The sequence below is a fragment of the Watersipora subatra genome, chromosome 7 (assembly GCF_963576615.1).
Source record: "Watersipora subatra chromosome 7, tzWatSuba1.1, whole genome shotgun sequence".
NCBI lineage: Eukaryota > Metazoa > Bryozoa > Gymnolaemata > Cheilostomatida > Watersiporidae > Watersipora > Watersipora subatra.
This window is the reverse complement of record NC_088714.1, coordinates 36,265,437-36,337,525: the sequence shown is the minus strand read 5'-3', so window position 1 is coordinate 36,337,525 and position 72,089 is coordinate 36,265,437. Positions and strand designations below refer to the sequence as shown.

The 72,089-nt window shown below is 37.5% G+C and overlaps 1 protein-coding gene across 1 annotated transcript; it reads right to left on the bottom strand.

Moving 5' to 3' along the window:
* Positions 1 to 21,613: 21,613 nt before the first annotated feature.
* LOC137399855 (pleckstrin homology domain-containing family G member 1-like) lies at positions 21,614 to 71,393 on the bottom strand. The gene is made up of 12 exons (XM_068086096.1): positions 71,106 to 71,393; positions 54,305 to 54,399; positions 53,923 to 54,039; positions 49,087 to 49,240; positions 45,991 to 46,185; positions 39,243 to 39,365; positions 29,179 to 29,377; positions 28,496 to 28,591; positions 27,990 to 28,135; positions 26,644 to 26,832; positions 26,319 to 26,475; positions 21,614 to 22,714 (listed from the first exon to the last, which is right to left on the bottom strand). Exons 1-12 carry the CDS (start codon positions 71,193 to 71,195, stop codon positions 22,362 to 22,364), a joined length of 1,914 nt encoding a protein of 637 aa, XP_067942197.1. The 5' UTR covers positions 71,196 to 71,393; the 3' UTR covers positions 21,614 to 22,361.
* Between the last annotated feature and the right edge of the window lie 696 nt (positions 71,394 to 72,089).

The following is a 72,089-nucleotide window of genomic DNA, read 5'->3' as shown; positions in this document are numbered from 1 at the left end:
GAAAACACCAGCAGAAAAAAATTGCACTGTATTAGAATAAAACTGTTACTAGTTACTATAAAATAAAATGTAGAAAATAACGGAATGAACAGTAGCTGTAGTACTTTTATAGTTGTAATTAGGAAGTGGCTTTATTCAACTAACTCAAACCCTCAGAAGATGTCCAAAACATTGCATTCATGGTCACAAGAGAGTAATGTAAAACAACCAGTCCTTTATGGGTCCTCAAGTTGACACAAAACACTTGATGCAATATAATTGTTTTTCCATCTCCAAACCAACTGTTTATAATGATGGTAAGGAAACTGACGCCAGTTTGCCTGTATGAAGAACCTATTAAACAGTTATCCATTCAACCAATCGTCTGATAAGGTTGATTTTCTTTTCCCTTTTTTACTTATTGTTTTGCTGACCCAAATCGGACAGAAAACTATCTCATGTCTTCCAGGAAGACTTATTTGCAAACACTGTAGCTTCTTCTCGAAATCATTTTTGCAATTTCTTCACCGCTGTTAAGAAATCCTAACAAGGACTTGAAGTAAACTGAGAAACAATGGAGCGTGCAAGCTTGGCAAAAACCCTCTACTATCAAATGACGGAAATTTATTTACAGATTGACAGATTATTAAATACATATAACCCTGTTTGTTTGGACTAATACAGACTGAGCAGACTGACATTGAAAGTTAAGTAGGCCTACTGTAAAGTGCAGTATTGCATATTAAATGACCTATAATGTCTCACACACATACTCCTACACTGCAATACTCAGCCTATAATGTCCCACACACATACTCCTACACTACAATATACAGCCTATAATGTCCCACACACACTTCTACACTGCAATATACAGCCTATAATGTCCCACACACATACTCCTACGCTACAATATACAGCCTATAATGTTCCACACACATACTTCTACACTACAATATACAACCTATAATGTCCAACACACATACTTCTACACTGCAATATACAGCCTATAATGTCCCACACACATACTCCTACGCTACAATATACAACCTATAATGTTCCACACACATACTCCTACACTACAATATACAACCTATAATGTCCCACACACAAACTTCTACGCTACACTATGCAACCTATAATGTCCCACACACATACTCCTACACTGCAATATACAACCTATAATGTCCCACACACATACTCCTACACTGCAATATACAGCCTATAATGTCCCACACACAAACTTCTACGCTACACTATGCAACCTATAATGTCCCACACACATACTCCTACACTGCAATATACAACCTATAATGTCCAACACACATACTTCTACACTACAATATACAACCTATAACGTCCCACACACATACTCCTACAATACAATATACAACCTATAATGTCCCACACACATACTCCTACACTGTAATATACAGCCTATAATGTCCCACACACATACTCCTACACTACAATATACAGCCTATAATGTCCAACACACATACTTCTACACTACAATATACAACCTATAACGTCCCACACACATACTCCTACACTACAATATACAACCTATAATGTCCCACACACATACTCCTACACTACAATATACAACCTATAATGTCCAACACACATACTTCTACACTACAATATACAACCTATAACGTCCCACACACATACTCCTACACTACAATATACAACCTATAATGTCCCACACACATACTCCTACACAACAATATACAACCTATAACGTCCAACACACATACTCCTACACTACAATATACAGCCTATAATGTCCAACACACATACTTCTACACTACAATATACAACCTATAACGTCCCACACACATACTCCTACACTACAATATACAACCTATAATGTCCCACACACATACTCCTACACTACAATATACAACCTATAACGTCCAACACACATACTCCTACGCTACAATATACAACCTATAATGTTCCACACACATACTTCTACACTACAATATACAACCTATAATGTCCAACACACATACTTCTACACTGCAATATACAGCCTATAATGTCCCACACACATACTCCTACGCTACAATATACAACCTTTAATGTCCAACACACATACTCCCACACTACAATATACAACCTATAATGTCCAACACACATACTCCTACGCTACAATATACAGCCTATAATGTCCCACACACATACTCCTACACTGCAATATACAACCTATAATGTCCAACACACATACTCCTACACTACAATATACAGCCTATAATGTCCCACACACAAACTTCTACGCTACACTATGCAACCTATAATGTCCCACACACAAACTTCTACGCTACACTATGCAACCTATAATGTCCCACACACATACTCCTACACTGCAATATACAACCTATAAAGTTCCACACACATACTCCTACACTACAATATACAACCTATAATGTCCCACACACAAACTTCTACGCTACACTATGCAACCTATAATGTCCCACACACATACTCCTACACTGCAATATACAACCTATAATGTCCAACACACATACTCCTACACTGCAATATACAGCCTATAATGTCCCACACACAAACTTCTATGCTACACTATGCAACCTATAATGTCCCACACACAAACTTCTACGCTACACTATGCAACCTATAATGTCCCACACACATACTCCTACACTGCAATATACAGCCTATAATGTCCCACACACAAACTTCTACGCTACACTATGCAACCTATAATGTCCCACACGCATACTCCTACACTGCAATATACAACCTATAATGTCCAACACACATACTTCTACACTACAATATACAACCTATAACGTCCCACACACATACTCCTACACTACAATATACAACCTATAATGTCCCACACACATACTCCTACACTACAATATACAACCTATAATGTCCCACACACATACTCCTACACTGCAATATACAACCTATAATGTCCAACACACATACTTCTACACTACAATATACAACCTATAACGTCCCACACACATACTCCTACACTACAATATACAACCTATAATGTCCCACACACATACTCCTACACTACAATATACAACCTATAACGTCCAACACACATACTCCTACACTACAATATACAACCTATAATGTCCCAGACACATACTCCTACACTGCAATATACAACCTATAACGTCCCACACACATACTCCTACACTACAATATACAACCTATAATGTCCCACACACATACTCCTACACTACAATATACAACCTATATTGTCCCACACACATACTCCTACACTACAATATACAGCCTATAATGTCCCACACACATACTCCTACACTACAATATACAACCTATAATGTCCCACACACATACTCCTACACTACAATATACAACCTATATTGTCCCACACACATACTCCTACACTACAATATACAGCCTATAATGTTCCACACACATACTCCCACGCTACAATATACAACCTATAACGTCCAACACACATACTCCTACGCTACAATATACAACCTATAATGTCCAACACACATACTTCTACACTACAATATACAACCTATAATGTCCCACACACATACTCCTACACTGCAATATACAACCTATAATGTCCAACACACATACTTCTACACTGCAATATACAGCCTATAATGTCCCACACACAAACTTCTACGCTACACTATGCAACCTATAATGTCCCACACACATACTCCTACACTGCAATATACAACCTATAATGTCCAACACACATACTCCTACACTACAATATACAACCTATAACGTCCCACACACATACTGCTACACTACAATATACAACCTATAATGTCCAACACACATACTTCTACACTACAATATACAACCTATAACGTCCCACACACATACTCCTACACTACAATATACAGCCTTCAATGTCCCACACACATACTCCTACACTACAATATACAACCTATAATGTCCCACACACATACTCTTACACTACAATATACAGCCTATAATGTCCAACACACATACTTCTACACTGCAATATACAGCCTATAATGTCCCACACACATACTCCTACACTACAATATACAGCCTTTAATGTCCCACACACATACTCCTACACTACAATATACAACCTATAATGTCCCACACACATACTCCTACGCTACAATATACAGCCTATAATGTCCCACACACATACTCCTACACTACAATATACAGCCTATAATGTCCCACACACATACTCCTACACTACAATATACAGCCTTTAATGTCCCACACACATACTCCTACACTACAATATACAGCCTATAATGTCCAACACACATACTTCTACACTACAATATACAGCCTATAATGTCCAACACACATACTTCTACACTGCAATATACAGCCTATAATGTCCCACACACATACTCCTACACTACAATATACAGCCTTTAATGTCCCACACACATACTCCTACACTACAATATACAACCTATAATGTCCCACACACATACTCCTACGCTACAATATACAGCCTATAATGTCCCACACACATACTCCTACACTACAATATACAGCCTATAATGTCCCACACACATACTCCTACACTACAATATACAGCCTTTAATGTCCCACACACATACTGCTACACTACAATATACAACCTATAATGTCCAACACACATACTTCTACACTACAATATACAACCTATAACGTCCCACACACATACTCCTACACTACAATATACAGCCTTCAATGTCCCACACACATACTCCTACACTACAATATACAACCTATAATGTCCCACACACATACTCTTACACTACAATATACAGCCTATAATGTCCAACACACATACTTCTACACTGCAATATACAGCCTATAATGTCCCACACACATACTCCTACACTACAATATACAGCCTTTAATGTCCCACACACATACTCCTACACTACAATATACAACCTATAATGTCCCACACACATACTCCTACGCTACAATATACAGCCTATAATGTCCCACACACATACTCCTACACTACAATATACAGCCTATAATGTCCCACACACATACTCCTACACTACAATATACAGCCTTTAATGTCCCACACACATACTCCTACACTACAATATACAACCTATAATGTCCCACACACATACTCCTACGCTACAATATACAGCCTATAATGTCCCACACACATACTCCTACACTACAATATACAGCCTATAATGTCCCACACACATACTCCTACACTACAATATACAGCCTTTAATGTCCCACACACATACTCCTACACTACAATATACAACCTATAATGTCCCACACACATACTCCTACACTACAATATACAACCTATAACGTCCAACACACATACTCCTACACTGCAATATACAGCCTATAATGTCCCACACACAAACTTCTACGCTACACTATGCAACCTATAATGTCCCACACGCATACTCCTACACTGCAATATACAACCTATAATGTCCAACACACATACTTCTACACTACAATATACAACCTATAACGTCCCACACACATACTCCTACACTACAATATACAACCTATAATGTCCCACACACATACTCCTACACTACAATATACAACCTATAACGTCCAACACACATACTCCTACACTACAATATACAACCTATAATGTCCCACACACATACTTCTACACTACAATATACAACCTATAACGTCCCACACACATACTCCTACACTACAATATACAACCTATAATGTCCCACACACATACTCCTACACTACAATATACAACCTATAATGTCCCACACACATACTCCTACACTGCAATATACAACCTATAATGTCCAACACACATACTTCTACACTACAATATACAACCTATAACGTCCCACACACATACTCCTACACTACAATATACAACCTATAATGTCCCACACACATACTCCTACACTACAATATACAACCTATAACGTCCAACACACATACTCCTACACTACAATATACAACCTATAATGTCCCAGACACATACTCCTACACTGCAATATACAACCTATAACGTCCCACACACATACTCCTACACTACAATATACAACCTATAATGTCCCACACACATACTCCTACACTACAATATACAACCTATATTGTCCCACACACATACTCCTACACTACAATATACAGCCTATAATGTCCCACACACATACTCCTACACTACAATATACAACCTATAATGTCCCACACACATACTCCTACACTACAATATACAACCTATATTGTCCCACACACATACTCCTACACTACAATATACAGCCTATAATGTTCCACACACATACTCCCACGCTACAATATACAACCTATAACGTCCAACACACATACTCCTACGCTACAATATACAACCTATAATGTCCAACACACATACTTCTACACTACAATATACAACCTATAATGTCCCACACACATACTCCTACACTGCAATATACAACCTATAATGTCCAACACACATACTTCTACACTGCAATATACAGCCTATAATGTCCCACACACAAACTTCTACGCTACACTATGCAACCTATAATGTCCCACACACATACTCCTACACTGCAATATACAACCTATAATGTCCAACACACATACTCCTACACTACAATATACAACCTATAACGTCCCACACACATACTGCTACACTACAATATACAACCTATAATGTCCAACACACATACTTCTACACTACAATATACAACCTATAACGTCCCACACACATACTCCTACACTACAATATACAGCCTTCAATGTCCCACACACATACTCCTACACTACAATATACAGCCTTCAATGTCCCACACACATACTCTTACACTACAATATACAGCCTATAATGTCCAACACACATACTTCTACACTGCAATATACAGCCTATAATGTCCCACACACATACTCCTACACTACAATATACAGCCTTTAATGTCCCACACACATACTCCTACACTACAATATACAACCTATAATGTCCCACACACATACTCCTACGCTACAATATACAGCCTATAATGTCCCACACACATACTCCTACACTACAATATACAGCCTATAATGTCCCACACACATACTCCTACACTACAATATACAGCCTTTAATGTCCCACACACATATTCCTACACTACAATATACAACCTATAATGTCCCACACACATACTCCTACACTACAATATACAGCCTATAATGTCCAACACACATATTCCTACACTACAATATACAACCTATAATGTCCCACACACATACTCCTACACTACAATATACAACCTATAATGTCCCACACACATACTCCTACGCTACAATATACAGCCTATAATGTCCCACACACATACTCCTACACTACAATATACAACCTATAATGTCCCATACACATACTCCTACACTACAATATACAGCCTTCAATGTCCCACACACATATTCCTACACTACAATATACAACCTATAATGTCCCACACACATACTCCTACACTACAATATACAGCCTATAATGTCCAACACACATACTTCTACACTGCAATATACAGCCTATAATGTCCCACACACATACTCCTACACTACAATATACAGCCTTTAATGTCCCACACACATACTCCTACACTACAATACTCAGCCTATAATGTCCCACACACATACTCCTACACTACAATATACAGCCTTCAATGTCCCACACACATACTCCTACACTACAATATACAGCCTTTAATGTCCAACACACATACTTCTACACTACAATATACAGCCTATAATGTCCCACACATACTCCTACACTACAATATACAACCTTTAATGTCCAACACACATACTCCTACACTACAATATACAACCTATAATGTCCAACACACATACTCCCACACTACAATATACAACCTATAATGTCCCACACACATACTCCTACACTACAATATACAACCTATAATGTCCCACACACATACTTCTACACTACAATATACAGCCTTTAATGTCCCACACACATACTCCTACACTACAATATACAACCTATAATGTCCCACACACATACTCCTACGCTACAATATACAACCTATAATGTCCCACACACATACTGCTACGCTACAATATACAACCTATAATGTCCAACACACATACTCCTACACTACAATATACAACCTATAATGTCCCACACACATACTCCTACACTACAATATACAGCCTATAATGTCCCACACACATACTCCTACACTACAATATACAGCCTATAATGTCCCACACACATACTTCTACACTACAATATACAGCCTATAATGTCCAACACACATACTCCTACACTACAATATACAGCCTATAATGTCCAACACACATACTCCTACACTACAATATACAGCCTATAATGTCCCACACACATACTCCTACACTGTAATATACAGCCTATAATGTCCAACACACATACTCCTACGCTACAATATACAGCCTATAATGTCCCACACACATACTCCTACACTACAATATACAGCCTATAATGTCCCACACACATACTCCTACACTACAATATACAGCCTATATTGTCCCACACACATACTCCTACACTACAATATACAACCTATAATGTCCAACACACATACTCCTACACTACAATATACAGCCTATAATGTCCCACACACATACTCCTACACTACAATATACAGCCTATAATGTCCAACACACATACTCCTGCACTACAATATACAGCCTATAATGTCCCACACACATACTCCTACACTACAATATACAGCCTTTAATGTCCAACACACATACTCCTACACTACAATATACAGCCTATAATGTCCCAAACACATACTCCTACACTGTAATATACAGCCTATAATGTCCAACACACATACTCCTACGCTACAATATACAGCCTATAATGTCCCACACACATACTCCTACACTACAATATACAGCCTATAATGTCCCACACACATACTCCTACACTACAATATACAGCCTATATTGTCCCACACACATACTCCTACACTACAATATACAGCCTATAATGTCCAACACACATACTCCTACACTACAATATACAGCCTATAATGTCCCAAACACATACTCCTACACTGTAATATACAGCCTATAATGTCCAACACACATACTCCTACGCTACAATATACAGCCTATAATGTCCCACACACATACTCCTACACTACAATATACAGCCTATAATGTCCCACACACATACTCCTACACTACAATATACAGCCTATAATGTCCCACACACATACTTCTACACTGCAATATACAGCCTATAATGTCCAACACACATACTCCTACACTACAATATACAGCCTATAATGTCCAACACACATACTCCTACACTACAATATACAACCTATAATGTCCAACACACATACTCCTACACTACAATATACAACCTATAATGTCCAACACACATACTCCTACACTGCAATATACAGCCTTTAATGTCCCACACACATACTCCTACACTACAATATACAGCCTATAATGTCCAACACACATACTCCTACACTACAATATACAGCCTATAATGTCCCAAACACATACTCCTACACTGTAATATACAGCCTATAATGTCCAACACACATACTCCTACGCTACAATATACAGCCTATAATGTCCCACACACATACTCCTACACTACAATATACAGCCTATAATGTCTCACACACATACTCCTACACTACAATATACAGCCTTTAATGTCCCACACACATACTCCTACACTACAATATACAGCCTATAATGTCCAACACACATACTCCTACACTACAATATACAGCCTATAATGTCCCAAACACATACTCCTACACTGCAATATACAGCCTATAATGTCCAACACACATACTCCTACGCTACAATATACAGCCTATAATGTCCCACACACATACTCCTACACTACAATATACAGCCTATAATGTCTCACACACATACTCCTACACTACAATATACAACCTTTAATGTCCAACACACATACTCCTACACTGCAATATACAGCCTATAATGTCCAACACACATACTCCTACGCTACAATATACAGCCTATAATGTCCCACACACATACTCCTACACTACAATATACAGCCTATAATGTCCAACACACATACTCCTACACTACAATATACAGCCTATAATGTCCAACACACATACTTCTACACTGCAATATACAGCCTATAATGTCCCACACACATACTTCTACACTGCAATATACAGCCTATAATGTCCAACACACATACTCCTACACTACAATATACAGCCTATAATGTCCAACACACATACTCCTACACTACAATATACAACCTATAATGTCCAACACACATACTCCTACACTACAATATACAACCTATAATGTCCAACACACATACTCCTACGGTACAATATACAGCCTATAATGTCCCACACACACACTTCTCCGCTACAATATACAGTCTATATTGTCCCAAACACATACTTCTAGGCTACAGTATACAGTGGAGTCTGCACAATTCGAAGGGATGAAGTCATATAGTTTGAATTACCCAGGGTGAATTATAAGAACCAAGCTATGTTCACATTAGATTAATAACATACTGTGGCTGGTTTGTTAAGCTCTGTCAGATCTCAATGCATCCTATACTTGTACACATAGAACTGAATGCTGTATCTTTTAATCCAAGTCTTAAGCATTTACTGAAGAATAGAAACACTATTCAGACATCACAACTAAAGTACGTATGTACTTCATTGATAGTATAAGTTTATTTCAATGTACAGTACATTTACCAAAGATTTACAGACGCAGACTTCTTGAACGAAAGCGTTCGCGAGATGTGTTATCAGAATTTGTTTCAGAACTTCACACTGTAGGCCTATGCCGTTTCTTATGTTGAATATATGTTGATATTGCTCATCAAAGGGAGAGGAGTCTTGGCTAGCAGAAATAATCTTATTTTTATTTTTAATCCATGTTGATCCAGTTAATTTAAGTCGATTTCTTTTTGCTATTTCACATGGTTTTACTATTGTTTGAATTTAATTAATAATGTATATATAATATAATAATATATATATATAATAATATATATATAATATCCACCAATAAGTACTTGTAAGTTTTGGTTTTATATTTCTGTTTCAATTCTGAAAACATGTTTTTAAAAGTAGAAAAATCTTTAAATAAAGCTTGGAACTGCGATTGTTTATTAGTTTTTGACTTTTTATCTCCATATTCGAAATGAATAGTCACTATTGCTCACGTTTGATGCATAGTCATAGCACACAATCTTTTTTCAATGAATCAGTTTTTAAGGTTTTTTTAAATTTACAGAAAAATGACGGCTTTACTAGTAGCACAACTTGCTCTATCAAGGTCTTGTGTTAGCTGCCAAACTGGAGCTTGACCTATTAAATTGACGCACCTCTCCCGATCGCTAAAGAATATATGTCACAGGAATTGTGCTTGATTCTGTGCTTGCGATTAATACTGATGGATTAGGCTCTGTTTGTTTTTACACTTTTACGATATTTTAGTTAAAATTAGCCAGAGTTAATTTGAATTAGTTAGACTAGTTAGTCTGACTAATTCAAATTTAGTCAGACTAAATAGTCTGACTAATTATTTAGTCCTTCACATCATTTACAATGGTAAATGATGTAAAGGAACAAGGACCTAAAATAATGTTTGAATTAAGCAGTTTGAACTTTTGCACTTCATCACAAATACCCCAAAAAGAACTAGGTTCCATTAGAACACGTATGACACAAGAGTGTGTTTGTTATAGCCTATGTTTATGTTAAACACTTGACAAGAAATTGTTATAGCTTCTTTTATAGCCACCTTTATTTGAATACAACCTCCATTTGGTCTTCGCAATACGGGAAGGTTTGAAAAATAGAACGCAACCCTTTAATTGAATGCTACCTCTTTTTAATGGCCACTCTGACATTCTTTCTTTTTAATGAACCCAAATGGCAAGGGATCAGTAGAAAAGTGTCCTCAAAATTGTACTAATAATAATTCGGTTACATCAATAATAATTCTTTAGTTGTTTCTGTTCGTATTGAAGTCCGTTTTCCAACTCCAAAGATTTTCGTTTTTTTTTCGTTAAAACCTTCAAAGCAACACCACAGAAATAATTAATCACTAATAGTAGTAATAATCAGCCTAATAGTAGTTCCTTGTTAACCCTTGTTCCTTCTCAATACTTCAACGCATGCCAAAAATGGTTCACATTTATGATGGCATATGATAGCATGATGATAACATATGATAGCATATGATAACATATGAAAACATATGATGGCATATGAATGACTAGTTTTAGGCTAAAGGTTGTGCTTAGAAGATTATGTACGGCCAGAAGATGTTCGTTCAAACGAAAGCAACAATCAGAACGCAACTGGCCGAGCATACAATGCAAATATTTTTGTTTCGAAAGTGTTAACTTTTGTTTTTGCATGTATTATAAGTATGGTTTGTTTATGTCACTTGGTCTTAAATAACTATATTTGTAGCATTTGAAAAATTATTATTATATAACTTATGAATTTTAGATTTACAGCATATTATTTGATAGCAACGTTGCAGTCATTTTAATGCGGCTTACATTGGACCCTCATAACTCCTCTTCTGTCGCATAGATTAAGCCAGTTATGACTGAAAACTGTAGCAAACATATCAATGAGTGCAATGAGGTTTTATGCAACACCTTTAAATATAGTTACAAAATGAAAATATATCCTCAAATTTAGAATGAAATAAAAAAGTTGACAGTACCAACAAATAGCAAGGCAGGGCACAGGGCCGCAGGCCATAATATCATTGCAGGTTAATTGTAAGCAATTGTATCAACTGGTAGAGATATTTCTCGGTTTTCCACTGCATATTTATTTATAGCTCCTTGACAAGTTAGCAAATTTATTGCATCCAAAAAGGATTAATGTCGCTCCGCCTGAAGGCAAACGCAAAATATAGGCAAAACTCGTTTCGCTCATAAAAAGGTTAAATTTATCTTCCTAAAAATCTGAAAAGCCCTTTGAAAAATACAGTGCCAGCCTCTATTCGAACGCCCCCTCCATTTGATTACTACTATGAAAAAAGGGTTGCAAAATAGAGTGCCAGGGCGTCCAAATAGAGGTTTTACGACATATTTTAATTGTGTTCTACTTATTTGATTTGTTACAATAACATGCTATCATTTGTGCATTTACCATCAGCATAGCTCTTAGAAAAAATGTTGTGGAAGGTTATGCTTGGTACATTATAGTTATGTTGTAGGAAGGTTATGCTTAGTACATTATAGTTATGTTGTGGAAAGGTTATGCTCAGTATATTATAATTATGTTGAGGGAAGGTTATGCTGCGTACATTATAGTTATGTTGAGGGAAGATTATGCTCCGTACATTATAGTTATGTTGAGGGAAGATTATGCTCTGTACATTATAGTTATGTTGTGGGAAGATTATGCTTGGTACATTATAGTTATGTTGAGGGAAGGTTATGCTCTGTACATTATAGTTATGTTGTGGGAAAGTTATGCTCGGCACATGATAGTTATGTTGTGGAAGGTTATGCTCAGTATTTTATAGTTATGTTGTGGAAGGTTATGCTCCGTACATTATAGTTATGTTGTGGGAAAGTTATGCTCGGCACATTATAGTTATGTTGTGGAAGGTTATGCTCGGTACATTACAGTTATGTTGAGGGAAGGTTATGCTCCGTACATTATAGTTATGTTGAGGGAGGTTATGCTCTGTACATTATAGTTATGTTGTGGAAGTTTATGCTCCGTACATTATAGTTATGTTGTGGGAAGGTTATGCTTGGTACATTATAGTTATGTTGTGGAAGGTTATGCTCCATACATTATAGTTATGTTGTGGGAAGGTTATGCTTGGTACATTATAGTTATGTTGTGGAAGGTTATGCTCGGTACATTATAGTTATGTTGTGGGAGGTTATGCTCCATACATTATAGTTATGTTGTGGAAGGTTATGCTTGGTACATTATAGTTATGTTGTGGAAGGTTATGCTTGGTACATTATAGTTATGTTGAGGGAAGGTTATGCTCCGTACATTATAGTTATGTTGTGGAAGGTTATGCTCGGTACATTACAGTTATGTTGAGGGAAGGTTATGCTCTGTACATTATAGTTATGTTGTGGAAGGTTATGCTTGGTACATTATAGTTATGTTGAGGGAAGGTTATGCTCTGTACATTATAGTTATGTTGTGGAAGGTTATGCTCGGTACATTATAGTTATGTTGAGGGAAGGTTATGCTCTGTACATTATAGTTATGTTGTGGAAGGTTATGCTCGGTACATTATAGTTATGTTGTGGAAGGTTATGCTCCTCACATTATAGTTATGTTGTACTCAATTCGTTAGAGTAACATTCTGTTAAATGTTATCAGGATTTTTGAAAGAGTTCACACATTTACATTGTACTAATGTTCTGCAGGTAATGCTCATGGCATGTTGGCCAGTATCAATTGAAAAACACCCTACTCTGAATTCATGGTAACTTTTAAAATCAAAATCAGTTTCTGTAACCAGAGATTGTTAATTCCTAAATTATAACTCTATGTAAAAGTATGTGTACATGTAAATTGATTAGTCTATACAAACATTTTAAAAACAGCTAACTCTACTTGAACATTAGATGCCATTTATATAGCAAAAGTTTGGATTACAGCATCTCTTTTGCATTGTTCAACCGTTATTTTAAGTAAACAGTAAAAATTACTATCCCAACTTGATTTCAAGGCCCTCATCAATTGTGAACAGTCAGTAACTAATCTGACCATTTGCATGTGGCTCCTATGAACTTAGAAGGTGAGAATAAACATCTTAGCATATTTATACTTGGCGCCAGCTGTGGTAGGCTGTGGCGAGCTGCGGCGGCGAGCTGTGGAAGATCATGCTAGTCAATGTTACGTGACAGATACTATACATAGAACAGGAATTAACACACTAAAGCAAGTTAAGAATATTGTTCGTCTCGGCATGTCTTTGAAACAGGTAATCTCTGCTCCTACCTACTGTTTGCTACAGCTAATGCAAAATCTAGTGGAACTTTGAATAATTTCATATCATCATTCAGGATACATTAAACTAAAAAGCACACTGCTTTGCATTGTAATTATAGCAAAACTATATTCTGTACAAAATCAATTAATTCCTGTAATGTTTCTGGACTATTTCATTAAACTATATATTATAGAACATACCAAGAGAGCTCGATAAAACGGTTCAATATGAATTTATGTTGAAGCCAGCTGTCTCATGCTTGCATATCTTGCTATAAATAAACAGCTTGATATTAGCTAATTTTTAACACAAGCTAGAAAGGCTCCTGATAGAGATAGTATATCATCAAAAATATAGAAGCATAGTAGCCATAAGTTAAAACCTTATCTCTCTCTCCCCTCTCTTTCTTCCTTTCTCTTCCTCTCTCTCTTTGCCCCTCTCTCTCTCTCTTTTCTCTCTGTCTCCCTCCTCTCCTTCCTCTTTCTTCCCCTTTCTCCTCTTCTCTGTCCCCCTCTCTTTCCTCTTCTTTCTCCACCTCTCTCTCTCCACCTCTCTCTCTTCCCCTCTCTGTCTCCCTCTTTTTTCTCCTCTCTTCCCCTCTCTATCTCCCCCTCACTCTTCCCCTCTCTTGCCTTTTCTCTCCACCTTTTTTTCTCCTTCTTTTCTCTCCTCTCCCCCTTTGTATCCCTCTCTCCCCTCTTTCTGTCCTCCTCTTTTTTCTCCTCTGTTTCCCCTTCTCTCTCTTCCTCTCTCTCCCTCTTTTCCCCTCTCTTCCCTTCTTTTCCTTTCTTTTTCTCTATCTCTCTCTATCTCTCTCTATCTCTCTCCCTCTCTCCCCTTTTCTCTCTCTCCCCTCTTTCTCCCCTCTTTCTCTTCCTCTTTCTTCTCTTGCTTTTCTCTTCTCTCCCTCTTATCCCCTCTCTTCCCTTCTTTTTCTCTCTATCTCTCTTTCGCACTTATAATTTTTTTAATGCATTTGTAACCTACAAGTTACTATCAGATCTTGGCACAAAATCAAGAGCCAAATAAATACAATAGACATAGCTTTCTACCTAAGGAATTTACAGGCGATTCGTAGATAACAAAACAAGCCACTGAATGTTTAAATATTATTTTCAGTAAAGCATTTAACAGTGTGTTCAGAATTAGTCTTTGGCAGGCTCTCTGGAAATTCAGCTGCACAAAAATCTTCAGCATCACTAAAACCTATGCAAGATAAAGATACACAGGTAAGCAAGGCGATAAGTGAAGCCCTCTCAGACGGCGTTGTATTAAGCAATAGGGTTACTTTACTCAGCCTGCAAAGGATGTACAGCCACATTCACTAGACAACCATTAAAACAATGCAAGACTTATAAATATCTCAAAAGTATAGTAGCTGAAGAGCTGGATCATGACATCATGTCAAAGATAGACAACCCTAAATCAATGGATGAAAAATTGATAACTTGAGTCTGTAGCAGTAATCATGTGTAAATCACATGATGTATCAGGTATATCAGTTTACAATTTTAGTAACTATGCTGTACGGTGCTGAGACACAAAATGTTGGCAGAAGGTAAACTGGCAGGCACCAAAATATGCTATGATACTTTTGCAATGAATTATGGGTATTTCATAGAGGGATAAGATCCTGAATAATGAGATATTAAAAAAAGCAGGAGCGCCGTTACTCAAAGTCGTACTTATTTCATAAAATTCAAGGTGACTCATGGTAACCATCAAAAGCAATATTATGAAAAAAGATTATAGCACACGAAGATCACCGAAAGACACAAAGTTGGAGAAGAATATACTCAGTAATTGACGCATCCGCAGAGATGAGATAATGCAGAGATGAGAGAATACAGAGATGAGATAATACAAAGATGAGATAATACAGAGATGAGATAATACAAAGATGAGATAATACAGAGATGAGATAATAGAGAAATGAGATAATACAGAGATGAGACAATACAGAGATGAGATTATACAGAGATGAGATAATACAGAGATGAGACAATACATAAATGAGATAATACAGAGATGAGATAATACAGAGTTGAGATAATAGAGAGATGAGATAATACAGAGATGAGATAATACAAAGATGAGATAATACAGAGATGAGATAATACAGAGATGAGATAATACAGAGATGAGACAATACATAGATGCGATAATACAGAGATGAGATAATACAGAGTTGAGAGAATACAGAGATGAGATAATACAAAGATGAGATAATAGAGAGATGAGATAATACAGAGATGAGATAATACAGAGATGAGATAATACAGAGATGAGATAATACAGAGATGAGACAATACAGAGATGAGATTATACAGAGATGAGATAATACAGAGATGAGACAATACATAGATGAGATAATACAGAGATGAGATAATACAGAGTTGAGAGAATACAGAGATGAGATAATACAAAGATGAGATAATAGAGAGATGAGATAATACAGAGATGAGATAATACAGAGATGAGATAATACAGAGATGAGATAATACAGAGATGAGATAATACAGAGATGAGATAATACAGAGATGAGATAATACAGAGATGAGATAATACAGAGATGAGATAATACAGAGATGAGATAATACAGAGATGAGACAATACATAGATGAGATAATACAGAGATGAGATAATACAGAGTTGAGAGAATACAGAGATGAGATAATACAAAGATGAGATAATAGAGAGATGAGATAATACAGAGATGAGATAATACAGAGATGAGATAATACAGAGATGAGATAATACAGAGATGAGATAATACAGAGATGAGATAATACAGAGATGAGATAATACAGAGATGAGATAATACAGAGATGAGATAATACAGAGATGAGATAATACAGAGATGAGACAATACATAGATGAGATAATACAGAGATGAGATAATACAGAGTTGAGAGAATACAGAGATGAGATAATACAAAGATGAGATAATAGAGAGATGAGATAATACAGAGATGAGATAATACAAAGATGAGATAATACAGAGATGAGATAATACAGAGATGAGACAATACAGAGATGAGATTATACAGAGATGAGATAACACAGAGATGAGACAATACATAGATGAGATAATACAAAGATGAGATAATACAGAATTGAGAGAATACAGAGATGAGATAATACAAAGATGAGATAATAGAGAGATGAGATAATACAGAGATGAGATAATACAGAGATGAGATAATACAGAGATGAGATAATAGAGAGATGAGATAATAGAGAGATGAGATAATACAGAGATGAGATAATACAGAGATGAGAGAATACAGAGATGAGATAATACAGAGTTGAAATACAGGGTTGAAAATTCTCTCATCTCCTTAATAGGAGATAAGATAATACGGAGATAAGATAATACAGAAAGGAGATAATACAGAGATGAGAAAATACAGAGATGAGATAATACCATAGATATAGTAAACCCTAGATTGGCGAATAGCTATCATAACAAAGGAGCAAAAGTGAGGCCTATAATTGGCTGTTGTTTTCACGACGTTACGAAACAGTGATGTGCATCACAGCATCAGAGCCTTCTATTGAGCAAGACGTTTAGCAGTAAGAGCATGCTTGTCATACTAGTTTTTAAGTCATAAACGTAACAGTAAGACCAAATTTTTAGTGAAATGTCACCAGAGGTAACTACAACTCCCCAGGTATATCCTGAATTGTCCATAACAAGACAGAACTTCAACTCAAAACAAAAAGTTCTCAACAATATCATAAGCTATCTATGCCAATTAAAGACACCAAGCGGAAAGCTGCTAGTTGAAAATAATAGGAAAACCTTCATCATTGGTTTTGAGTCAGCAGCCAAATATGTACATGACATTGCTCAATATATTTTCAGCAACTACCCTTACATCACCTACTTCCTAAACTTTCAGATCAACCAAGATCACATTGAGACTCTGTTTTCCACTATAGATCTATCGTGGAAAAGGTAGGGTGGCTATAACAATAACCTGGATATGCAGTGCTTTAGATCTGCACTTCGAGCACTGCTCATAAAAGCAGATATCACACCAAATCCCAATGCTAACTGTATTGATCTGGATGTGAGAAGGGCTGAAAAAACTGGCCAACTCCTGCTACATTCTCTGGCTAGATAAAAGAAGAAGGAAGAGACAAAAGCTGAGGAAGGTGAAGATAAAGAGTTCGGTGATGAGGAATTTTTTCTAACTCAAATGTGATGACTGTATCAAGTTCTTGACCGATGTAAAAATAGTGGGAAGTAGAAGTAGTGATGACATAACCCTAATCTCAGTTAAAAACGGAGGAAGAATTGTGACACCATTGTAAGGTCGAATATGTATTGCTGCAGAAAAGTACTTATGTTCACACATGGAGAGCTATGGTATCCCACAAAGAGCTTTAAGGCTGACTTGCAACAAAATTCACATTACAGTTATTTGGTATCAAAAGATTCACCAGGTCTTACTCTGTTGTGTTGTAGATGCCAAATATGTGGAAATGTGATTACAAGCTCTTAAAAGCTCAAAAACAAAAAGCCGCTGTAGATTGGAATCTGTTTATTTATCTGACGTAGTCATTACAGTTTGGTTATCGTCTTGTCACGTGATGTTCTCACGTTAATTGAAAGGCTAATAAAAAGCTCAATATAAAACTTATCGTAGCACTAGTTAATGACAAACACTTTGGGTTTTACTGAAGACCCTGTATCAAATATAGATGCTCGCTACTTTACAGTTTTGTTTCGGCTTGATCGAATCGTCAAGTCGTAATCTGATCACGTGACCCAATACTTCGCAAATAATTTTTGCAGCACTTTTCGATTATCACAGGTAACCAACAGGCTCGTCATGATTATCAGACAATGATATGTACCCTTTCGAGCTAAGGTTAAAAAGTTTAACGATTTTTACGGTAAGTTAAAAGATATCAGTGCTAAAAGTGACAGCATTACAATGACAATAAAACAGACGGGTAAGAACAACAGACATAGTTTTATTGAATGCGTGAAGTATATTTGTGAGAATATTTTGACGAATTAGGTTGCGTGAAAGTGTAAATAAAAACCATCCTATAACAACTATGTCCCATTTGAGCCGTTTTGGAAAGCGAATCCAAACTACGGCGGTCTCGTGTGGCTGCGATTAACTGTTTGTTTTTTAGCTTTTAAGAGCTTGCAATCACATTCCCATATATTTTGCACTTACAACACAACAGAATAAGACATGGTGAATCTTATGATACCAAATAATTGTAATGTGAATTTTGTTGCAAGTCAACCTTTAAACAAGTAACATCACAGACAATAACATATATGTCTTATTACATAACCTCAATCAAGGTTTTACATGCACAGTGCATGCCAACGGTCTACTCAAAACTATAGTGAATCGTTATATTAAAATCAGAATACACTATGCCACTTCAAAGCAGGAATCTAGTTCAACCAACCTTAGACCCAATCTCGTCCAGTTATTTTCAGTTATGTCTAATGAGTGTTTAATACAGTGGTCCAGCTTAACTGCTTCTAAATCTCATTTGATTCATTAGTTCGTTATTAGTTTAATTTCTATTCGGTCACTCTTTGTATTAGCAATGATATAGAAGCTTCTAAATCATTGGTATTATTCATTATCATGTGTCTAAGATTCTTGCGTTTCTCATCCAAAGTCATTATATAAGTTTTATTTATTCTCAATAAAATATGCAGTCTCAGATGCACAAACTATGGAATAATAGTGCAGGTTTTAGTGTTAAGTCAATAGGAGTTAATAGATCAGCTGATTCGCGGTGCACATCACCATGATGTTGCGTCATGCTAATAATAGGCCTCACTTATTTTGATTATTCGCATATCTAGGGTTTACTATATCTATGGATAATACAGAGTTGAAATACAGGATTGAAAATTCTCTCATCTCATTAATAGAAGATGAGATAATACAGAGATGAGATAATACAGAGATGAGAAAATACAGAGATGAGATAATACAGAAATGAGATAATGCAGAGATGAGATAATACAGAGATGAGATAATACAGAGATGAGAGAATACAGAGATGAGATAATACGGAGATGAGAGAATACAGAGATGAGAGAATACAGAGATGAGATAATACAGAGATGAGAGAATACAGAGATGAGAGAATACAGAGATGAGAGAATACAGAGATGAGAGAATACAGAGTTTAGATTATACAGAGATGAGATAAAACGGAGATGAGAGAATACAGAGATGAGAGAATAAAAAGATGAAATAATGAGATAAAAACAAATATAATATTAGCAAAAGGAACTGTTAGATAGCTAAAAACTAGAGACAAGGTAGCACATTAGCATTTACAAATACATTTGCTAGAAAAGCATAACTCTATCTATTGACAGAGAGAGGAAAAAATCAACCCGCATTTAAAATTATGCAAAACCGTAATACTTCTATAGATGTAAAATAGGTTTATAGACGATTTATAGGGTGAACACAATTATGGTAATTATGAATAGAAGAGGCTTTATATAGCTTTACAGGATTTTATTCATGCATACAAGATAAAACAAGGTCTCATTTTGTCCTGCTAGTGAGACTATTAGACTTCCCTACTACAAATATCTATTAACAACCATGTACTTAATAATATTTTTGTTAAAAGTTAGATACCTTCTAGATGACTATTTATTTAAAATAACATTCATAATGCTCTACATCAATGTGATACAATGTTGCAGTTTTAGGCAGAAATGCGCACTATATATGAGCATTACAAATGCATGAAAAAACCTCTCTTATACATGGTCAGCAGTTTCAGGCTATTTAAAGTAGTTGAGGGAAACTGGAAGACTAATAGAAACATAGTCAATGTTTTATTCAGATTTGAAATGATTGCATAACTATAAAATAGAGACTGTTACCCTTTTTAGATAATCAGCATTCCTTTTCATATACTTTGACTCACAAAAGTTCATAATTCAGCATTTTGATGCTATTGTGAGCAATAACCAAAGCAAAAGTCACCTATACAACCACCGAATAAGTTTTAACAAATGCTTGCTATTTCATAGTATTTACAGCGTCTACTCACAGTGACACCAACCAACATAACCAAATTGGTTCTCTGATTTTAACATAAAACAGCTAAAAAGGTCTAGTGGTGAAAGGCGATCACTACAGTCAAAATTCTTTGTAATGTTGATCACACTTGATAAATCCTAATACTTCAGTAAAAGTCTTTATTGTGAGTTGAATATATTTTAACCATTCAAAACTATATATTGGTATAAAAAATTATATATTGGTATCAAAAACTATATCTTGATTTCTTGATTAACTTCTGTGTAGTTATAATTATAAAATAAGTATGAAAATGTTAGAGCTGATAAAGCGAGGAAAGTAATATAACATAATATACAAATATTTACCAGAGGTTAGCATTAGTTATGTAGCATTAGCTGTTTTCAAAACAGTGTTAAATCGTTCAATAAGGGAATCGGAAAAATTATGCAAAATGTCAAGATCAAATGCACAACTTTGTTCAAAAACTCCGCAAACTTCATTGTCATTGTTATCAACCTCGTCATCTAAAAATTCTAACATCGAGGGTGAACTATAACTCGATCTGTTGAGACTGTCACTTCCTGATGGAGTTTCTAAATTGGTTGTCAACAGTTCTTGAGATTGTGTTGGGGTTGTTTCCTCTAAGAGTGATACTTTGTCACAACGCTTTTTGGCACCATGCTTCCAGCGAATCATCTTTTTTAATATCAAAGACTTTTTAAAGTCTGAATTGGCTACAATAGACAAAAAATATATACTTTGATGAATCTATTAGTAAAGCTAGTAGAATGCATGCAGTTCAAAGTTTATTCAGCTGAAAACAATAATTAGCTGCACAAGAATGTGTGAGTTCCTTGCACTCATCTAATTGAAGGACTAGACTTTTAGCTTACCCTAGTCTGCTTTTACCCTAGTCTGCTCTTACCCTAGTCTGCGCTTACCCTAGTCTGCTCTTACCTTAGTCTGCGCTTACCCTAGTCTGCGCTTACCTTAGTCTGCGCTTACCCTAGTCTGCTCTTACCTTAGTCTGCTCTTACCCTAATCTGCGCTTACCCTAGTCTGCTCTTACCTTAGTCTGCGCTTACCCTAGTCTGCTCTTACCTTAGTCTGCGCTTGCCCTAGTTTGCTCTTACCCTAGTCTGCGCTTACCCTAGTCTGCGCTTACCTTAGTCTGCGCTTACCCTAGTCTGCGCTTACCTTAGTCTGCGCTTACCCTAGTCTGCTCTTACCTTGGTCTGCGCTTACCCTAGTCTGCTCTTACTTTGGTCTGCGCTTACCCTAGTCTGCTCTTACCTTAGTCTGCGCTTACCCTAGTTTGCGCTTACCTTAGTCTGCGCTTACCCTAGTCTGCTCTTACCCTAGTCTGCGCTTACCTTAGTCTGCGCTTACCCTAGTCTGCGCTTACCCTAGTCTGCGCTTACCCTAGTCTGCGCTTACCCTAGTCTGCACTTACCCTAGTCTGCGCTTACCTTAGTCTGCGCTCACCCTAGTCTGCTCTTACCTTAGTCTGCGCTTACCCTAGTCTGCTCTTACCTTAGTCTGCGCTTACCCTAGTCTGCTCTTACCTTAGTCTGCGCTTGCCCTAGTCTGCTCTTACCTTAGTCTGCGCTTGCCCTAGTTTGCTCTTACCCTAGTCTGCGCTTACCTTAGTCTGCTCTTACCTTAGTCTGCTCTTACCCTAGTCTGCGCTTACCCTAGTCTGCGCTTACCTTAGTCTGCGCTTACCCTAGTCTGCGCTTACCTTAGTCTGCGCTTACCCTAGTCTGCTCTTACCTTAGTCTGCGCTTACCCTAGTCTGCTCTTACCTTAGTCTGCGCTTGCCCTAGTCTGCTCTTACCTTAGTCTGCGCTTACCCTAGTCTGCGCTTACCTTAGTCTGCGCTTACCTTAGTCTGCTCTTACCTTAGTCTGCTCTTACCCTAGTCTGTGCTTACCCTAGTCTGCGCTTACCCTAGTCTGCTCTTACCCTAGTCTGCGCTTACCCTAGTCTGCTCTTACCTTAGTCTGCGCTTACCCTAGTCTGCTCTTACCTTAGTCTGCGCTTACCTTAGTCTGCGCTTACCCTAGTCTGCGCTTACCCTAGTCTGCGCTTACCCTAGTCTGCTCTTACCTTAGTCTGCGCTTGCCCTAGTCTGCTCTTACCTTAGTCTCCGCTTGCCCTAGTTTGCTCTTACCCTAGTCTGCGCTTACCTTAGTCTGCTCTTACCTTAGTCTGCTCTTACCCTAGTCTGCGCTTACCCTAGTCTGCGCTTACCTTAGTCTGCGCTTACCCTAGTCTGCGCTTACCTTAGTCTGCGCTTACCCTAGTCTGCTCTTACCTTAGTCTGCGCTTACCCTAGCCTGCTCTTACTTTAGTCTGCGCTTACCCTAGTCTGCGCTTACCCTAGTCTGCGCTCACCCTAGTCTGCACTTACTCTAGTCTGCGCTCACCCTAGTCTGCGCTCACCCTAGTCTGCGCTTACCCTAGTCTGCTCTTACCTTAGTCTGCACTTACCCTAGTCTGCGCTTACCCTAGTCTGCTCTTACCCTAGTCTGCGCTTACCCTAGTCTGCTCTTACCTTAGTCTGCGCTTACCCTAGTCTGCGCTTACCCTAGTCTGCTCTTACCTTAGTCTGCGCTTACCCTAGTCTGCGCTTACCCTAGTCTGCGCTCACCCTAGTCTGCGCTTACTCTAGTCTGCGCTCACCCTAGTCTGCGCTTACTCTAGTCTGCGCTCACCCTAGTCTGCGCTTACCCTAGTCTGCTCTTACCTTAGTCTGCGCTTACTCTAGTCTGCGCTTACCCTAGTCTGCACTTACCCTAGTCTGCTGCTTACTCTAGTCTGCGCTCACCCTAGTCTGCGCTTACCCTAGTCTGCGCTTACCCTAGTCTGTGCTCACCCTAGTCTGTGCTTATCCTTAATTAATTAATTGCATCATTGATTGATTATTGCATAACATACATGTGTTACTGCTTAAAGGTTGACTTGCAAAAATATTCACATTACAGTTATTTGGTACCAAAAGATTCACCATGTCTCACTCTGCTGTGTTGTAGGTGCAAAGTATGTGGAAATGCCCAAAAAGGAACAGTTAACCGCAGCCATCACAAAAATGCCGTAGATCTGAATCCCTTTCCAGAATTCCTCAAATGAGATGTAATTGAACACCATGGCTTCTGTTTACACTTTTATGCAACCTCTTTCAGAGAAATGTTTTCACAAATATACTTCACATATTCAATAAAACCATGCCTATTGTCTTTGCGCATCTATTTCATCATCATTCTAATGCTGTCACTTTGAGCACTGATATCTCAAAACCTACCGTAAAAATTTGTCTAAATTTTTAAGCTTAGCTCGAAGGAGTGAATATCATCCTCTGATACACATGACACGCATGTTGGTCACCTGTAATAGTTGAAAAATGCCGCAGAAATTGTTTGTGCCATTTGGCAGGAAGTATGGGTCACATGATAAGATTACGACTAGACGATTAGACCAAGCTGAAACAAAACTGTAAAGTAGCGAGTATCTATATTTGATACAGGCTTATCGGTAAAACCCGAGGTGTTTGTCATAAACTAGTGCTATGAGACATTTTGTATTGAGCCTTTTATTGGCCTTTCAATTCACGGGATAACATCCCGTGTCAAAACAATGACCAAAATGTTTGAGAGCGTCACCAAAATAAAGAGATTCCACACCACGGCGTTTTTGTGATGGCTACGATTAACTGTTCGTTTTTGAGCTTTTAAAAGCTTGTAATCACATTTCCACATAATTATTTTGCACCTACAACACAGCAGTGTAAGACATGGTGAATCTTGTGATACTAAATAACTGTAATACGAATTTTGTTGCAAGTAAACCTTTAACATAATGCAAAATAATAGCCTACAAGTCTTGTCTAACAAACCTAGCCTAATAGATGAATCTTACCTAGTGTACAGAATTACAAGTAAGTAAGTAAAGAAACTAGCTACTGATAGCATAACGGCAGTCATTTTACATAATGAAAGATAACCTGGGGTACAAATATTGAACTAAGAACTTTGGCTATCTTTGTCATCACCTAAGTCTATGGTGTTTAGTCTGCAGCAAACTAGCCTGTATTAATTAACTATGGCTTTTGTCTATCCATGCTTTTCTTAACTTGTACCAATATTCACCTCGAATCTGTAGTTTAGGAGTTATCTGCTCCGTTACTCAAATTCTGCAACAACTTCATTTAAACATAGTCAAAAGAGCCTTTTATCTTCTTCTGTTTTGATAAAAAAGCTCAGCTTAACTAGATTATTGAGTTTATGTTCTAATAGCATAATCAGATTTTTCAGAGTTGCGGTTTTCTGTAGGGCCTACCTGTCGACTGAACTGCTGGATTCTTCGAAGAGGTAGATGTTCGGGGTGCTTTTTGGGTTGATTCTCGTACTGAGCTAGCCAACAAGTCATTGCATGACTTTGACCTGACTCTAACATAGTTGCTCACCATTTCTCCTGAACTCTGGAACTGGTGAATCTACCAAAAGCATTAATACATTCATTGATACATACTTCGTAAATATAAATAGGCTAGTGTCAAGTCAGAGTTACGCAAGAATATGTACAATGGCCTACTAACTGTGATCGATTAAATCTCATGACTAAACTTGGAAAGTGTAATGCTATCCTTCATACAGAGACTCACCCGAGAAATCAGCTTGTGGTGCCAGCTATTAAACTCTCCTTTGCCCATATCACTGTGAAGCTTACTAGCGTGAGGTGAAAGATCATCATAGCTGTGTTCCTGAGTGAAGGGCGACTGCGAGCTACTAGAGTTATTCAGCTGAAAGCTGATAGATGAAAGTTGGTCTGAGGAACAACTTATGTCAGATTTCTAAAATATGACAGCGAGCATAAACTCAAAACAATAAGCAGTCTTTACGGCAAAATGACGGACCTCTTGCTAGGGTTTGCTTAACTGATGCAATATAAGTAAAGTAGAATTTTAGTATCCGAATGGCGTACAAACAAACAGCCATTAGCTCTAGCTAAGTTACATGGTAACTAACAGGTACTAAAGAGAGTACTGCTCGGTTTAATGATTGTCCTAGTTACAATTACCAATATGGTCTAATCATTTAGTAGCCACATCATATCACTATACTAGTAGTACAACCAATCACCTTCAGCAGTCACACCAACAGATCGGTAGTCAGAATATACCACTCCAGAAGTAGCCACTACAGATCTCTGTACTAATAGTTACCATAAACAACCATATTAGTGCTAACTCCAAATTACCACTTTAGTATAAGTTAGTATAAGTACTAGTTGCCTTGCCAGTAATAAAAACAGTTGACTATATTACATGTAAGTACCAAAACAGACGACTATACCAGCAAGTGCAACAGACCATCATCCTAGTAGTCACAGGATTACTAGGATGATGGTCTGTTGTACTTGCTGGTATAGTCGTCTGTTTACCACACGACTACTAGGATTACCACACTACTAGGATTACCACACTACTAGGATTACCACACTACTAGGATTACCACACTACTAGGATTACCACACTACTAGGATTACCACATGACTACTAGGATTACCACACTACTAGGATTACCACACTACTAGGATTACCACACTACTAGAATTACCACACTATTAGAATTACCACACTACTAGAATTACCACACTACTAGGATTACCACACTACTAGGATTACCACACGACTACTAGGATTACCACATGACTACTAGGATTACCACATGACTACTAGGATTACCACATGACTACTAGGTTTACCACACGACTACTAGGTCCACCACACGACTACTAGGACTACCACAGGACTACTAGAATTACCACATGACTACTAGGTCTACCACACGACTACTAGGATTACCACACGACTACTAAGATTACCACACGACTGTTAGGATTACCACAGAACAGGACGACTCTATACTACTGACAACAATAGACTAGTATGTTAGCGGTTACAATGTATCAATACTCTATTAGTTTTGATGTGTCATAAGATCTTACCAAGGACATAGATTCAAATGCAGAATCATAGTTTTTTATCAAGCTGCTACTTCCACCACTCGTTGTGCTTGAAGATCGACGGAGGTTGATGGAGGATTTAGACTTGGTGAGTACAGAAGTAGTTAGTCGTCTCCTCACCTTCTTCCCTAAAATAATCAGGTTGTTTACTTAGAAAAATTGCTACTGAATCACTGCTCCAAAATTGGTATTCAATGTAGATTTAAATGTATCTTATACACTTCAGTAGTAATGATTATTGAAATGCATAAGAGGTGATAGCTGATTGGACGCTTTCTCAAGCGTGCAAAAACTGTATAAAATGTGGAGTACTTACTATGCTATTCGCAATCCATTTTTTAATCCTAATTTAACTCAAAAAGTAGCAGTGATTAAGTCAAATTTTTAAGCTAAAATTAAAATATATGGTTATATAGTTTAGGAACTAAATGATGAAATCTGTTCACTTCGTGTTCATCTCGTGCAAGCATTGAGAAGACTGAAGGTACCTATACTTGAAGGAGACAAGAGGTGTGGGAGAGATGGCCGTCGTTTCATTTGCCTCTCTCCACTTGTTTGTGAACTCGATGCTTTTTCTAAATGACCTGCAACACGGAAGAATTGTAAACAGGCGTTCATTCAAAAAATGACTAAAGGTTTATTAAAAAGAGTGAGAAATCTTTGGATATTAATTCTGCAACATTCAGTGATCTAGTAAAAGTTTATGTGCTACCAAATACATACTGTATGACCAATGTCAATGTGTGAAATGGCTGACAGCATGAAAAAATATTGTTTTTAGCCTAAACCTGCGTAAATGTCGTTCTGGTCTGTTTTACATTATTTTACATCAGGCTCTTTGGTTTAACTGTACACAGCTACATGGAGCCATATATTATGTTAAATCACTTTCTATTAAAATAATTTAATTATATTACATTACTTTATATTATATGATATTATATTATTTCTTAATGGATTAAATTGCATTGAATTATATCATACTATATCATTTAATATTGTCATATTGTTGTATACTCTATCATAGTTTATCACTTTATACTTTATTGCATTATAATATTTTTCTAGCAGTTGACTACATCTGAAACATGAATTTGCTACAAGCACTGGCATTGTTCATGAGATCTTACCAACTATGAATTCAATTCACTACTATTATTATTTGACTCACCATGATTGGCTAGCAAAAGCTTCTTTGCCTTGCTAGGAATGTTGTGGTTGGTCAATTTATCTAGCTGAATACACCAGTCCAACTTCTGTGGCAGAGTCTTTGCCCTGAGAGTAACAGCCTGTGAAGGACTTGAGAAGGGCACGACCATGAACTCCACCTCTCTTTTTGAATAATCTTCTATCACCACCAAGTCTAGACACTGGAACAGCATTAGTTTTGCAATAAAACATGTTTTTAAATATAATCTGAAAATTATTATGGTTAGCTCAAATTGAACATTTGTTCATATAAAAAGTCCAAAGTTTGTTGACTACCGCTGCCTGGATGTATGAGCCATGCTGAGTGTCTCAAACGGCATGTCGAGACCTACAACTGAGACCAAAGTGGGGCATATGCAAATGTATACAGATGACAACGAAGCATGCGCCATCAAAGTTCAGATTATTAATTCCTTCAAATCATATGTTTGGATGAAAAATGATATATTGAGTTGGTACCAGCGTGGCACGGGCTCCCAACAATAGCTTTGACACATATGACATGAATGACAGACATATTCAAACTAGCAGAGATAGCTGGTGATTAACTCAACCTTGGGACACTTATGGTATGTCGAAGCTTGAATAATTGCAATTACCAATTCTGAGGCAAGAAAATGCTTGAAGTAACAAATATAGTGCAGAAAAGATAGATAGCAGATAGATAGCAGAAAGAACGAACTTACTCGTGGTCAGATCGCACAGAGAAAACCTACTCATGGTTAGATAACATAAAGAGAACTTACTCATGGTTAGATAGCGCAGAGAGAACTTACTCATGGTTAGATAGCACGGAGAGAACTTACTCATGGTTAGATAGCGCGGAGAGAACTTACTCATGGTTAGATAGCACTGAGAGAACTTAATCATGGTTAGATAGCACAGAGAGAACTTACTCAGAGTTAGATAGCGCAGAGAGAACTTACTCATGGTTGGATAGCGCGAAGAGAACTTACTCAGTGTTAGATAGCACAGAGAGAACTTACTCATGGTTAGATAGCACATAGAGAACTTACTCAGAGTTAGATAGCACAGAGAGAACTTACTCATGGTTAGATAGCACAGAGAGAACTTACTCAGAGTTAGATAGCACAGAGAGAACTTACTCATGGTTAGATAGCACAGAGAGAACTTACTCATGGTTAGATGGCACAGAGAAAACTTACTCATGGTTAGATAGCACAGAGAGAACTTAATCATGGTTAGATAGCACAGAGAGAACTTACTCAGAGTTAGATAGCACAGAGAGAACTTACTCATGGTTTGATAGCACAGAGAGAATTTACTCAGAGTTAGATAGCACAGAGAGAACTTACTCATGGTTAGATAGCACAGAGAAAACTTACTCATGGTTAGATAGCACAGAGAGAACTTACTCATGGTTTGATAGCACAGAGAGAATTTACTCAGAGTTAGATAGCACAGAGAGAACTTACTCATGGTTTGATAGCACAGAGAGAATTTACTCAGAGTTAGATAGCACAGAGAGAACTTACTCATTGTTAGATAGCACAGAGAAAACTTACTCATGGTTAGATAGCACAGAGAGAACTTACTCATGGTTTGATAGCACAGAGAGAATTTACTCAGAGTTAGATAGCACAGAGAGAACTTACTCATGGTTTGATAGCACAGAGAGAATTTACTCAGAGTTAGATAGCACAGAGAGAACTTACTCATGGTTTGATAGCACAGAGAGAACTTACTCAGAGTTTGATAGCACAGAGAGAACTTATTCTAGATTAGGTTAGAAAAAGTGAAAAAATAGAATAAACAATCTAGACAAAAGGACGGGACCCATCAATCTTGCCCATTTTCATATTTCTTGAATTACATTATTAACTTTTATTAATGCAATAAATTACTTTAAAGTATTCAGCCAACCTGGCAAAAAACTGGTAAAACAGCGAGTGAAAACTAGCTAGTTATTTGATCTAGGTCATAAAATAAACGTGGAGAGGTGAAAATTTAGAATATATATTATGAATATATATTATATGTATACATTTGAATATATATTATGCCTTTTAGAGAACAGAAACAGAATTTTGCTATGTTATTACCGGTTAATTTCAACATTGACAACTGTTAGAAAAATGCTCCTTCCACCTCCTCAGATTTCACCTTCCAGCCAGCATTTTACACAAAACACACTGTTGACACCCATTACATAGTTGCTGACACTGTAGTGGGCCTACACAAAGCCCACTTTGGGAAGTTGGTTCAGAGATTCCGCCTCAGCTTGGTTTTCCATTAGCTTTGTGTTATGCACGCTTATATAAGCAGCTTATGAACACAGCAATAAATAAGCCTGAAGTTCCTGCTAATAATCCTATATAAGCCCTTAGCCCCCAATGGAATGATAAAATGTACATCACAGACAGCCATCTCCTATCAGCATCTGATTGAAAACAAATCTGAGGTATGCAATACTCGTGTTTCAATCAATTTGTCCTCAATATCTGTCCCATTCAGATGAGACCTGACTTGGAGTTCACCCTAATTATCATTTCAAAGAACAGCCAGTTGTCTCTGCTTATGTTTCAAAAACTGCTCTGGGTAAACATTAAATGGACTGCCATGATAACCACCACTGCGTAGGAAGTTTCAGAGGAACAGTATAACTCAGCTGTAATATGAACTCTCATCAGCTATTAATTAGGTACAAAGAAATCTATTTATAACCCTTTGAAATAAACACCATTTAAGTGCTTGGTATCCAGCGGAGTGCCACGGCTAACTTCTGTCTGAAGCTAAAAGTTAACAGGTGTGATACTTGATGCACAAAGTCGTACTAAAATGCATTATCAGGCCAAGTCTATTATCTCCTAGTGCACATACTACACACGCTGACTACCTTAATCGTCTCTTACTATCAGTAATATACGAGTTGACTCAACTTCTTACACTAATTTCTATTGAACTCCTAGTTTTTAAATTTGAGTTAACAAAATTCAGGCGTACAAAATGTGTGCCTAAATAGGTCAAGCCTATAAAATACTATATACGATGCGCCCCAGGCTTACGATATCCCTGTTATAGGCTGATTTTTGTCCCTCTCCACACGAAATATTTTCCGCCATACGAAATCAACAAAACATTCTCTAAACATTAAAGTTTGGCAGTCTAGGTGCTAATTACGTCAGAATAACAAACATGCCGATATGCTTTTCACCGAAATCTCTCTAACAACGAATGAAAAATATACGATGCTCGATCTCGTTCAGTTCGATGTTATTATTATTAGTTAATGTAAAAACAAAACCGGAAACAGATAGAGGATAGAATTTTAGCAATGAAAAAGTTGAAATTCAGTAAAATAGTTAAAAATCCACACCAAAACTTAGCTTTATGTACGCGTTTTGTAAGCTGAATTCATTTAAGTTAAATTCAACGCTTATGTTATGTCTGTCTCGAAAGTAAAAGCTACCTACGGTACGTACTGCACATATTACATTGTAACGTTACATTTTATTGCAGATCATAACCACTGAATACACTAAAGTTACTGTAGGTAACTATAGTTACTAAGGCTAACATGTTATTTTGTTACTGTACAGAGGGTATTAAGGTCGATTGTATAGAGGGTATGGGAGTCAACTGTACAGAGGGTATAAGAGTTGACTGGAGAGAGGGTATAAGAGTCGACTGTAGAGAGGGTATAAGAGTCGACTGTACAGAGGGTATAAGAGTCAACTGTACAGAGGGTATAAGAGTTGACTGGAGAGAGGGTATAAGAGTCGACTGTAGAGAGGGTATAAGAGTCGACTGTACAGAGGGTATAAGAGTCGACTGTACAGAGGGTATAAGAGTCGACTGTACAGAGGGTATAAGAGTCGACTGTCCAGAGGGTATAAGAGTTGACTGTACAGAGGGTATGAGGGTCGACTGTACACTGGGTATGAGGGTCGACTGTATTGAATTAAAAATGAGACTATAACTGTAGTTGTTGAGTATGAGGTAAGATTTTGCAGAAAGATTGTGGCTACCAAATAGTCTGGCAAAGTCTTGATAAATCATCCTTTCCAAATGATTTAATATATTTCTATACAGCAGAGAAAAGAATTTTTATGTCAGAAATTTTTTTGTTTTTATCAAAAAGTAAACAAAATAAACCTAGTTATTTTTACTAAAGGATTATGGACCAAGTTTGTCAGTTATAGAAACATATATAGAACATGGTTTGCCATATAGAAACATTACCTAATCAAACTTATTTATATTTGATATTTGTCATTGCTCTAGATCCCATTGTATCCCTTTTGTAACCTATAAAGTATATAATCGATTAGTTTTATTTCTGTTACATTTTAAATTTTCATATATTTTAAATTTAAATGTTTTTTAAATTAATGCTTTTTCTTGTCGTGTTTTTTTATTGCCTGTAACAAGATTTATTTTATATCTTCTGCATGTCTCAAAAATGTCAATTCGGATAAGTTTTAATTTGGTAAAAAACATGATTCTTTGTCTAACAGGTCAAACTCTATTTAAAATTTTTTAATAATAATGTTGAGTTGAGCTCAGCGGTAACATACTAGTTCTAACTGTGCTTAACACACAAAAACAAAAACACTGTTGTTAAAAACTCTGTTGCTAAAAACACTGTTGCTAAAAACACTGTTGTTAAAAACCCTGTTGCTAAAAACACTGTTGCTAAAAACACTGTTGTTAAAAACGCTGTTGTTAAAAACTCTGTTGCTAAAAACCCTGTTGCTAAAAACACTGTTGCTAAAAACACTGTTGCTAAAAATACTGTTGTTAAAAACTCTGTTGCTAAAAACACTGTTGATTTGGTTGCTTTGAAAAAATAAACCTAGTCCAAATCAAGTCTTTTAAATGAAATATGACTTTGCAGATATAATACAGTAAAACTTCTGTTTGAATGCCATGATGCTTTATTTTTTAAAGCGTGTCCTATAGTGGGCTTTAATTAGAGGTGGTATTCAAATAAAGGGCGGCGCATTATTTTTCGACGAGCTTGTCAGATTTTTTAGAAGATAGATTTAAGCATTTTACTGGCGAAGCGATGCAAATATCGATTATATTTTACACTCTTATTCATGCGAATCGACATTAATGCCTTCGACCTCAGCAATTTTCTAAACCGTTTTTCATATACGTCGAAGTATCAGACAGGGTTAAACAAGGGGCTACTTTAATTATACAATATTAGTGTAGTGCTCTTAAGTGTAGCGCTCTTAAGTGTAGCGCTCTTAAGTTTAGCGCTCTTAAGTGTAGCGCTCTTAAGTGTAGCGCTCTTAAGTGTAGCGCTCTTAAGTGTAGCGCTCTTAAGTGTAGCGCTCTTAAGTGTAGCGCTCTTAAGTGTAGCGCTCTTAAGTGTAGCGCTCTTAAGTGTAGCGCTCTTAAGTGTAGCGCTCTTAAGTGTAGCGCTCTTAAGTGTAGCGCTCTTAAGTGTAGCGCTCTTAAGTGTAGCGCTCTTAAGTGTAGCGCTCTTAAGTGTAGCGCTCTTAAGTGTAGCGCTCTTAAGTTTAGCGCTCTTAAGTTTAGCGCTCTTAAGTTTAGCGCTCTTAAGTTTAGCGCTCTTAAGCATTTCAATGTCGCTTAAATGTTTTAAGTAAAAAATCGTAGTAAAGTTTTGAAGTTACAAAACTTACATAACGTTTTTAATTCGTAAAGGCGTTTTTAAAGTTTAAAAGTAGGAATGCACCATAATAATGGCTGCTATTACATCGTAGTGTTCTTGAAGGGTATTATTATTGTTCATCATATCCCTTTAAAGTTTTCAGGTCAGATTGTAAACTATATTATGGTCAAATCTGAAAACAAGTGATATAATTTAGAACTTAGTGATTTCAAATCTGATAGTAGTTTTGATGATTGTGACGATTGATCTTCTCAGGTATGCTGTCACTAAGATCATGGCAACTGCTATAGATACAACGAAAAAAAGATTGTTATTGATATAACCGATTCATTACTAGTACTATTTGTACACACACTTCTACTGATCACTTTCTATTATGGGTTCGCAGAGATCAAAAAATGCCAAAGTGGTGGGTGAATAGAGGAGGCATTCAATTTAAAGGTTGACTTGCAAAAAAATTCACATTACAGTTATTTGAAATGAAAAGATCCACCATGTCTTACTCTGTTGTGTTGTAGGTGCAAAATATGTGGAAAGGTGATTACAAGCTCTTAAAAGCTAAAAAACGAACAGAAAATCGCAGCCCCACGAGACCGCCGTAGTTTGGATTCCCTTTCCAAAACGGCTCAAATGTGATGTAGTTGTGAGAGATGGTTTCTGTTTACACTTTCATGCAATCTTATTCAGCGAAATATTTTCACAAATATACTTCATGCATTCAATAAAACTATGTTTATTGTTCTTACGCGTCAGTGTTATCGTCATTGTAATGCTGTCACTTTTAGCACTGATATATTATAACTTACCATAAAAAATCATTAAACTTTTTAACCTTAGCTCGAAGGAGTACATATCATTGTCTGATAATCATGACGAACCTGTTGGTTACCTGTGATAATCGAAAAGTGCTGCAAAAATTAATTGCGAAGTATTGGGTCACGTGATCGGATTACGACTTGACGATTCGATCAAGCCGAAACAAAACTGTAAAGTAGCGAGCATCTATATTTGATACGGGGTCTTCGGTAAAACCCGAAGTGTTTGTCATAAACTAGTACTGCGATAAGTTTTATATTGAGCTTTTTATTGGCCTTTCAATTCACATGAGAACATACGTGACAAGACGATAACCAAATTTCGTGGTTACGTCATCGAAATAAAGAGATTCTAATCTACGGCGGCTTTTCGTTTTTGAGCTTTTAAGAGCTTGTAATCACATTTCCACATATTTGGCACTTACAACACAACAGAGTAAGACATGGTGAATCTTTTGATATCAAATAATTGTAATGTGAATTTTGTTGCGAGTCAACCTTTAACCCTTTGGCAGGGGAAACGACCAGAATGTCGTTTATCGGTTGTGTGGGGAAACGACATTTATGTCTATTTCGGTAGACGTTTATAAAGCTGTCGCCTAGTAGCGTTAAACAAAGGATATGAACACTAGTAAGTTTTAAATATCATCAACAAGATATCGGTCGATGATTTACAATATGAAACGATTATCTGAGAGGTGTTGCTTTGCGCTAAAAGCTAAACAAATTGCGCCTCCTTGGAAAAGAATAAATGTTGGAAAAACCAGTCAACATCGGCTCGATTTTCTAAACAGTAAATCAAAAGATTACTTGATCTTGCGATCATTAGTGATTTTTTGTCTGATCAGAATAAAAATAATTCAAATGATAGAAGTGATGTAAATTTTTTTGGTTTTTTAATATACTTGTAATATACAGAAAAAACGATCGTTATGGTGGCTCGCACTGCTACGTTATAGCGTTTGACTCTACCGAAAAAAATGCTTCCAAGCATCTTATACAGGGACAATTGCTCATGGTTGTATTTTTTTTGAGTAGTACATATGTGAATGAATGTATATGTACAAAAATTTATGTTCATAGAAATAAGTTTAAGATTTGAGCTATGCATGTTCATAAAATATCGATTTTATTGAATTTTCGAAAATAAATTACATGAGTTTCGGTTGTTTTTGGGGGGGCTTATACCTGGTCAAAGGATTAAGGTTTGCGTTGCATTTTTCAACCCTTTGCCTGTAGTGGTATTCTGTTAGAAGAGATGTTCAAATAAAGGTGGCGATCAAATAGAAATTTTACAGTAATTCTGTAAATCAATTGAGGTTGGAGTTATACAGATTTGGTGAAGAGGAAAAATATCAAATGATTTTAACATCAAAATCTGCTACATATTTACCCAGTGTGATGAAAATTTACATGAAAGTCGAAAAGCCGTACAAGACTGGTCAGCCTTAACTGTAGAAGGGCAGCGACATGGCAAACATAGCAACACTTGACGTCAGATTACTTGGGTGAATGAAACAGCCAAAATGGTCAGTCTTAAAGATTTTGATCCCGCTTAACTTCATTTGTTCTAAGTGATTGAGTGTACAACACAAACTAGTGAATCGATGTTTTACTTTATTTCTTCACCTTGGCGTGAGTTGAGTAAAAAATAAAATGTTTTAAATGGAATTGCACGGCGTTAACGTTGTGCGAGAGATAGGAAGATAGAGAGATGTTCGTCCGCGTCGCTTCGTCCGCGTCGCTTCGTCCGCGCCGCTTCGTCCGCGTCCCTTCGTCCGCGTCGCTTCGTCCGCGTAACTTCGTCTGCCATGCAGTCAAAGAGTTTAGCTATCAGGTTGCAGTTGCAAGAAATCTATGCATAAAACTAAATAAGACAGTTGCACAAAACAGTTTTAAACCCTAATCATGTTTTATCACTATTTTGGTACACATAATAGCTATAAGCTACAGTACCCTTACATACAATGTATGCTCTGCATTTGCCAAGCAAGGCGATTGCAAACAGGCTTGAGTAAGTTGCAGGTGTTGATCTGAGAGTATCAGTTAGCATAGACTAAGATCCATCCAGCTCTCAGGCTGAAGCTTGAGTAAAGGAATGTAACTATGTATAAAGCTTGAATGATACTGCTGACAATTTATGAGGCCTCATACAACATTTCTATTGACTTAGTCAGAAAGCAGAGATAATCGAGACAGTTATCCACCATAAGCAGAGCATACAAAGTAATTTATTCTATCATTCTTATAAATCAATTTGACACTAATGGTTACCATTTCTCAACCACTAATCCAACATTTACGTTAGTCAGGTTTCTCAAACTATGAGACTTAGTCTGCTGTCAACTATCCGTCTAGTGAATAAACCTTAAACCATAACTGCCACGTACAACTTTTATCGTTTTTTCTAGGTAAACCAGACACGCTGATTCCGATTTTGTACTCAAAATAAAGATTGGTTCACTAACTTTCAAAGTCATGAAGGCTTCTTTAAAGCGTTTCAATATCCGCCTTGAAAACAACACAATCGGCATAACAAGCTCCACCCACAAATACGTGGCGTAGTCTAGCTTTTTAGGATCGGAAGTTACGAATGTTTAGTCTGATGTAGAATGATAGAAATGGGTGTCTTAAAACCCATTATTATCTAAATTCAGCCTTGAAAATAATCTCAGTCTTTTATGAAAGGTAGATAAACTATTTAAAATTGCTCGTAGCTTATTACAAAATGTTTAATTGGCTGAATGCAAAAAAATGAGTTCAAAAAAGCGTGATTTTATCACAAGCTAATGTTGTTATCGTGCTTTTTAAGCTCATTTTTAAATATGCAATTTTAAATAGTTATGGTTTCATGTCTTAAGTAGAGCAAGTGTTTTAATGACACTGCTATAAAGATTAGCAGATTTGTCAATAATTCACAGATTCACAACAAACGCTTGAGAGAGAACTCTTTTCTGAATGTTTCACTGTTTTTTATGTATAAATTCCTATGGTGTTTGACAAAACTAAACCAAGAACAACAGCGAAATGATGAGAAAAGACAATGCAACAAAAACAGATCACAACTCATTAAATAATATAGGCTAAGGTGAAAGAAGTTGAAAGGAGAACACAGAAAGAGAAACTTTTAAAGTTGCAAATTTTAGATATAACTATAATTAAGAGCGGCGACAACAAAACTAACGATATAAGCAAAATATCGCACAAAAGAGCAGAGATGAGAACGAAGATGAATGATTGAATAATAAGAGTAATAATAGAAATAGTAATAAGAATAGTAAGAGAATAATAGAAATTTAAGTTGCTTCAGATTGATGAGAATGTCTAGAGAAAAATTAGAAAAAAATGAATGAATAGGTACTTTAGAAGAAAAATAAAGAATATAACTTTTTCACTGGCAAATCGCAAATAGCGCACTGGTCTTTGATACCTATATTCAACGCATAAAAGAGAAATTATGAACTTATTCGTAGAGATCATAGGGCCATATTACAAACCTAAACCTGCCAAACTAGTATTCATAATTGAGCCTTTTTAGTTCTCATCTTAAATTTCCTCTGATCTCTCCATCTCTCTCCATTTATACTCTATGTTAGAACTTACTCGTAGAATGGTATGCAGTGCGAAGACTTCATTGATCCTGTGACACAGCACCAGCACGTTCTCAAACAGATAGATAAACATAGTTTTCGATGGAGTGCTACAGCCCATAACTTCCATTTCACTCTAAAAGAAAAAAGCCATCAATCATATCGAACTTATTGATCTGAATTTGATTAATGACAACAATCAACTAATCTTGACTAATCTCAAAATTTTAATTCAAAGGTAGTCCAGAATGCATTATTATTAAGAGCAGCATTTGATTATTTAAATTCTAGCCAATAATCCATAGGAAATACTTACAAAAGTTTTTTAAAAATCATGGTCAATCGCAAATTCAAGCACTTGTTAAGAAAAAAACATTAGAAAATCAAAACTAATGCATGAAATCAAGCAGAAGAATTTAATAAAATGTTACTCTCATTGCTATGGCAACTCTTGCTTAATGCTTTTCAATTGATCCGCACAAAAGGAAGCTTTTTCTTGTTAGTTGTTATCCATAAAATCAGAGTTGCACATCTTTAAAACCAACACTATAACCATTAAACAAAATAATTAGCTAGCTTTCCATCCACTTCTTGATATTTGAAGCTTACTGTATTTCGTTCCCGCTGTATATCTCGGTTTTCAACCCACCGTGAACAATGGTGTGCATGCAGTACCCGGGAGGATGTATGTTCTCAGTGCCTACAGTACCGGCAGTGATCACACAATGAAGGAGTTGTCTGCTCCTAGACAACGGTATCTTTCACACATGAAGGCAACGTATGTTTCCGGGCCAAGGTCGCATTAATTCCTTTACCTCCAGACAAAAAAACGCGTACGCACATTGATCACAAAAATGCATGTAAAGTTGTATATATAATGCATTCTGGGTACACAGGCTGCCGGTGGACGGTTCTCGCTACCGGCAGCATCCTGCAATATACTCTGGGGACCGTAGCAAAGTTCAACTCACTGAACTGCGGTATGAGGTATGCAGTAAGTTCAACTCGTTGAACTTTGCTGGCGGCCGTCGCCGGCAAAAAAAATTGCCGCCGGTCTGCGAGTTCTCAGCAACTGCCTGTTGCACCACTGCTGTTCCTCACAATGGGGTGAGAACGTGGTTTCAGCCGATAGCCTGTGTGATACACCCACGGTGGGGTGAGAACCGGATTTCAGCTGATAACCTGCGTGATACACTCACAGCGGGGTGAGAACCAGGTTTAAGCTGATAGCCTGTGTGATACACCCACAGTGGGGTGAGAACCAGGTTTAAGCTGATAGCCAGTGTGATACATAATACAACGTGTTGCGATTTTCCATGATCATAAGAGGTCTTGCGAGCTTGATCAAAACATTATGCTTTTCTGAGGCTTATGGCAACTTTCCAACTTTTAGTTTCTAATTTTATTAATCCAGACACAGAAGATTCCTTGAAGATGCTAGCAGTAAACAGAAGACTCCAGTGAACAGCTTGCAAAGTATTTTTGTCTGCACACACTGGTTTAATATAAGCAAAAAATATCCCTGTCATTTAATTGCTTGAAGATTGGCATAATATACAGCCATTTTTAAGGGAAAGATAATATCCTAATATTATATCACTGCGTCTCTACCTCTATAGACACGCAGTTGGATGTAATGTTAAAGATTTTGATTAGTTATCATCAAACAAACACTCTACATTCAACAGCCATAAATGTTCTCCTAATATAATCTTTTTCCATCTAAACGAGCCAAGAAAAGTCATTGTTAGACCAGATGAAAACACTGGGTCACTCGAAGCCTAACAAACAGCACACTATGTCTTTAGCAGTAGTGAAACTGACTAGCCTGATCAAAGAAAGGCATTCTCGCCGGTGATAAGCGGATGAGTGACTGGTGTCAGTGAATAGTCATATTCTAGCCCTTTAACTAGCACATTCTAGCACATTTCTAAGCAGTTGCGAACATGTAAACATGATCTCATAAGCGATACAAGCTAGAGGTTTTTCAGTGGCTGGCCACCTAGTATGGTATGTTATATAAGAAGATTACAAGTTCAGAAACTATTGAAGTGTGGCAACTAACCTACACAAGGAAGACAGCGTCTGAAACTATTGAAGTGTGGCAACTAACCTACACAAGGAAGACAGCGTCTGAAACACAAATATTAATTGGGTATAAAATAACAGTAAAAACAAAACATATCAAATCCACTTCAGTAACAGCAGTCACTTTCTACTAGAGTAGTGACGAGCATAAGCATTCCTGTGAGGGCTGTATGCCGAGTTCAATAATAATGGGTGAGTGACTAGCGATGCATTCATTTGGTTAGATGCTCTCTATGTGATTACTTTATGCTAATTGACCCATCTACCCCATCTACCCCCAACTGTCTTGACATCAGGACCTCCAACAGTTCAGTTCATCTAGTTAGGCTAGTCATCACTTGATACTCTAGTTACTTCAGCAAGTGTAGTCACTCTCAAACTGCCATGTGAAAATTTGTACTTCTAGTTTCCCATTGTATTTATGTTTGTTCAGCATATCAGTCCAGTCACAGAGTTTCCCATTGTATTTATGTTTGTTCAGCATATCAGTTGAGTCACGCAGAGTTTCCCAATGTATTTATGTTTGTCCAGCATATCAGTTGAATCACACAGAGTTTCCCATTGTATTTATGTTTGTTCAGCATATCAGTTGAGTCACACAGAGTTTCCCATTGTATTTATGTTTGTTCAGCATATCAGTTGAGTCACACAGAGTTTCCCATTGTATTTATGTTTGTTCAGCATATCAGTTGAATCACACAGAGTTTCCCATTGTATTTATGTTTGTCCAGCATATCAGTTGAGTCACACAGAGTTTCCCATTGTATTTATGTTTGTTCAGCATATCAGTTGAATCACACAGAGTTTCCCATTGTATTTATGTTTGTTCAGCATATCAGTTGAGTCACACAGAGTTTCCCATTGTATTTATGTTTGTTCAGCGTATCAGTTGAGTCACGCAGAGTTTTTCGTTGTATTTATGTTTGTTCAGCATATCAGTTGAGTCACACAGAGTTTCCCATTGTATTTATGTTTGTTCAGCATATCAGTTGAGTCACACAGAGTTTCCCACTGTATTCATGTTTGTTCAGCATATCAGTTGAGTCACACAGAGTTTCCCATTGTATTTATGTTTGTTCAGCATATCAGTTGAGTTGCACAGAGTTTCCCATTGTATTTATGTTTGTTCAGCATATCAGTTGAGTCACACAGAGTTTCCCATTGTATTTATGTTTGTTCAGCATATCAGTTAAATCACACAGAGTTTTCTATTGTATTTATGTTTGTTCAGCATATCAGTTGAGTCACACAGAGTTTTCCACTGTATTCATGTTTGTTCAGCATATCAGTTGAGTCAATCGAGTCAGTCAAGTCGAGCAGTTTCTTTGTTTGTGATTTATTTATGCAGCCCAAATCTAAACAATTCCACAAAACTATCACTTATCTATGATTATTATTATCTATGTTCATATTTACATCAATCAGATGCCATATTTTAAAACAAACAATTCAACAGCATTTGACATCTATCTGTTCTGTTGGTCATTGTATGTCATACTGTGAAAGTCCTATTTATAATAAAATGACAGGCTTCTTGAATATTGTAAAACAGTTTAATAAGTGTCAAAGTAGTTTTTAGGAAAGACATTACATGAACCAATGATATGATAAGATGAAAATATCTTCCTACAATGTATAGACATTACAACAGCTGGGTTTATCAATTACCATCAATTACTATGGGTGACGCTGGACGCAATTTATGTAACAGAAAACCATTAGAATTTTCTATGGTAGAGGTATGCAGTTGGGGTTCTATGGTTCTATAGTAAAGGTATCCAGTTGGGGTTCAGTAAGCTAAGATTTTTATATTCTCAATGGTGGTAGAGAAAAAGATAACAGAAGGAAGCAAGTTTAGTTCTCTCACATTACATGAGCATCTTTAAAAATGCAACTATGGTGGCTGGTTTCATAATTCAATAAAATTAGAGCTTGATACAATCAACAAAGTTTATATCTCCATAAGGATGGCATTCTGCCTAGTGTGGCCAATTAAACTATACAGCTGAAACAAGACCAGCTTACCACATGCAATTTACTTTGGTCTTTGTGACTGAGTTTAGTTAGTAAATACGGTGCACCGTACAATAATACAATAATACTATAAACAATATGAGACCAAATACATGTAAATAAAGCATATATATATATTAAATACATGTAAATAAAGCATATATATATATATTATATACATGTAAATAAAGCATATATATATTATATACATGTAAATAAAGCATATATATATTATATACATGTAAATAAAGCATATATATATATTAAATACATGTAAATAAAGCATGCAGAAACTCGTACAGATCGTAGGCATTTCAATGAGCATAACAGATATTTTTGAAATTTTGACACATTTTTTTTCTTTGGTTTTAGCACCGCCCAGCCCAAGCATACTAGCTGTCGATTCAATGCATGAAAGTCAAATGCAGAATTGATGATAAGCTATGCCACAGAGGTATGAGTGGTATGTTTGATACAGTCTGAGCTGTCTGTAACAGCAGGTACAAAACTCAAATACTTCTTATGATGTTTCCAAGTATTTTACTGTTTGCTTTATGATGCCATTGTTTAATATGTAAACTAAGAACAGTGCAAGACATGAGAATTCAGCAGCCGTATCAACTCAGTAGCACTTGTATAAGACTAGGAATCTACTGGCATATGAAAGCAGTAGCATTTGTACAGAACTAGGAATCTACTGGCATATGACAGCAGTAGCACTTGTATAGAACTAGGAATCTATTGGTATAAGACAGCAGTAGCACTTGTATACCCTAGGACACTTATATTTTGCTAGTATTTAGTTTCGTGAGTAGCATACAGAGTAGAATTTCACTGCAACTTAATTCGGTAGCTCTGATGAGTGCGAAAATATAGTGATGTGAAAATAAATGCAGTGGAACAAACATAATTAGATTCCTCAGGTTCAGTTCACCGCAGGCCTGTATTCACTGGTTGCAAGTTGGGGTGGCTAATGTTAGGCGACTAATTATGAACACCTGGGAGTGTTGAGGGGGCGGTGGGAGCCCCCAACAGGCTTTTCTTATGTAGGGCCTCAGCCGGGCCTCTCGTGTGAAGTTTTAAAAAATTCTATCGGAAAGTATCAACATTTTTCTATTTTTTGAGATTTGTTTTGTTTTAGGTGATGTAACTGACGAGACTTTTTAAATTAAAATAGGCCAAACTTGACCGCAGTTAAAACGTTCAGAAAAAAGACATCTTTTTCATTTAAGCGTTTTAACAAAGATCAATTTTGCCGATTTTATTTCAAGTTGTTTGGTATAAAATTTGATGTTTTGCAAACCTTTATAAAGGTCGTTAACACTGTAGGACTACTGTAGGACTACTGCATGACTACTGCATGACTACTGCAGGACTACTGCATGACTACTGCATGACTACTGCATGACTACTGCATGACTACTGCATGACTACTGCATGACTACTGCATGACTACTGCATGACTACTGCAGGACTACTGCAGGACTACTGCATGACTACTGCATGACTACTGCATGACTACTGCAGGACTACTGCAGGACTACTGCAGGACTACTGCAGGACTACTGCAGGACTACTGCAGGACTACTGCAGGACTACTGCAGGACTACTGCAGGACTACTGCAGGACTACTGCAGGACTACTGCAGGACTACTGCAGGACTACTGCAGGACTACTGCAGGACTACTGCAGGACTACTGCAGGACTACTGCAGGACTACTGCAGGACTACTGCAGGACTACTGCAGGACTACTGTAGGATTGCTGTACGACTGCTGTAGGACTACTGTAGGACTACTGTAGGTAGCTGCCAGTGTTTACTTATAAATATAAGAAACATCTGGTGCATCATTGCCACTGATGATGATAATAATGACGTCTAAAAACTACTAAAAGTTGATGTTTGTCTCTATGGCTTCGAATAAAGTGATATTCTACAGCGATAAAAACCGTCTCCATAGCCGTTGGGCAAATAACTTTTCGAATAAATGATGTTGAGGTTGAGTTATCTGAAGCAATTTATCATTGCGTGGGAACGGACCAAACAAATCCGTTCGAGTTAACCTTGTGTTTGAGATGAAATGTTACATTTTATTCGAGGGCGAGTTGTCAGAGTTTGACTGTACTTAGCCGCGGAAAGTTCCTAAAAAGTTGGGACGGGTCAGCCGGCCAGCCGCCCTAGGGAATACGGGCCTGGTTCACCAATAAGAAAAAAAATTCAATTTGGGACTAGTTTGTAATTGTGAACTGCAGGTAAAATGGTGTGGGCGAGGTCGCCAATGCAATTTGATCGCTTGCTGCCATTTGTTTTTTGGACTATCAATGAACAAAGCTATTTAATTTCGCGTTTTCGCTCGTTCGTTATGATAGTTTAGTTTCGCACATGAAATTTTCGCGAAAGGATGACTCCGCGAAAACACGAAAGTTAGATTAGGCAAATACATAAGTGTCCTAGGGTAGAACTAGGAATCTACTGGCATATGACAGCAGTAGCACTTGTATTAATAGGACTAGGAATCTACTCGCATATGACAGCAAACTACTGGACTACTAATTATACTGAATATTTTTTTCTTTCTACATTTTCTTCAATTAATAAATAGTTAGAAATTCAACATTATATCTGTTTCGATCAGTTGTGTGGCAATTCTTTTTGTTTACCTCTCGAAGTAGTTTTCCAAAATGGTCAGTTTCCCTGATGGCAAGTAGCAGTTCATGCAGTTCTCTTGTCTTCACGTCCATCTCTGTCAACCTCTTGCAGTTATTGATCTCTTCAGCACAACTCGCCATACATTCACACGCATTCACCAAAAGAGGCCAAGCATCTTCTGTCTCTTCTACTGATTCCAACAAATTCTGTAATTGCAATTATAGATTATAGATTGCTTATGAATGCTTTAGACTTTAGAGTGATGCATATTGATAAAACCTTACATGATGACTTTTGACTTGCAAAGTTATTGATAATGAATATTGTTCTTTATTGGTAGCCATCAATCATTTTCCAGGACAAATATATTGATTAACAACCTGTTCTTTTATCATTTCATATGGCATCAATAATAGTTGGGGTAGGATTGCCACCGACTGAAGAACATTAGTTATACAGTTGTTTAGTTTAGCAGTCATTGTTCTCAGCCATTGTTAGTCATAGCTACTACTGTAGGACTACTGTAGGACTACTGTAGGACTGCTGTAGGACTACTGTAGGACTGTTCTAGGTAGCTGCCAGTGTTTACTTATGAATATAAGAAACATCTGGTGCATCATTACATAATAGGAATGACTAATTTAGCTATCTTATTCTACTTGCAGGATCACTAGAGCAAACACTCTCTTTTGTTAGATTTGAGTTAATGAGTTAGGAATCCCTAACTTGTGTCCATCATAATGGTGCGTTTTCACACTGGCCAACACCGTTTACACTGGCCAACACCGACTCCGATTAGCAGCCAATACCCCGACTCAGACAGGTACCTCAGACATTTCATGTATGGGTGCCTACAACGACTCCCCCTCTACATTGCAACAATCGAACTATTTTTGTCGGTACCAACAGCCAATCACAGTGCTTCGCCGTTCTGACCTTAACCCGACCACGCGAAGACGAGTACACATAAAAATCAACGCGCTTGATGTGGAAAATTATATACTAGTACTACACTACTACTGCTCCTACTACTACCGCTAGAAGCAACTACTGAATGCCGAATGGAGTCTTCTGATGACGATGAGATTTTGTTGATGGCAGGATCGGCTGCGGCAGCTCTGACAGTCTGTATTATATGTAATTATATGTTTGTATATATTTTATATGTCTGTAGATATTTTATTATATGTGTTGTCCTTTTTATTATAGCCTTGTTACTCGTTATGCTATCAATTGTCGTCGTTTATGTTGTCATATCAACGCACTAGCGGGCCTAATTATTGGCCATTTAAACATTGTTAGCCGGTGTTCCTACTCGGTCCAGTTAGCCGGAACGGGAAATTTTATTGTATATAAGGGAGCAACGCTCACTTAGGAGACAGAGCAAATGGCCGTACGCTCCTCGGCTAGTGAATTTCCTTCGCTAATAAAACATTGAATGAAATCACACGCAATTTATTTCTGTATGAAATAATCTAGATCGTGCCAAGTAAGAGCCGGCAAATTCTTTTACAGTAGTACTAGTAGTAGAACTAGTAGTAGTACTAGTATTAGTCGTACAACTAGCTATTCACTTTTAATTGATTTAAATAAAAGTTCACTATCAGAAAGAGCACGAGGGAAAGTCTAATGACAGCCTCCTAGCCTCTCATTAAACCTAGCCCTTTCGTTTCATAAACTTAGCACTGTCATTAAAGCGTAGGCTCATTCAATCAGAGGCTCCTAGCTTCTGATTGGCTGATGAGCGTCCGATTTGTCGGTGCAACCGGGCACTGCTGGGTTTCACCAACACCGACTTTCAGATCGGTACCGACACCGATCTCTCTTTTTACACCTACCGACGCCGACACCGACTCATCAAATTTGTCTGTGCTCGACAAAATTAGTGACAAAATCGGCCAGTGTAAACGCACCATAACAGACAGCAATATTTCACACAACACTAAAAAGGTTGGCTGGTTAAAAAAGTGGCAGGCCAAAGGTGGTTTGTAGTTCTAACCAAACACAATTTAACAAAATAGAGAGAGGGTGAGGCTTCACAAACCAATCAAAAAGACTGAAGCATCATAGATCAACCAAACCAATTAAGTGAAATATTTGGTATTAAGTACTGGATATATGTATATACTTCAATTATAATCAATCGCCACCATAAATCTAGTCTGACTCCAATCTCAACTGTAGCTTGAAACCCTTTAGTTTCCTTCCTTTTTGAGCATTTCAATATCCTTATGCATGTGGGGTGTGCATACCCCATATGGTATGTGCATACCACATATGTTATGTGCATACCATATATGGGATATGCATATCATACAAGGGATACACATTTGGGATATGTGTATGAGATACGCATGTGGGATATGTGTACAGAATACGCATACGGGATCGGTGTATGTGATATGCATACAGGATATGTGTACATGCAGGATATGCGTATGAGGTATGCATACAGGATATGCGTATGAGGTATGCATATGCGATATTCACATGGTGTTCCTGTTTTGATGATGAGCCCCTCACAATTGCAGGAAAGTTACCATAGCTTTTACAATGAATAGTTGAAGGATAGTTGAGACTCTGAGGCTTTGTTAGTAGGCTACTGGAGACATGTCTCAAGGTATGTCTCAGGCACTATCAAAAACTATGTCTTGAGACCTTTACAAATAGGTAATGCTCATAAGCTATGATATGCTACAGACAGATGTGCTCAACGAATGTTTAGATTGCTCTTATTGAGGTCAATAGTTAATCCTCTACTCAAAATAGTAAATACTGTGCTGATTGCTGATATGATTATGAAGGAAATGTATAGGATAATTATATATGTATGTATGCTCATAGCGCTCAGGCCTCTATAATGGCTCTCATTTGAAGATTTTTTTTATAAATCTATATTAGGGAATCGATAAAACCTTTATTAATGACAAAATAATAATATTTCACATCATTAGTTTTAAGAAAGTGAGTCCCTGGTTAGTACAAGAGTTTGAAGTAGTTGAACAAAGGCTTCTCAGATCAATGAGATGCGATGTCATTCAGTTATAGCTTTATTATAGTTAAACATAGTGAAAAAAGGTACTAGCAGTTGCCTTAGACAACTATACCTTCAGTATAAGATGGTACTTCAGTATCCTCTGAACAGGCTTGTGGAGGTAACTAGACAGTGGTAGAGGGTGGCCCAGGGATCTTTGCAGATCTTGCAAAATTGTTGTCAATACCGGGTTCTTTTGCTTCAGTTCAAAAAGCCGCTCATTTGCCCTGTAATCAGTTATAGATAGTTCTTTACAGCCTTAGTAAAAGGATGCCAAACCACTAAAACAACAGATGACACCTTGAAGATGAGAAATGAGTTTTTTGTCATAGTTTGGTGGGCGTGACAGTTTTATGAGCAAATAAAATAGATTATTTATTATCCCTATCATGAGGCTTAGAGAATTAAGATCGGCAGACAATATCTGCTATCATCTTTATATTTGGTCTTGAGAAAGTCTAAATGGTCATCTTATGATGACAAGTGGATCCAGCAACAGTTTCGTTCTGCTTTTATATTAAAACTTTATAAACACCGCAGTTTTAGGTTAAAAACGACCTTTCTGCAGCATTTATACAAAGCTCAAAACTGAAAATATATAGCTCTTTGAATAATGAGTGAACCCTGAAAGAGTTTCCAACTAACATAGGTGAAAGTCATTAAAGATTTCAGCTTTACCAAGTGCTAACTATCGAGTACTCAGAGTACTCATATCAAGTACTCATGATCACATATCGAGTACTCATAATCACATATCAAGTACTCATGATCACATATCGAGTACTCATAATCTCATATCGAGTACTCATAATCACATATCGAGTACTCATAATCACATATCGAGTATTCATTATCACATATCGAGTATTCATTATCACATATCGAGTACTCATAACCACATATCGAGTACTCATAATCACATATCGAGTACTCATGATCACATATCAAGTACTCATGATCACATATCGAGTACTCATAATCACATATCGAGTACTCATAATCACATATCGAGTACTCATAATCACATATCGAGTACTCATGATTACATATCGAGTACTCATGATCACATATCGAGTACTCATAATCACATATCGAGTACTCATAATCACATATCGAGTATTCATTATCACATATCGAGTATTCATTATCACATATCGAGTACTCATAATCACATATCGAGTACTCATAATCACATATCGAGTACTCATAATCACATATCGAGTACTCATAATCACATATCGAGTACTAATAATCACATATGGTAATGGCTAATGCTGTTATTGTTGTTGTTGTTGTTAGTGCTACTTTTGTTCGCTAAAATAGAAAATATACCTTAGTATAATTTTGAATTAAGTCATACCACAAGAAACAGATTGTTACCAACTTTTCAAAATAAATTATATTAAAAATGGGGTCAAGGTTGTAAATCGACAGCAATAAATAAATTGGATAAGTTAACAACTGTGTGGAACTTAACGGTTCATTAGGTCATATACCTATTTGGGTTTTGCCATGGCAACAAACCGGATTTCATAAAAATTGATTAGTTATGTTCATAGATCACTTTATGAGAACTTGCCCACAATTATTGATTGCACATGTTTATAAATCGCTTCATGAGAACTTACCAACAACTATGTTTTCAACTCTACTGAGGAATAATCTTTTTGAGTAACATTATTGTTACAAATTCTAGTAACTATTTACATGCACTTCTTGGATTAGCCAAGTGCACAGCATAAATTACCATAAAAGTTGATTGTTAACAGTAGAGCAGGTGTTGCTGCTCTACTGTTCTAATCCATAGAGCAATTGAGTTTTAAACTAGTGGTATGTTGTGCACCTCATAAAACGCACCTACAACGCCTGAAAGAAGTACGATGCTCGCCCTCTCTGTGTTCATATTATTCATTATAAGTTATAGTGAAAACAAAACCGAATTTTAAAGGTAGGTGATGAAATTTTAGATAGTTTTAGTGATGGTTTTTAAAGTTTAAGGTGATCTAATTGCCGGGATGGTTCAGGATTAAAATTGACAAAACTTGATTGTGGTTGAAGGTCTCAGATTCAAGAGCAAGCGATTCAAGCCATTATGACGTCTATTATAGTTTCGCTTCGACAAAGAGGCGCATCGCTGCAGCTTGATAAGAAAGAGCAGCGATCGAGATTGAGAGCAGCGATCGAGAGAGAGAGCTGCGATCGAGAAAGAGAGAGAGCAGCGATCGAGAAAGAGAGAGAGAGCAGCGATCAAAAGAGAGAGAGAGCAGCGATCGAGAGAGAGAGAGAGAGAGCAGCGATCGAGAGTGGGGTTGGGGTTGGGCAGCGATTTGGGGGGTGGGGGGGTGGGGGGGGGGTACTCCCCCGGAGATTTTTTAGCATGAATGCCCTTAAATTATGCTGTTTTCCATAACTTAAAACCCTGTGTTGTGTCCAGTAAGAAATTAAAAGTGGGCTTAGCTCCACAACCCGTGTGCTTTATGACTATGGAGACTCCAGGTTGTAGTGTGAGTGAGTCAAAAAACCTTATGGATAATCCACACAGACCCCAGACACAAGACAGTCCCATCTCCAAGCCACCATGAGTATTATTATATGATAAGCTCAGTCACTCACTATTTTTTAAAATACAGACTCTAAATTCATGACAGTCACTAATTCTTACTCACCTTTAAAGAAGTTATCTATTGGCCCATGCCGTTTCATTATGAATCGAAAGAAACGAAAAAACTAATAATAATAAGCAAGAATTTATTCAAAACTACCATCCAAAACACAAGAGAAGAATCCAAGCAATGATTAATCTTAAGCTATTTGAGGATTCCACAGGGCGGCCGACACAGGGTCCCGTCGATTGTGTCCATTTATAGAAAACTGATCGGTTCTCAGGTTTTTAACAAAAAACAATCTAGTTGATCTGCTATAATAGCAAAAAACTAACTGAAGAAATTAAAAATCAGTAGCTTAATTCTCTCGTCCCGAAAACGCGCACTGCTGTCAGTGTGATGAACTCGAGCTAATATAAGTTTGGGAAGAAAAGGAAAAAATGTTGTGTGAATATTTCACTTCATTCCGATTTTACCGCATTTAATAAGATATGAGTGGGTACGCCTCCTAGAGAGTACCCCTACTAATTCTTCTTAGGGGTACGCCGTACCCCTGCATAACCCCCCATTTCGAACACTTGTTACACTCTATTCAATAACTTGCAGTAGTACAAACACTGCTGTCTGTTACACTCTATTCAATAACTTACAGTAGTACAAACACTGCTGTCTGTTACACTCTATTCAATAACTTGCAGTAGTACAAACACTGCTGCCTGTTACACTCTATTCGATAACTTGCAGTAGTACAATATACTAGTAATTTCTAACTAGTAAATTGATGCCAAGCATGCAAAAAGTTGACCTAATGCTGTCTAATAGAATGAATACATGAATAGGCTTATGCATCTATTCATAGCGAGGCAATCTGCGCTGCTGCAAAGTCTAGGCCAACTGTACAGAGCATAAATACACAGTGAAATATTAATAACTAACTGACATTCATGTAAAACGTAAAGGTTCATAGTGTTAAGCTGCCACTCACTGTCACGCTTCTGAAATCATCACATAGTTTAGCTACGTAATTGATATTTGGCATGGGAAGCTGTTTGTACTCAAATGGCTCTTGATAAAAATGCTACAACTAATCAAGGAAATCACAGACAAGTTTACACAACCTTTACACTGTTTATATCTCTGTGGACAATGTCAAGGACATACACTGTACCATTTACAGCTGGTTAAAAGCTGTTCGTTTGACGGTTGACAGATATTTGAAAATTGGAAGTTAATATAATATTAATTAGATTTATTACTACAGATAAATATGAATACTCATCGTATTTATGCAACTTGAGAACTGTCTAGTGCCAGTTCAGTCACATTTTCAAATTATGTAAGAGTTGAACTTAATTACCAAAAAATGACTTTTTCAGTGACTAGAACACACCTAATACTTGTTCAGTGACTAGAACACGCCTGATACTTGTTCAGTGACTAGAACACGCCTGATACTTGTTCAGTGACTAGAACACGCCTGATACTTGTTCAGTGACTAGAACACACCTGATACTTGTTTAGTGACTAGAACACACCTGATACTTGTTCAATGACTAGAACACACCTGATACTTGTTCAATGACTAGAACACACCTGATACTTGTTCAGTGACTAGAACACACCTGATACTTGTTCAGTGACTAGAACACACCTGATATAAGACCTCCATTAAACAGAGCAAATATGGTAAACTTGATTGCAGCAAAACACTGCAATGTTTACTGCGCTGATTGGTGGATGTGGCAGCTGCATGTATGTTAGTATATAATAATAGATGAACCTCGGATAACTCCCAAAATTTTGGCCCTCATCTGAACAGCCAGATTGGTGAGGAAGGCCTATGATGACATTTGGGAAAAATTAATTAAAAACGTGTAATTATAATTGGTCTTGGTTGATTAAGCATTAAAGCCAATATTTTAGCGTCCAAAGTTGATATGCCCAAACGGCTCTACTGATCAACCTAATAACAGTTCTTACAAAAGCAGTCAAAGTGCAAACAATGTGATTTTTTCACTGTAAGTGTGATTTTTTCACTGTAAGTGTGATTTTTTCACTGTAAGTGTGATTTTTTCACTGTAAATGGGATTTGTTTCTTTGTAAGTGTTATATGCTAATCAAAGCTGTCAAAATGTTGCTGAGTTTTTATTTCCAGCAATGATGTGCATGCTTCAGTTAAGCACTTTAGATTTCACCTGCAATGTCAGATACAATAGACAGACCAATACCCAATAGGCATTGTTATGTAGGTACATGTATGCAGTAGGCATGTAATAGGCATGTAGTAGGCATGTCATAGGTCTTACCTGTGATATCGGGTGCAGTAGGAAGAATACTGCTCAAACTCATCACTCCTCATTAAGAAGCTGTTGGCTATGTCAGCTAAACTGTAGTGAGCCGCCACGAGGTCCACCAGCAATGCTCTGCAAGACACTTCATAAACTTACCCAATTACATTCTTTAGGGTTTTTTACTGCCACACCTCTTACTCAGCTTAGATTGTGGTAAGCGGCTTGTCTCATGGCTTGTCTCATTATATCAGTGGAATTGATAAAGTATCCTAGACACAACCAGAGAGATCAGAATATAAAAGCTAGCTATTCTCATTTGCAGCAGAGTTTTAATCGCGGCTCTTACCACTCTCCACTCTATTCTAAGCGCATGCAAGAAAGATGCTTTTGTACTCACTTGTTTAAACTGTATATAGACGCGATGTTGCTAAAAACTGTTGTCACATCATCGTGGGTAATGCCATCCAAGAATGTGAAACAAGGGAGGTACATCTGTAAAATGTGAAACAAGGGAGGTACATCTGTAAAATGTGAAACAAGGGAGGTACATCTGTAAAATGTGAAACAAGGGAGGTACATCTGTAAAATGTGAAACAAGGGAGGTACATCTGTAAAATGTGAAACAAGGGAGGTACATCTGTAAAATGTGAAACAAGGGAGGTACATCTGTAAAATGTGAAACAAGGGAGGTACATCTGTAAAATGTGAAACAAGGGAGGTACATCTGTAAAATGTGAAACAAGGGAGGTACATCTGTAAAATGTGAAACAAGGGAGGTACATCTGTAAAATGTGAAACAAGGGAGGTACATCTGTAAAATGTGAAACAAGGGAGGTACATCTGTAAAATGTGAAACAAGGGAGGTACATCTGTAAAATGTGAAACAAGGGAGGTACATCTGTAAAATGTGAAACAAGGGAGGTACATCTGTAAAATGTGAAACAAGGGAGGTACATCTGTAAAATGTGAAACAAGGGAGGTACATTTGTAAAATGTGAAACAAGGGAGGTACATCTGTAAAATGTGAAACAAGGGAGGTACATCTGTAAAATGTAGCATAAAAATCAATAACTAAATTGGTAAGAGGCACTAACACAAACAAGTCATTACAGTTGACCCTTGCCATGTAGATATGTACAGCCGACACTCGCCTATGATTTTAATTCATTCTTGTGCTGGCATCGTAAAGCGAACATTTCATATAGAGGGGTATAGAAACCTATAGTAAATTTCTAAGGCAAACATCCCTGATAAAAGTTATCAAAATTTGATGTATGGTACTGTACATATTAAAAATTAGTTGCAAAATAATATATTTAAGTTTACTAGTTTACTAAGCTATAGCTACCTACAGCAACTTTAGCCGCTATGATCTGCAATAAAATGTAACGTTATAATCTAATATGTGCAGTGTGGCAGATATATAACATAAACGTTAAATTTAACTTAAATGAATTTAGCTTACTAAACACATATTTAAAGCTAAGTTTTAGCATGTATTTTTTCCTATTTTACTAAACTTAAACTTTTTCATCACTGAAATTTTATCACTTATCTGTTTTCAGTTTCGTTTTCACAATAACTAATAACGAGTAACGCCGAACTGAGTGAGATCAAGCATCATTTCCCTTTCATTCGTTGTTAGAGGAATTTCAGCGAATAGCGTATTGTCATATTTGTTAATTCGATGCAATCGTCACACCAACTGTCAAATATCAACTTTGAGAACACTTTTTGTTGGTGTCCTATGGCGAAAAATATTTCGTATGTAGAGGGCAAAATATCAGCGTGTACTACAATGCAGGGCGACAAAACTATATTACGAGGTCATCATAACCCGAGGGCTATGGTATAGCCATTCATTGTAGAACGCTGAAATGCCTGTTAAAAACTGCCCACCAATACATTGGAAGGCACAGCAATATTATTCCTGTTTTTGATGCAAGGCTGATTAGCATCAGGGACCTTCTTCATCAGATAAAACAATAGGAAAAAGCTAAACAGTCACAAATGTGTCAGAAGATCTGTATACTCGGGCTAAGATGAAATGTGTCAGAAGATCTGTATACTCAGGCTAAGATGAAATGTGTCAGGAGATCTGTATACTCAGACTAGGATGAAATGTGTCAGGAGATCTGTATACTCAGACTAAGATGAAATGTGTCAGGAGATCTGTATACTCAGGCTAAGATGAAATGTGTCAGGAGATCTGTATACTCAGACTAAGATGAAATGTGTCAGGAGATCTGTATACTCAGGCTAAGATTAAATGTGTCAGGAGATCTGTATACTCGGGCTAAGATGAAATGTGTCAGGAGATCTGTATACTCAGGCTAAGATGAAATGTGTCAGGAGATCTGTATACTCAGACTAAGATGAAATGTGTCAGGAGAACTGTATACTCAGGCTAAGATGAAATGTGTCAGGAGATCTGTATACTCAGGCTAAGATGAAATGTGCCAGGAGATCTGTATACTCAGGCTAAGATGAAATGTTGAAGATTTGTATACTCAGGCTAAGATGAAATGTGTCAGGAGATCTGTATACTTAGGCTAAGATGAAATGTGTCAGGAGATCTGTATACTCAGGCTAAGATTAAATGTGCCAGGAGATCTGTATACTCAGGCTAAGATGAAATGTGCCAGAAGATCTGTATACTCAGGCTAAGATGAAATGTGTCAGGAGATCTGTATACTCAGACTAAGATGAAATGTGTCAGGAGATCTGTATACTCGGGCTAAGATGAAATGTGTCAGGAGATTTGTATACTCAGGCTAAGATGAAATGTGTCAGGAGATTTGTATACTCGGGCTAAGATGAAATGTGCCAGGAGATCTGTATACTCAGACTAAGATGAAATGTGTCAGGAGATCTGTATACTCGGGCTAAGATGAAATGTGCCAGGAGATCTGTATACTCAGACTAAGATGAAATGTGTCAGGAGATCTGTATACTCGGGCTAAGATGAAATGTGTCAGGAGATTTGTATACTCAGGCTAAGATGAAATGTGTCAGGAGATTTGTATACTCAGGCTAAGATTAAATGTGTCAGGAGATCTGTATACTCGGGCTAAGATGAAATGTGTCAGGAGATTTGTATACTCAGACTAAGATGAAATGTGTCAGGAGATCTGTATACTCAGGCTAAGATGAAATGTGTCAGGAGATCTGTATACTCGGGCTAAGATGAAATGTGTCAGGAGATCTGTATACTCAGGCTAAGATGAAATGTGCCAGGAGATCTGTATACTCAGACTAGGATGAAATGTGCCAGGAGATCTGTATACTCAGGCTAAGATGAAATGTGTCAGGAGATTTGTATACTCAGACTAAGATGAAATGTGTCAGGAGATCTGTATACTCAGGCTAAGATGAAATGTGTCAGGAGATCTGTATACTCGGGCTAAGATGAAATGTGTCAGGAGATCTGTATACTCAGGCTAAGATGAAATGTGCCAGGAGATCTGTATACTCAGACTAGGATGAAATGTGTCAGGAGATCTGTATACTCAGGCTAAGATGAAATGTGCCAGGAGATCTGTATACTTAGGCTAAGATGAAATGTGTCAGGAGATCTGTATACTCAGGCTAAGATGAAATGTGCCAGGAGATCTGTATACTCAGGCTAAGATGAAATGTGTCAGGAGATTTGTATACTCAGGCTAAGATTAAATGTGTCAGGAGATCTGTATACTCAGGCTAAGATGAAATGTGCCAGGAGATCTGTATACTCAGGCTAAGATGAAATGTGTCAGGAGATTTGTATACTCAGGCTAAGATTAAATGTGTCAGAAGATCTGTATACTCAGGCTAAGATGAAATGTGTCAGGAGATCTGTATACTCAGACTAAGATGAAATGTGTCAGGAGATCTGTATACTCAGGCTAAGATGAAATATGTCAGGAGATCTGTATACTCAGGCTAAGATGAAATGTGCCAGGAGATCTGTATACTCAGGCTAAGATGAAATGTTGAAGATTTGTATACTCAGGCTAAGATGAAATGTGTCAGGAGATCTGTATACTTAGGCTAAGATGAAATGTGTCAGGAGATCTGTATACTCAGGCTAAGATTAAATGTGCCAGGAGATCTGTATACTCAGACTAAGATGAAATGTGTCAGGAGATCTGTATACTCAGGCTAAGATTAAATGTGCCAGGAGATCTGTATACTCAGACTAAGATTAAATGTGTCAGGAGATCTGTATACTCAGGCTAAGATGAAATGTGCCAGGAGATCTGTATACTCGGGCTAAGATGAAATGTGTCAGGAGATCTGTATACTCGGGCTAAGATGAAATGTGTCAGGAGATCTGTATAGACGGGCTAAGATGAAATGTGTCAGGAGATTTGTATACTCGGGCTAAGATGAAATGTGTCAGGAGATCTGTATACTCAGGCTAAGATGAAATGTGCCAGGAGATTTGTATACTCGGGCTAAGATGAAATGTGTCAGGAGATCTGTATACTCAGGCTAAGATGAAATGTTGAAGATCTGTATACTCAGGCTAAGATGAAATGTGTCAGGAGATCTGTATACTCAGACTAGGATGAAATGTGCCAGGAGATTTGTATACTCGGGCTAAGATGAAATGTGTCAGGAGATTTGTATACTCGGGCTAAGATGAAATGTGCCAGGAGATCTGTATACTCAGGCTAAGATGAAATGTGTCAGGAGATCTGTATACTCAGGCTAAGATGAAATGTGTCAGGAGATTTGTATACTCAGACTAGGATGAAATGTGTCAGAAGATCTGTATACTCAGGCTAAGATGAAATGTGTCAGGAGATCTGTATACTCAGGCTAAGATGAAATGTTGAAGATTTGTATACTCAGGCTAAGATTAAATGTGTCAGGAGATCTGTATACTCAGACTAAGATGAAATGTGCCAGGAGATCTGTATACTCAGGCTAAGATGAAATGTGTCAGGAGATCTGTATACTCAGGCTAAGATGAAATGTGTCAGGAGATTTGTATACTCAGACTAGGATGAAATGTGTCAGAAGATCTGTATACTCAGGCTAAGATGAAATGTGCCAGGAGATCTGTATACTCAGGCTAAGATGAAATGTTGAAGATTTGTATACTCAGGCTAAGATTAAATGTGTCAGGAGATCTGTATACTCAGACTAAGATGAAATGTGTCAGGAGATCTGTATACTCAGGCTAAGATGAAATGTGTCAGGAGATCTGTATACTCGGGCTAAGATGAAATGTGTCAGGAGATTTGTATACTCAGGCTAAGATGAAATGTGTCAGGAGATTTGTATACTCAGACTAAGATGAAATGTGCCAGGAGATCTGTATACTCAGGCTAAGATGAAATGTGCCAGGAGATTTGTATACTCAGGCTAAGATGAAATGTGTCAGGAGATCTGTATACTCAGGCTAAGATGAAATGTGCCAGGAGATCTGTATACTCAGGCTAAGATGAAATGTGTCAGGAGATCTGTATACTCAGGCTAAGATGAAATGTGTCAGGAGATTTGTATACTCAGGCTAAGATGAAATGTGCCAGGAGATTTGTATACTCAGGCTAAGATGAAATGTGCCAGGAGATTTGTATACTCGGGCTAAGATGAAATGTGTCAGGAGATCTGTATACTCAGACTAAGATTAAATGTGTCAGAAGATCTGTATACTCAGGCTAAGATGAAATGTGTCAGGAGATTTGTATACTCAGGCTAAGATTAAATGTGTCAGGAGATCTGTATACTCAGGCTAAGATGAAATGTGTCAGGAGATCTGTATACTCGGGCTAAGATGAAATGTTGAAGATTTGTATACTCAGGCTAAGATGAAATGTGTCAGGAGATTTGTATACTCAGGCTAAGATGAAATGTGCCAGGAGATCTGTATACTCAGACTAGGATGAAATGTGTCAGGAGATCTGTATACTCAGGCTAAGATGAAATGTGTCAGGAGATTTGTATACTCAGGCTAAGATGAAATGTGTCAGGAGATCTGTATACTCAGACTAGGATGAAATGTGTCAGGAGATCTGTATACTCAGGCTAAGATGAAATGTGTCAGGAGATCTGTATACTCGGGCTAAGATGAAATGTGTCAGGAGATTTGTATACTCAGGCTAAGATGAAATGTGTCAGGAGATCTGTATACTCAGACTAGGATGAAATGTGTCAGGAGATCTGTATACTCAGGCTAAGATGAAATGTGTCAGGAGATCTGTATACTCAGGCTAAGATGAAATGTGTCAGGAGATTTGTATACTCAGGCTAAGATGAAATGTGTCAGGAGATTTGTATACTCGGGCTAAGATGAAATGTGTCAGGAGATCTGTATACTCAGGCTAAGATGAAATGTGCCAGGAGATTTGTATACTCAGACTAAGATGAAATGTGTCAGGAGATCTGTATACTCAGGCTAAGATGAAATGTGTCAGGAGATTTGTATACTCAGGCTAAGATGAAATGTTGAAGATCTGTATACTCAGGCTAAGATGAAATGTGTCAGGAGATTTGTATACTCAGGCTAAGATGAAATGTTGAAGATCTGTATACTCAGGCTAAGATGAAATGTGTCAGGAGATTTGTATACTCAGGCTAAGATGAAATGTGTCAGGAGATCTGTATACTCAGGCTAAGATGAAATGTGTCAGGAGATTTGTATACTCGGGCTAAGATGAAATGTGTCAGGAGATTTGTATACTCGGGCTAAGATGAAATGTGTCAGGAGATCTGTATACTCAGGCTAAGATGAAATGTGTCAGGAGATCTGTATACTCAGACTAGGATGAAATGTGTCAGGAGATCTGTATACTCAGGCTAAGATGAAATGTGTCAGGAGATTTGTATACTCAGGCTAAGATGAAATGTGCCAGGAGATTTGTATACTCAGGCTAAGATTAAATGTGTCAGAAGATCTGTATACTCAGGCTAAGATGAAATGTGTCAGGAGATTTGTATACTCAGGCTAAGATGAAATGTGTCAGGAGATCTGTATACTCAGGCTAAGATGAAATGTGTCAGGAGATTTGTATACTCGGGCTAAGATGAAATGTGCCAGGAGATCTGTATACTCAGGCTAAGATGAAATGTGTCAGGAGATTTGTATACTCAGGCTAAGATGAAATGTGTCAGGAGATCTGTATACTCAGGCTAAGATTAAATGTGTCAGGAGATCTGTATACTCAGACTAGGATGAAATGTGCCAGGAGATTTGTATACTCAGACTAAGATGAAATGTGTCAGGAGATCTGTATACTCAGGCTAAGATGAAATGTTGAAGATCTGTATACTCAGGCTAAGATGAAATGTGTCAGGAGATTTGTATACTCAGGCTAAGATGAAATGTGTCAGGAGATTTGTATACTCGGGCTAAGATGAAATGTGTCAGGAGATTTGTATACTCGGGCTAAGATGAAATGTGTCAGGAGATCTGTATACTCAGGCTAAGATGAAATGTGTCAGGAGATCTGTATACTCAGACTAGGATGAAATGTGTCAGGAGATCTGTATACTCAGGCTAAGATGAAATGTGTCAGGAGATCTGTATACTCGGGCTAAGATGAAATGTGTCAGGAGATTTGTATACTCGGGCCACGATGAAATGTGTCAGGAGATCTGTATACTCAGGCTAAGATGAAATGTGTCAGGAGATTTGTATACTCAGACTAAGATGAAATGTGTCAGGAGATTTGTATACTCGGGCTAAGATGAAATGTGTCAGGAGATTTGTATACTCGGGCTAAGATGAAATGTGTCAGGAGATCTGTATACTCAGGCTAAGATGAAATGTTGAAGATCTGTATACTCAGGCTAAGATGAAATATGTCAGGAGATCTGTATACTCGGGCTAAGATGAAATGTGCCAGGAGATCTGTATACTCAGGCTAAGATGAAATGTGTCAGGAGATCTGTATACTCAGGCTAAGATGAAATGTGTCAGGAGATCTGTATACTCGGGCTAAGATGAAATGTGTCAGGAGATTTGTATACTCGGGCTAAGATGAAATGTGTCAGGAGATCTGTATACTCAGGCTAAGATGAAATGTGTCAGGAGATCTGTATACTCAGGCTAAGATGAAATGTGTCAGGAGATTTGTATACTCAGGCTAAGATGAAATGTGTCAGGAGATCTGTATACTCAGGCTAAGATGAAATGTGCCAGGAGATCTGTATACTCAGACTAGGATGAAATGTGCCAGGAGATCTGTATACTCGGGCTAAGATGAAATGTGTCAGGAGATTTGTATACTCGGGCTAAGATGAAATGTGTCAGGAGATCTGTATACTCAGGCTAAGATGAAATGTGTCAGGAGATCTGTATACTCGGGCTAAGATGAAATGTGTCAGGAGATTTGTATACTCAGGCTAAGATGAAATGTGTCAGGAGATCTGTATACTCAGGCTAAGATTAAATGTGTCAGGAGATCTGTATACTCAGACTAAGATGAAATGTGTCAGGAGATCTGTATACTCAGGCTAAGATGAAATGTGTCAGGAGATCTGTATACTTAGGCTAAGATGAAATGTGTCAGGAGATCTGTATACTCAGGCTAAGATGAAATGTGTCAGGAGATCTGTATACTCAGGCTAAGATGAAATGTGTCAGGAGATCTGTATACTCAGGCTAAGATTAAATGTGCCAGGAGATCTGTATACTCAGGCTAAGATGAAATGTGCCAGAAGATCTGTATACTCAGGCTAAGATGAAATGTGTCAGGAGATCTGTATACTCAGACTAAGATGAAATGTGTCAGGAGATCTGTATACTCGGGCTAAGATGAAATGTGTCAGGAGATTTGTATACTCAGGCTAAGATGAAATGTGTCAGGAGATTTGTATACTCGGGCTAAGATGAAATGTGCCAGGAGATCTGTATACTCAGACTAAGATGAAATGTGTCAGGAGATCTGTATACTCGGGCTAAGATGAAATGTGCCAGGAGATCTGTATACTCAGACTAAGATGAAATGTGTCAGGAGATCTGTATACTCGGGCTAAGATGAAATGTGTCAGGAGATTTGTATACTCAGGCTAAGATGAAATGTGTCAGGAGATTTGTATACTCAGGCTAAGATTAAATGTGTCAGGAGATCTGTATACTCGGGCTAAGATGAAATGTGTCAGGAGATTTGTATACTCAGACTAAGATGAAATGTGTCAGGAGATCTGTATACTCAGGCTAAGATGAAATGTGTCAGGAGATTTGTATACTCAGGCTAAGATTAAATGTGTCAGGAGATCTGTATACTCAGGCTAAGATGAAATGTGTCAGGAGATTTGTATACTCAGGCTAAGATGAAATGTGTCAGGAGATCTGTATACTCAGACTAGGATGAAATGTGCAAGACATCTGTAATTGATAATAATATAAAGCAAAAACTACAAAGAAGTGAATCATACATTGGTAAGTTGCTGTTAAGCCTGGTTTTCATATGACAGCGCAAGGCGCGCAACAAGGCGCACGATGTCGTGTGTAGGCCGGCTGTGATGTGGAAACGTCAACGCACGACGATCTGGCGACGTGCGTATGCTGATCGCAAGGATCCGACGAAATGGATCCTTGCGACAGGTGCGCGTGATGATGCATCCCACAATACACCGCTTGACCTTTTCAACCTATCCCACAACTCAAACGCAGAGCTGTTTTCCGAAGAATTCAGTCTTCCGTACAAAAGAGTAAGCCTGGTTTTCATATGACAGCGCAAGGTCGCAACAGAGAGCTGTTTTCCGAAGAAATCGGTCTCCCATACGAAAAAGTAAGGAAATTATCCACCCTGTCCAATGCAAGCATGGCGCCTACGCGCGCTATGGAAACACTGCATCGCAGCCCAAGAAATGCATTGCGCACGATCACTGGGCCACGCACGATCATTGCGCTGTCATATGGAAACCAGGCTTTAAAGATCAAGTCTTAAGTCTCATAGTAAAACTTCAGCAGATGTAAGGTGTACGAGGTGTACGAGGTGTACGAGGTGTACGAGGTGTACGAGGTGTACGAGGTGTACGAGGTGTACGAGGTGTACGAGGTGTACGAGGTGTACGAGGTGTACGAGGTGTACGAGGTGTACGAGGTGTACGAGGTGTACGAGGTGTACGAGGTGTACGAGGTGTACGAGGTGTACGAGGTGTACGAGGTGTACGAGGTGTACGAGGTGTACGAGGTGTACGAGGTGTACGAGGTGTACGAGGTGTACGAGGTGTACGAGGTGTACGAGGTGTACGAGGTGTACGAGGTGTACGAGGTGTACGAGGTGTACGAGGTGTACGAGGTGTACGAGGTGTACGAGGTGTACGAGGTGTACGAGGTGTACGAGGTGTACGAGGTGTACGAGGTGTACGAGGTGTACGAGGTGTACGAGGTGTACGAGGTGTACGAGGTGTACGAGGTGTACGAGGTGTACGAGGTGTACGAGGTGTACGAGGTGTACGAGGTGTACGAGGTGTACGAGGTGTACGAGGTGTACGAGGTGTACGAGGTGTACGAGGTGTACGAGGTGTACGAGGTGTACGAGGTGTACGAGGTGTACGAGGTGTACGAGGTGTACGAGGTGTACGAGGTGTACGAGGTGTACGAGGTGTACGAGGTGTACGAGGTGTACGAGGTGTACGAGGTGTACGAGGTGTACGAGGTGTACGAGGTGTACGAGGTGTACGAGGTGTACGAGGTGTACGAGGTGTACGAGGTGTACGAGGTGTACGAGGTGTACGAGGTGTACGAGGTGTACGAGGTGTACGAGGTGTACGAGGTGTACGAGGTGTACGAGGTGTACGAGGTGTACGAGGTGTACGAGGTGTACGAGGTGTACGAGGTGTACGAGGTGTACGACATGATATAGATGGGAATCAACAAGAATACAACATGACAATACCTGGAAAACTGAAAGTCTGGCTTTTAAGAAATTTGTGCGATGTAATGTAATATCATACAGTAGTATCTCCTCCCACTTTAGCATACAAATAAAATTACACTAATACTGGCGTACAATTTCCTTAAGAATTTAGTGAATAAACTAGTCGTTTGTGACCAACAAGTGTCATAATAGATCAGTTACTCGTGAGAAGCAAAAGACATAATTATGAGAAAGGTTAAAACTCTAATTGTGTTGACACATTTTAAAAACACAGATCAAAAATACTTGGTAACACATTGTTTTGCCATATTATCATCCAGTGTATCACCCAGTTCCGACTCTGATAGCCTGACATCCCATCAGTACTAATCATTCTAAAAGGTTCCTGTACCCGCATGCAATCCTTGTTTGATCATGATGAACTCATAGATTTTGTAACACACGCTGTGTGCCAAGACAAAGAATGCACTGAGACACCTGCACTGGTGCACTGTAGAAACCTAGTAAATGTCTTTTTATAACAACCTGTAAACGTTTTTTATAACAAATGTCGCAACATATCTAAATTAGGAGCATTTTTGTGGAAAATGCTGCAGCAGTTTTTCATTAGATTGTGAAAAGATGTTAGTATGTTGTATATGATGTTAGTATGTTATATATGATGTTAGTATGTTATATATGATGTTATTATGTTATATATGATGTTAGTATGTTTTATATGATGTTAGTATGTTATATATGATGTTATATATATGTTATATATGATGTTATATATATGTTATATATGATGTTAAATGATTCATAGTTTAAATTGTAGGAAGCAAGTCGAAGCTAACTAAGGTTGGGATGAAAATGTTTGACAAGGTTGTTGCAAATGTTTAGACAAATATACAAAACAAGAGATTAAGATTGTAGTAAGATACATCGGATAAGGATGTATAATTACTTTAGTTGATAGTGAAGTAAAATCAATGTTTTGTCTAAAAATGATGCGATTTTTATCATATATCGTAAAGCCTCTATTTGAACGCCATGGGGAATTATTTTTCAAACCTTTCCCTATAGTGGCAGTCAAATGCAAGTGGCATTCAAATAGAGGCAGGCGTTGTATTTTTCAAATAGTTTGTCAGAATTTTGGGAGGAGAATATTAATTCTGTTACGAGTGAAGCAAATGTCACCTAAATTTTGACTACCCTTCGGGCGGAGTGACATTAACCCTTTTAGATACAAGAAATCTGCTAACTTATCTCCAACTTGTCATAGATTTCTACCAGTTGATATCTATTCCTTGCCATTAACCTGCAATGGTATTGTAACCAGTTAAAGCTTTGTATTTTAAAAGCTTAATATTTGTTAAAGCTTTCAATTTTTTACTTAATTTTAAATTTGAAGGCATATTTTTATTGTATAACTTTATTTAACAATTTTGAATAAAAGCTCATTGTACTCATTGATATGTTTTTACAGTTTGAAGCCAAAACTGGCTTTTTATGTGCAATAGAAGAGGAGTTAGGAGCCTCGATTGATCCTAGGCTTTATATAACTGCAAAGATTCTACTAAATAATATGCTATAAATCTGCCAACTTATAAGTTATATGATAATAATATATCAAATGCTACAAATATATATATTCAAGAACAAATTATATAAACAAATGATACTTATAACACATGTAAAAAAAATTAACGTTTTTGAAACAAAAATTCTTGCATCGTTTGGGCGACCAGTTGTGTTCTAGTTGTTGCTTTTGTTTAAAATGATTTTATATTCTGGTTGTCCAATACATTTCACAAGGTCTTCTAACCTCAAACTCATTTCTGCACTGCTGAACTAGTCAATATTAGCGTTCAAGCAATTTGTCTGACAGAGCAAAACTTTTACGGGTTGCATTTCGCACAAATAACGATAAACTTTTAGCTACATATGTGCTGAGCACAACTTTTAGCCGAAAACTAGTCGCTCGTATACCATTGTAAATGTAAACTATTTTTCACATATGTCGAAGTATCAAGACTGCGTTAAATGAGAAACTACTGTTAGCGTGATACAGTTATTGGTTGTTTCTATGGTATTGCTTTCAAGAATTTAACGAAACAACCGAAACAACCGAAAAAACTTTGGAGTTAGAAAACAGACTTACATACGAACAGAAACGGCGAAAGAATTAATTTTTATTGATGTAATTGGGTCATTAATAGTATTGTTTTGTGGACACCTTTTTACTGATCTCATGCTATTATGGGTTCCTAAAGATCAAAGATTGACAATGTAGCATTCAATTAGTGGTGGTCAAATAGAGGTGGTGTTCAAATAAAGGTGGCGTTCAAATAAAGGTGGCATTCAGTTAAAGGTTTACAGTATTTTTTAAACAGTTATATTTTCTAACCCAAAAATACAAATTACCAAAAAATGAACTGTCAGTATTTAATCTAGAGTGAAATTTCCATTCATATGAATGGCCAAACGTTACTTTTTTACAGTAGTTGCAGCCGGACAAAAGATTTCAACAGTTTTAAGCAAATTATAAAATAGAAATTACATGTATTAAGAATTATTATGTAGCAACTTGTAATAAATGTAACAGAATATTTAGATTTGGACACAGTGACTCTGAACCGAAATTTAAGAGAAAGCGTGTGGTACACTACTGTAATGGACATTGACCGCATAACTTATATACTGGACATCTGATTGGGTAACCGCTCACCCTTGGAATCTGAAAATAAATAAAGCTAGCCTGGCTAAAAGTACTTCTTGTATGTTAGCGCTCAGTCTATTATATAATAACTACGGTAGCTCGAAAAGGTGTCTATAACAAACAATAATGCTACAAGGCAAGCGTAGAAAGGCACCAAATTGGAAATTCCATGCTTCAACTTCGATGACAAAAAATTGTCCTTAAAAACTGTTTTACAGTTTTGAAGAACCTAAATGGATGCAACTAGGATGCACTGAAAATGAATATAATCAAACCCAGATTGCAATAATAAATCACTTCAGCCAGTCACACACATTCATTTTAAAATGATGCATCTGCACTGCTTTGGCTATACAAACGCCACACTTCATCAATGTATGTAGCCAAACCTTGACAGCGATATGTATTCTGTACATGCTGGTTAAACTGCCCATACATATTCGTAGAAAATGAATGCATGAGATGCAATTTTCCAGCTAACTATTCTGAAGCACCAGCTAGTCACAGATGTGGTTGCCTGTGCTCCAGCTAACTATTCTGAAGCACCAGCTAGTCACAGATGTAGTTGCCTATTCTCCAGCTAACTATTCTGAAGCACCAGCTAGTCACAGATGTAGTTGCCTATCCTCCAGCTAACTATTCTGAAGCACCAGCTAGTCACAGATGTAGTTGCCTGCGCTCCAGCTAACTATTCTGAAGCACCAGCTAGTCACAGATGTGGTTGCCTGCGCTCCAGCTAACTATTCTGAAGCACCAGCTAGTCACAGATGTGGTTGCCTATTCTCCAGCTAACTATTCTGAAGCACCAGCTAGTCACAGATGTAGTGGCCTATCCTCCAGCTAACTATTCTGAAGCCCAGCTAGTCACAGATATGGTTGCTTGTTTCAATGGCAGACATGTGGCTGGACAGCAACTCATAAACAAGCCAAAGAATGAGAATCAAAGTGGCTGGCACTTACTTTTTCTGGTCAATGAGCCAATGGCAGCAGCATCGGCAGCACTGGTCCAAACCTAATTAACTGTTGAGGCTGTTAAATTAATTATGAAAGTATGTCTTGAGAGTCAATTAGCTACAGTGCAAGCTAGTAATTACAAACAGAGGTTTCTAGATTATGGTGGAGGGCAAAGCTCTGTAAGTTAGACTTTAGTCTGAGCAGTTTTAATTCCTGTTCTTCCTGTTTGACTTGAAGAAAATGAGCGACTGTCACAATTTATTTTTTACGACTTCTCATCTATTTACTAATGCGTGGTTGGGCCTCTTATGCTGACTGATATTGTTTCACCCATGGCTGTCTTTGTAGGTGCAACATTCCCTCAAGAGTCCCATTGGTAAGGTGTTATACCTAATCCCACTTGACTGACCTGACTGGCTTTATTTCTCATAACTCTATTGTGAAACTGTATACATGTAGGGTATATCACAAAACAAGCCAACACGCCTTTGTCTGTCTTAAATCTGATAGCGGGATTTCGTTTTCAGTAACATATGTAGATGGGAATGGTTTTCGGAAGTTAATATGTCCTGAGATGGCTATAGCACAACTTGTTAATATGTCCTGAGATAGCTATAGCACAACTTGTTAATATGTCCTGAGATGGCTATAGCACAACTTGGTGTTATGTCCTGTGATGGCTATAGCACAACTTGTTGTTATGTCCTGAGATGGCTATAGCACAACTTGTTGTTATGCCACTAAAGATCATTAAATACCTGACCAAAACACCAGCAACAATATTCTAACAACACATTTTATTTTTGCCTGAGGCAGATAGCATTTAGGTGACTTATATGTTAGAAAGCTGTTGTGTCTACATATGTAGCTTTGTGAATAGATGAAACTCTAACCGTGTTATTCTGATACGCCTGGTCATGAAAATAGATACTCCATTAGGCAGCAGTGTCAGTTTTAGTAGGTGTTCCTTAGTGTAAAGCTTGTTTTTTAGTATAAGCTTTGGGTTTTTCAGAATATATTTGTTTCTTTTAATATGTACATAGTTGATAAGACGGATATACATGGTTGATAAGACGGATATACATGGTTGATAAGACTGATACATGGTTGATAAAACCGATGTACATGGTTGCTAAGAATGGCTCATAATGGCTGCATGCAGGAACATCTCAACAAAACCAAACTCATGCCAAGCCGCTCGTGAAGTCTTTAAAGTATTCTTAAAGAGCCACGATGATTGGTCTGTTAACAGTTACACAAAGCAATTGTGCAAATCAATACAGCCACCGGTCCAATAACCACTTGAACCTGTCTTGGAGGGCTTGATTACATTAGGAAAATGATAAATGAGGTAATATTCTATACATCATATTGTAGCATTTTCAAGTCAAGGTAGATTTCAAGGTTCTCTATCAGCAGACCTTTAAACATTTTGAAATCACAGATACTGTTAGTCTAATAATTGAGGAAGGTCTTCCTTTTGCCATTTTTTAGTCTGGTACAGATAATATAAGCCATGAAACACTCATTGGAGAACTACTGATGTTTGATTCACTGTTGATTTGCTGTTGATTCGCTGTTGATTTGCTGTTGATTCGCTGTTGACTTGCTGTTGATGCTGTTTACCAACTCACACTGTTTTGGTATTAGGATATTTAATCCAGTGAATCACTCTTGTCAAAACTTGTCAAATCTTGTCAAGACACTCTCTTTTCTCAAAAATCTGAAGGGTTGCTGACTAAATTAAATTATTAATCCCCACCTTTTACTTATGGAAAAAGTAGTTTGAACTTCTGGAATAAGAACTCAGCAACGTAAAAGCTAACTGAAGTTGCCTTTAAGCTAACTTGTTGACATACAAAAAAGCTATTCAATGTTGTGCCCTAAACTGCCAGGAAGCAACTATACAGCATGGTACCACTGCATGTGCTATTTGACAACAAGTTGCAGTTAGTATGCTTTTCTTGTATACGCCAAAACATATGCGATTAGCGGACTACTTTTTGTAGTAGAAGATTAAAGTGATGGACATCCTTGCACATTATTATTATTATTTGTAATCATGACCAGAGAACAGCTTTCTAGTAGCCACAAAAAAAATAGTACAAAATAATCTCACAATCGTGGAGTAGCAAACAAGCCAAGGCATGTCAGCCTGCGACACTTACACATGCTAAGGCATGTCAGCCTATGACATGTAAACATGCTAAGGCATGTCAGCCTGCAACACTTAAAAATTACATTAAAAGTTAATAGCGACTCATGGACATGTATGATTGTTTTCCTTAGTGAAAAGCTTAGAATTCGTTAGTTGGTTATTTTTTGAGTTTTCCATATACAAATGGTCATGGGTTACCTCATTGCTTTGAAGTATATGATTTTGTCAAGAAACTGTCAGTTATGTGTAATACTAGTTACTTGGATGTAAATATAGTCAAAGTGTGTCTAAGATAGCTTACAGACTCACTATTGCTAGTTACTTGGATGTAAATATAGTCAAAGTGTGTCTAAGATAGCTTACAGACTCACTATTGCTTATATATAAAAACTAGAAGAACAGAAGAACTAGAAGAACATTACGACTAGAATGCTTAGTTTGTGTTTCAGTTACATACATATTTATCACTATCTAGAAAGAGACTCTCAAGACAAATTAATTTAAGTACCTAAAACATAACTGTTACCTTTATGACACTTACTCAAATTGTTTCACTACCACTTACCCTCAAAACATCCTGAATATCGCTGACATAGTTCTCCTCTGTTGTTATCAACTCCGTAAGTATTTGCCGTTGATTCTTAGTAGCTTCCATACTCCTTATTCCTATCTCAACAATGTAAGATCTATAATTCCTTTCAGCAGTCCGAGTGCTTCAACACTTACTGTGTTGGTGATGTGCTTACTCTTGCACCTTTAATTTAGGCATCAGCGCTTCCCTCGATCCGGCCTCACCGAACGAATAATTGCATAGCTAATGCTTCATAAGATTTCTCTCCTCTATGATTAGGGAAGAAATAAACAAAGCTGGTCGCGGTAGTACTGTGGTGGTACTATCTACTGTACTCTCATATCTCTCACGCTTGGCTGAACAACCCAACTGCCTATTAATAAGAGTAGGTATGGAGGCTGAAGAACCAATTAGAACAGGCTGTGCTAGATGAGTCTTTCCTAAAAAGGAGGTTGGTAAGAATCTTAATATAAATATATAAATCTCTAAGTCCGTCATTTGGTGTGTTCAGCTTTAGCTATCAAAATTCAGAATTTCAATCCAGCATGAATTTTTGAGATCAATCCATGCTGGATTTGATTTCGGAACCTCGCATTCTCCTGATGATGTGCTAAACCATTGAGCTACATGAGATTGATAGATTGACTAGACGATATATGTTACTATGTGAATGAAAACATGCTACTGCTCTCCGTTCCGCCGCCACATAATTTTATGCTTGCTTTCATGGCTCTTATTAGTAAGCTTACTCAAATTAGCCATTGGCAATGTGCCAGGCTAATGGCAAATGGCAGGCAACTACATTCATTACCTCTCACTGTTTATAAGCTGACTCTTAATACCAGCGCAATGCCGGAAATTCCGCTGATCACATATATGACTCACATGCAAGGCTCATTCCAGCTTATTTTTACCCGCTAGTTTGTCACTTGTTGAAATGTGCTTACAATGGTGAAGATGGTTTGGCACATGGAAGGT

Excerpts from the sequence above, each read along its gene's own strand:
- LOC137399855 (XM_068086096.1), bottom strand. The coding sequence starts at position 71,195 with ATGGAAGCTACTAAGAATCAACGGCAAATACTTACGGAGTTGATAACA. Across the intron at positions 54,400-71,105 it reads ATATTCAGGATGTTTTGAGG|ATGTACCTCCCTTGTTTCAC; the intron begins GTAAGTGGTAGT and ends CACATTTTACAG. Across the intron at positions 29,378-39,242 it reads CACTGCATACCATTCTACGA|TGTCTAGACTTGGTGGTGAT; the intron begins GTAAGTTCTAAC and ends ATGCTGTTCCAG.